General features: G+C 35.1%; 4 protein-coding genes across 6 annotated transcripts; 2 read left to right on the top strand and 2 right to left on the bottom strand.

Moving 5' to 3' along the window:
- The first annotated feature begins 6,956 nt into the window (after nucleotides 1–6,956).
- On the top strand, nucleotides 6,957–24,520 carry LOC136803665 (phospholipase A-2-activating protein-like). The gene is made up of 28 exons (XM_067060387.1): nucleotides 6,957–7,232; nucleotides 7,541–7,600; nucleotides 7,778–7,868; nucleotides 8,372–8,478; nucleotides 8,628–8,757; nucleotides 9,177–9,248; nucleotides 9,923–9,993; nucleotides 10,173–10,263; nucleotides 10,571–10,634; nucleotides 10,849–10,895; nucleotides 11,051–11,112; nucleotides 11,368–11,426; nucleotides 11,631–11,735; nucleotides 12,048–12,120; nucleotides 12,620–12,766; nucleotides 14,430–14,498; nucleotides 14,720–14,752; nucleotides 14,941–14,996; nucleotides 15,518–15,598; nucleotides 16,310–16,346; nucleotides 18,709–18,822; nucleotides 19,052–19,157; nucleotides 21,316–21,418; nucleotides 21,814–21,890; nucleotides 22,259–22,331; nucleotides 22,540–22,605; nucleotides 23,549–23,641; nucleotides 24,226–24,520. The coding sequence occupies exons 1-28, from the start codon at nucleotides 7,007–7,009 to the stop codon at nucleotides 24,262–24,264; spliced, it is 2,352 nt and encodes a 783-aa protein (XP_066916488.1). The 5' UTR covers nucleotides 6,957–7,006; the 3' UTR covers nucleotides 24,265–24,520.
- Nucleotides 24,521–27,424: 2,904 nt separating this feature from the next.
- On the bottom strand, nucleotides 27,425–44,287 carry LOC136803664 (deoxynucleoside triphosphate triphosphohydrolase SAMHD1-like). Of its 3 annotated transcripts, none has more exons than XM_067060384.1 (3): nucleotides 43,753–44,287; nucleotides 29,395–29,673; nucleotides 27,425–29,056 (listed from the first exon to the last, which is right to left on the bottom strand). In XM_067060384.1, the coding sequence occupies exons 1-3, from the start codon at nucleotides 43,841–43,843 to the stop codon at nucleotides 27,753–27,755; spliced, it is 1,674 nt and encodes a 557-aa protein (XP_066916485.1). In that variant the 5' UTR covers nucleotides 43,844–44,287; the 3' UTR covers nucleotides 27,425–27,752. The 3 variants fall into 3 exon arrangements, with proteins under 3 accessions (XP_066916485.1, XP_066916487.1, XP_066916486.1); XM_067060386.1 differs by lacking the exon at nucleotides 43,753–44,287 and adding an exon at nucleotides 40,629–40,669; XM_067060385.1 differs by lacking the exon at nucleotides 43,753–44,287 and adding an exon at nucleotides 36,803–37,011.
- Nucleotides 44,288–44,596: 309 nt separating this feature from the next.
- LOC136803658 (uncharacterized) lies at nucleotides 44,597–53,926 on the top strand. Its single transcript, XM_067060380.1, has 5 exons — nucleotides 44,597–44,792; nucleotides 45,789–45,967; nucleotides 46,861–48,119; nucleotides 51,609–51,750; nucleotides 52,632–53,926. The coding sequence occupies exons 1-5, from the start codon at nucleotides 44,680–44,682 to the stop codon at nucleotides 53,876–53,878; spliced, it is 2,940 nt and encodes a 979-aa protein (XP_066916481.1). The 5' UTR covers nucleotides 44,597–44,679; the 3' UTR covers nucleotides 53,879–53,926.
- Nucleotides 53,927–58,436: 4,510 nt separating this feature from the next.
- On the bottom strand, nucleotides 58,437–59,735 carry LOC136803673 (bombesin receptor subtype-3-like). The gene has a single exon (XM_067060394.1). It carries the CDS (start codon nucleotides 59,706–59,708, stop codon nucleotides 58,692–58,694), a length of 1,017 nt encoding a protein of 338 aa, XP_066916495.1. The 5' UTR covers nucleotides 59,709–59,735; the 3' UTR covers nucleotides 58,437–58,691.
- Nucleotides 59,736–61,933: the final 2,198 nt, after the last annotated feature.

Genomic DNA, 61,933 nt, shown 5'->3' with positions numbered 1-61,933 from the left:
TTATAAAAATAATTGTAAAATTAGTTATCAAAAAACACTACCGTGAGTGGTCCTAAATCCGACAGCCCTGCCTAAATCCGATGGGGTCTTTCAAAGATACAAACTAAAATAAAAACAAGCCTTTCACTGTGACGCAACGAAGATACCAAAGTGTCAACTAAACTGAGAGATTTGATACATTGAACCAATTGAACCAAATAGAAATAACAATAATTGCTTCTTATACAAAACATAATTTTTTATTGCAATATGTACAACAGCAGTAACAGCATCATAAAAAGTAATTACTTTTTTATAATAATTCACACTTTTTAAATAAATACATTAATTGGCATCTTGACATTATAGCCATCTTGTTAGATGTTTTGTTTCGAGAGCTCTTGCAATAGTTTATCGTTCAACTTGGAGAGGGAATGTTTGTAAACATAGAATTTTTTTCATAACAGTTATTTGGAGGGTCGGAATTAGGCAGGGCTGTCGGATTTAGGACCACTCACGGTAGTAGCTTCTAATCAACTAATGTTTAGTGACATTATGATTAGGTTGATTTTTGTCATCTCTCCAATTTCAAAGATTTTCTACCACAAAAGATTTACTACAGTACACCAAAACTGCCAAAGGCATCTTTTTGTGGGTGGAATTTTTGCTCTTTTTTTGTTATGTTTTAACTTCAGACAGAAAGACAATTTAAATAAAAATGTTTGATCATCTAGCATTCGATTTTATAAAGGCACCATTTACATTAGAGCCAGTTAGAGCAACTAGAAGGAAAGAAAAAGAGCATACATGCAATCACAGGGCGGCTATGTTGCCGCCTATGACCCTGTGTCTCTTTAGAGATTTTTCACTGTGTCTATATTATTGCGAAGCGAATTTATGAGCGAAGCAGTTTTGCTATATTGTGCACGTACCTTTAAACTTCTATCCCAAGCGAAAATTTGCATTAAAATTTGCTATATAAATCACATCTTCAAACCGATGATTTTATCAAAATGACCTTGAATGGTTTGGCTTGAAGCCACGAAAACTTTCTCGGTTTGGTAGCTAGGACTGCGAAAAATGCCGTTTTAAAATGGTGTACCCTAACAGTGAACGGCAACAAAATTACCGGAAGCCGTAACACGGACTTAAAATCTAAAGTTGATCAAATTGCCACGCGGGCGGCATGCATCTAAGCAATTTAAGCAGTGGTTCTTCGGTTTTAAATGTTTATTTTACTGTTAAATGGAAAAAAATTAGTTTGAACGTTGACAGAAAGGATCCTCATCATCCCTTGACTTTTTTAACAGCAAGTATCAAGTATCAAATAAGGTCAATTAATGAGAGGTTTTTGCAAGTCGCGCGGGCGGGCGGGAGGAGTGCTCTTTTAGTGAACGAAACTTACCTTGCAAAACCAAGTGGATATATTCTATAATAAAGAAGTACGGAGATAATCAAATTTGTCAAATTTTTTGTCAAGAAATAAATCAAAACTGCCCAAGAACCAACAAGCCATCTTTGTACATTTTTGTTTTTGTTTTATTTTTATGTTTTGATGATTTCGACAGACGATTCGTAATTCGAATAAAAATGTTCGATCGTTCAACGAATATCGTTCGATTTTATTAAGGCACCATTTACAACTAGAATAACTAGAAGAAAAAAAAGGAGCAATGCACGGCGGCGGGTGTTATGCCGCCGTGGATTATGTGGTGTGTTTGAGGCATCAAGGCTCTTACGACCCTGTCTCTATAGCGGCTTTATTAATTAGAGGGATTTTTAGAGTGTCTCTTGCTAGCAACTTGCGAATTGAGGTGGAGTCTGGATCGCTTCGCAACCCTTATACAAAACGGCTAGTTTCGCTAGCAACTTATGAATTGAGATCGCTTCGAAACCCTTATACAATATGGCTAGTTATTCAATCAAAAGTCGAAAAGATGATAAAACTAAAATTTTAAAATTTCATCACAAACACCCAAAAGCAAAACAACAAAAAACTCATCAACAGAAGTGGACATTCAGACCAGACATCTACAGCTTTGTGATGGGATAGTAGAAAATAAAGATTGTCGGATAATCAGATAGAAATAATGAAATAATCCTGACAAGTTTATTCAAATAAAACCTTGAATTGCTTGCTGACTTTTGATCATAATCTTTTACCAACTGCACTACTTCGTCTACCATTTTGTTTAGTTGTTTACATTTTTTGATTATTTACGTCAGGTTTCCATGGAAATTTCTTTTTTGGAAAAATATCTGCCTTGCTTTTGAGGCGGCTTTTTGTTTTCAAAATGGAAGCCAAGTAGTGTAAATCAAAATGGCGGTAAGTTTTCAGGTCAGCACTTCACAAAATTTCTGCTTTTGTTTTTATTTTAAGTATTATATTTTTGAACTATTATTCCCTTACACTTTTTCTACTCAGTTCAATGATTTCTGAGTTTAAGGGGAGGATGATGAAGCAGTTTTTGCCTGCGGCACACAGTAAAAAAAAAAACAAGATTTAATTTAATGTTTTGATCGCAGTGTAGAGTCTTCTTTTTCTTGGTTTTGATTTTGTCGGTCGCAGACTGGACGTCTGAAAAAAATTTAAACTTAGAGTCCCCTGCGCCTGCCCAGTTGGCGACCGGTCTAGTTGGCGACCGAACGTCTTTGAACCCAGAAAATTTATACAAAAACAAACCTCTGGAGAATTTCTTTTGGTAGTTCCAGAAAAGAACAAGACAAGTAGAATCCGAAAGATCCAACTTTGCACGGAAGCACACGAAAAAACTGGACTTTTCGAAAAAAATAAAAAATGGCTACCTGTGGACAAAAAAGCTTCGTAAGAAAAAACGCTTCAACTGCCACTCCAAAAAATACTTGTCCAAAACGACGATGAGTATGTTAGAAAGCATTTCTATAAAAATCAGCTCAATACAGTTTCCTTCGTCTGAAATATTGATAAAAAAGTTGATGCAATCAGTTTCGAAATTAGACGTCCAGTCTGCGACCGACAAAATCAAAACCAAGATAGAAAAAGAAGACTCTACATTGCGATCAAAACATTCCAGACGCAGAGAGAAAAAAGAAGACTTTACATTGCAATCAAAACATTCAAGGGGCATGCCCGCGGTCTTGAACTTGACAGCTCCAATACGAAGTTTCTAGCTCCGGATTGAAATAACAAAGGAAACCGGTATATTGAATCTCCGGGTAGACATAGAAAATTCCCGCGTTTTTATATCAAATGAAGACTCTCCATAGACCGCCACTTTCAAAACAAAACAAAAACAAACTTTAGAAAAAAATGGCGACTTGAAGAAAAATTCTGAAAAACATGCCGAAGGGAAATGTAAGTGAGCTATTTTAAAACAAAAGAACGAGTGCAAGTAAATTTAATACGCTAAATAAAGCTTATGAGTTTTTTTATCACCCTGATCAATATCTACATATCTCCAGGAAGGAAATATCCTATAGCATTAAGTGTTTTTTTTAACTCCAAAGGAATTCATTTAGCTTTCTTTTCCAAAAAAATTATGAAGATATGTCTTTGCGTTCATTCAAAATTTGAAAATGATATGAGTGTAGCTACTTTGTACTTGCGTGCGAGAGCGTTTTTTTCAAACTTTTCTATATTGTTCACAGCATGTGATTTTTTTTTACCCGCGAAAATAGGACCCCCACTTTTTTTCACCTTAACATTTTTTGCTCAAATTTTATGAGGCAGCTCCACGTGACATATACTTTGGAGCAGAGGATCAATCTTTCTTTTTATCATGTATTTTACACTGTAAAATTTACAGACTGACCCAAAAATACACCTTTCTTGTAATTCGAAAACAGATGATTGCGCATTACTGTGTTGCTCTCTACCGTTTGGTCTCTGGAGGTGAACAAACCCATTTTTGCCTGCGTTTCCTTAGGGAAAGTTGGTTTTTTGAGCTTTTCTTAACCCTATTCAACCTAAGGCTTTTAGGGGCAGTTCAGAACAAGGGGGGGCTGATCCTGTACCACCCTTTAACTTTTGATCTAGTGGGTCTTTTTGGATGAAATTTGGCGCACAAGATCCTTGTCACATAAGGTAACTTTTGACGAAATTTTTTTTTGATTACGTCACTCATCATCATGCCCAAAGTGAGCAAAAACTGAAAATTTCCTTTGATTTATCTTACTATACTAATTGAGTTTATGAAATTTTTTTGTAACACTAGCCCAGCATTAAGAGACATCTCCGTCTATCACGGGCTTTGCATAACCGTAAGAGTATACGGATATAGGTAATCTATTAGCGTTTTGGGGGAGAAGTCGTTGCAGTGTAAATCTTTCGCAAATTTAAAAACCCACTTTCCCGTGGAAATAATTTACGTTTTTTTTTTTGGATCCTTGGGGCACAAGGTACCCGTTGACCGCAAAAATTCCAAAATTTGTGAATTGACCGTTGATAACATTAGGGGTAAACGGGACCTAAAGGCCGAATAGGGTTAAGTTCTGAATAATTTGAATTTTAAGCCAGTTTAGTCACACTAGCGTCCCGCCAAAATACATATCAAAGATTAATGCTGCGAAAACGCTATATCGTTTACCTGACTCTCAAGCAAAAAAATGCGCCGCAAAACTTCTGAAGGGATTCATGAAAAAATAACCCGGCACTTTCTAATGAAATTAACATCCTCAAAAACTATGAGAAATTGCCTAAAATTTGAGTCATAGATGAAAAAATTTGAGCCAAGTCAACCTTGAGAATTAATTTGAAGATCAACTTCCCAAGAAAAAGATCTAAGGGGGAGACGGAACCCACCTAGATCCGCGCACAAATTTTGGTTGGTTTATTTAGTTTAGTTTAGTTGACTTAGTGTCGAATACCTTGGGCTGCTGCAGGTTTTATTTTGTTTCAAACTTTTCAAAAGTTTTATATAGTTGTCTTGTGAACTTGATTCAGGTAACTCTCATCCTTGTTGTTGCAAATACATCCTGTAGATGACTGATGTTGTTTTTTCTGAAAGCTTGAGTTCCTAGTGTGACTAACTGTTACGGGAAAGGTGTATTGCCCTTTTTTGCCTAAACAGCCATATGATGCTGTATCTAGTGATTTGAAAATGCTATTGACTTGAAATTGCTATTGGCTTGAAATTTTAGCAAGTGTTACGTATTGGTGATACATAGCTGGCAACTTTGCTTCATAAAAATACAGTCGGAAAAATTTTCCCTGTTAATCCAATTTTTCCAAGTCGGGAAATTGGGGGAATTCTCCTACAGAATCCGATTTTATTGGAACTTTTTTTCTGGAAATTGGGAAATTTTTTGCACCAATTTTCCAAAATCAGGAAATTTTGCCATTCTGGTTTTTTTTAATCTGAATTTTTTTCAGGAAATTGAAAATTTTTTGGAAATGCGGGAGATGCGGGAGAAAATCCTGAAAATGCGGGAGATTTGGCTGATTTTTTTTCCCGCAGGAAGAAAAGTTGGCATGCGGGAGTCTCCCGCCCAGTGTGAGAGAGTTGACAGCTGCTATGGTGATACAAGCTTGCCGCCAAAATTTCATAAAAAACACTCGCTTATTCTGAAAGTGAGCATTTTAGGTAAAAAGACAGAACTGTCTGTAAAATACCAACCGCTTATGGACCAAATTAAAATTTTGCACGCTGTTGTAGTTGAAAGCTCCATTAGTTCCTGAGTTCCCGCAGGTATGTGGTTAATGTGTATTTTACAGACCGGTCTGCAAAGTACCAAATTCTCAGGGGAACAAGTTTGTTTGTTACTAGTCCCTTTTTTGACAAATCAGCCTTCAGGAACATTCAGTCAAATCGAACTAGTTTAAATCAGTCAATGCATGATTTTGGTCAAGTTTACATTCTGCTCTGGGCTGTAAAATACAAACCAGACAGGTAGCCAAACCAAAATTATCCATATCTACCACTAGTCAAAATTTCAAGGTCATGGCACTTGTCAATCTTGAGAATTTAAGGGGGGGGGGGTCTCTAGTAAAAAAATAGAAAGATGCTTGAAGGGGTAACCCTTTTCTTTAAAAATATCAAATTCAGTGAATTGCGAAATTTGATACACATGAAAAATTTCAGAAAGTGGCAATAACCAAATTTAGTACTTGCAAAACACAATTCTCAGAAAAAAATTTGTAATTCACGAAAATTTAATATCCACAAAAATATATACACTTATCAGGTAGCTATTTGATAAACATGCCATTCTTAAAGCAATCAATCAATCAAAAATCTTACGTGTAAATTCGGACCCAGACATCGGATCAACAAATCGCAAATTGAACAAAAGACAGCAATGAAAACACGTTTTTCAAAAATATTTGTCAATCAAAAGACAAGTAAAACAAAAAATAGAAAACTGAAAACGAAACTAGGACCGTGCAGTCAATAAAACACCTCACATATGAAAAGATTCCTTTTTTCACTTCAAACATGGCTTCAAACTGCAACTACAAAGACACCTGCTACTTCACAGATAATAAGATCACCTATCTTCAAAACACTATAGTCTCACTAAAATCTTGTCTTCTGCAAATGTATGAGTTATGCACCAATAGAGTAAGACTGCAGTTGATAATATAACTCTAAGTGCATGGTTCTCCAGGACTCATTTCCATGTATGAAAATTAGATTTATTAAGTTTGCTAAACTTAAAACTTCTTACCAAACGAGTATCACTACTAGACCTGTCTTCGTCATATAACCTAAAATAACATAGACAGATTATATAAGTTCTAAAAAAATGAGCACAAAAATGAGGGGTTACTTACCTTTAAGTGTTTTGGCTCTTGAGATATATCAATTTAACTTTTTGATTTTAAGCCTCTTTGGTAACAATAGTTTTGCCTGCCTTAGCTTCCTTGCAGACAGCTTCCTTGCTTCCAGACGTGCCAATTTGAACAAAACTTATTTATAGGTAATATCAAATTTCCTGCTGTGATTTACTTGCATCCACTGAAGTATGTATAGTTTTATCATTTATGAACTGAATTGTATGAATGTTGGTTGCTTCTTCTGTTTTAGAAATTTTATCAAGATAAGTTATCATGGCATATAAGCTTAGAACAACATTAGTTGGACACGAGGCTGATGTCAGAGGTGTAACAGCTTCTGCATATCCAATAGACGGGATTATCAGTGTTTCTCGTGATCAAAGTTGTAGAATTTGGGCGCCTTCTGGCAAAGATTTTATACAAGAGTTGATCTTGTATGGGCATTCAAGATATGTGTCATCTGTTTGTATCATGCAGCCATCAGAAAAACACCCACACGGTAATGGATGCCCTTAAGAATTAAATTAAAAACAACTGAAGCATTTATCATATATTTATTTCCAAATAAAGAGACATCACATCAATAAACATATATCATGTACTATATGCCTACTTAGCGCTGTACACAGTATTTTTAAACAATAAAGAACAACTTTACACACTACACTAGCACAAATTTTGATGGATTATTTATTTAATTCTGCTTTTTTAGCGTAACAAGCATGTCTCCTTTTTATATCATAAAAAGAATACTTTCAAAGAAAAAAGAATCTTCAGGATAGTATTGATTTTCATGTATATTTTTAGGGTTGGTAATAACTGGTGGTCATGATAACCTCATTCTTGTTTATGATTTTGAATCGGCGGGTAAGTCTTTTAATTTGAGTTTTCTTGTAAAGCCAGGACAAGATCTATAGCTTCCAACATCTATAGCTGGTTGTACTAAATTGGATTTTTGATTATTAAGATAAAATGTTTTTCTACTGGTAAAGCCTTTTTTCTTAAAAGTTTTACCATATCATATTTTGTTTCCCTTCACTTCAGAACCAATATTTACTTTGACGGGTCATGGTGCAACCGTTTGCTCACTTGATGCTGGCAATTATGGAACTATTTTGTCTGGATCTTGGGATAAGTATGATGATATCTTCTCTTTGGGTTTGATCTAATAATAGAAAGATGAGAATCACTTATTTATGTGTGAGCTTGTGAGGAATTTTCAAAAGATTTTGTAGGAGATGTACTACCAAGACAAGCTGAGACAAGCTCTCTTAAAAATTTCAAGATTTTAGGCATGGTCATTTTCAAAATTTGAAATATTTATTTTCAAGGTATAAGTCAATAATATTTTGTTACCATAATTTTGTTGATGCAGGTTTTTACCTTGTGAAATGATCTAAGATCGACTCTGATAGCTTTAATTTTCTTAATTAGAATCTTATTATTATCATTAATAAGAGTTGCCCTTTTGGTTGCAACACAAAAAATGGTTTTTCAGGGTGTTTATCATTGGAGGCTGGCGCTCATAAGAGGATATTATTCTTTTGAGAGAGGCATTCAATTGAGGCTGGCAGTAATATGCAGTATTATTATCATGGTATTATTGCTTCCTTCCCAACTCACTTCTTCTATTTTTAGAACAGCCAAGGTTTGGATCAATGGCAAAGAAGTGATGAATTTGAAAGGTCATGATGCTGCTGTTTGGACTGTTAAGATGCTCCCCGATAAAGGATTAATGTTAAGTGGTAAGAATAGAATAAGAGATGTTAGCATATTACTTTCTCTACCAAAATGTAATTGCCTTCATTTACAAATAGTCCTGGGTGTTTTTATATTCCTCTTAGTCGGAGAAAGCATTTTTTTTTGGTGTTACTATTTTTAATTTCCTCCTCAGGTTCAGCTGACAAGATGATCAAACTATGGAAAGCTGGCAAGTGTGAGAAAACATTCATTGGACATACAGATTGTGTACGTTGTTTGGCCATACTAAACCCAAACGAATTCCTTTCAGCTGCTAATGACTGGTGAGTTATGATATAGAAGGATAATATCAGGATGCACAAGGAAAATGTGTTTACACTTTGAACTGAATTTTGTCAAGATCTATCCAGAATTTTGTAAAGATTTTAAATTTAAATTTCCATTTGTCATCTGATTTTGTTTATTTTTTCAAAAGTTTCAAGGGAAAAGCTTTTATGTCTTTTAGAGAAAAATCATTAAAACGGTTAAAAAACAATGCGTTGTAGTTTTTCTTGCAAAGATTTTCAAGAATTCAAACAGAATATGATGAATGTATTCTTCAAAGTTAGGTCAGGACCGGCAGAACAACCGTAAAAGTGGGGAGGCTGAAGTCTCCCCAGTCTCCTCGCTTTCGCCGGGCCTGTAGGTTTTTGAAACAATTATTTAATTTGTTAATTTTGACTTTGTTATTTTTCAATTTTAGTACAATTCGAAAGTGGAACATAAATGGAGATTGCACTTTTATTTATGAAGGACATTCCAACTATGTCTACAGGTTTCGCTCTTTCTTTTATTTGACTTTTAAGATGGTCAATAAAAAACAAAAACCTTCATCCCCTTAACAAATTGATCTATTCTCGTGATTGGATGATGATGCAACCTCAGTACTCGTAGTGGAGGGTGCTAATAGTTCCTCCTAGTTTGCTTCACTAATCCCTGATCCAACTATTTGATTGTCCAGCATTAAGCAGAGAGGCATCGAGTTGTATCATTTTAAGTCTTTTGTGTGACTTGACTTTATCCAGGGATTGAACCCACAACTTTCCACAATGGTGAAATGTTCTGACTAAAGCGTATGAACACCCCTGTGTCACAGACCCGGTGGACCCCCCGCCCCACTGGAAAAATTGGCCAAAAAATCGTCCGCGGTGGAAAAAGATCCCTAAAATTCCATCCCCACTGGGAAATCGATCTATGATTTTGTCCCCATTGGAAGTTGAATGAAAAAAATTGCACTTCAAAACCATCCCCACTGGAATTTTTTAGCTGGAAACAATAGATTTTCTATCCCCATTGGAATTTTGATAGAAATTTTCATCCCCACTGAGGGAAAAAGTTCCACCGAGGGACTGAGACAGGGGTGTGTATGATAAATTTGAGAGACATAGAGCCCCCTCTTTCAATCATATCTACCCTTTATCTTTATATTTTATTTCTATCCATTTATAGCATCGCGCTTATTCCTGGAACTGACAGGTTTATATCATCTGGTGAAGACAGGTGCGTCAAAGTATGGAAAGGTAAATAGTACACACAATAAATGCATAAATCTCCTTAGTATTATGATTTCTCCAGGTCAGAAATTTATCATAGTCGAAAATAAGACTCTGACAAAATATTCATTCAATTTTATCCTCAGTCTCGTAAAAAAGGGGAGGAAATGTTCCTCATATTTGACTGATTTAAATTTCATTTTTAGATGAGAATTGTGAACAGACAATAGCAATGCCCAGTCAATCAGTTTGGTGTGTCGGTGCTCTGGCCAATGGCGATATTATAGCTGGCAGCAGGTCTGGCAGTACAGTCGTTTTCTTTTGGACTAGAAAATGGCTTTGTTGATTCCCTAGATTCTATAGATCCTATAGATTTAAACTTTCGAAAAAAATAAATGTGATTATGTGCTAGAAAAGTTATCACAAATCCTAAGTTTGACTCCTCACTCCTAATACAACTAATGATAATAAAATGCAGTTTCATACAGTCTTTAAAAAAGGTTGATAAGACTATAATCGATCTTTGGTTACGGGGATTGAAAGCTAAAAAAAATTATACCTTAATTGAAATAATAATATCCTTAAAAATTATTTTCTTTTTCAGTGATGGATTTTGTCGCGTCTTTACTGAGAGTGAAGAAAGGGTGGCAGATAGCGATGTTTTGAAGGTATGTTTTGATTACTGCAACAATTTTAAAATGTTTGAAAGAAATATACCGATTTACAGGTGCAAGTAATGTAGAAGTCAAAGAGTTTCGTCATATTTTTAGAATTCAAACGCTAAAGCTTTTATTTCTCATTTCATGAAATTTTATTCTCTTGTATGGAATTTTTTAACTTTATTTCTCATTGATTGATATTGTAAAAATGAATTCTTTGTAGGATTTTGAAAACAGTGTGGCTAATCAAGCAATACCGGCAGCTGCGAAGTAAGTAAAATTCAAATAATGTCAGATTGGATCTGTATTGGTTTTGACCATGTTAGACCACTATAGATCTTTGATTTTCTTACTTTTCCTTGTGAACTCAAGATTTTGCTGGGTTTACAATGCTAAATTATAATGGAGAGATTATTCCCTTTTAGTTTGGATCTTGGTGAAATCAAAACAGACAAACTTCCAGGGCCAGAAGCGTTGCTGCAGCCAGGTTATTCTTCTATCTTGAACCAAAATGTAGAGTTTAAACTTAAATGCTTCTGGTGCAAATCTTTTTCAAAAAAGGTTTTTAGATATAAAATGTCTATCACTATTGTATCAGTTTTTATTAAAAGATTACAAATAAAACCTTCCGAAAATAGTAACGAGATTGGAGTTTGCTTAGAATTGCCGAAAGCTTTGAATAAGCTTTGGCGTGTATGAGAATTTGAAATTTACAATTCTGAGACTGTATTTTGTATTGTAGGTGTCAAGCAAGATCAAACAAAGTTGGTTAAAAACAATGGCGTGGTGGAGGCGCATCAGGTATTACTTTCTTTCATAAGGACTAATTGTATACTACATCAATATCATGGTGAATTCTGGCAATATATTGTAAAGTGGTTAAAATGTACTAAAAAGGTAATGAGAATTAACCAAAAAGCTTTGGACTAAAACTCCAAAAAATTTCAAAGAACACTGAGATAAATTATTTTAAGATCTAATCGTTCGTTCTATCTATCTTTTTAGTGGGACGCACGAAGCGGTGAATGGAAGAAAGTCGGAGAAGTGACAGGTGCAGCAGGGAAAGAAGGCGCACAACGTTCCACTGGCAAACAAGTCTACGAAGGGAAGGTAAATGGATGAGATATAATAATATTGTAAGACTATTGTAGTGCTATTCCATCTACTAGCTTGACAAAAGGTTTTGGTGATATTAGCAAGTTGTTGTATCGGAGGATATCGAGGAGGACGGTAAGTAAAGTCGACGCAAAACAAAGTCGATAATTGTCGTCGAGCAAAGAAGACGGCGATTTTGGAGACATGTCAACTTTGCTTTATACCGTCGCCTGATTCATCTCAAATACATAAACTCGCTATTATTACTATTATAAGGTAGGTCCATAAAGAAAGGTATCAATTGTTCTCTTTTCTTTCTTCGACCAGGAATATGATTATGTGTTCGATGTTGACATTCAAGATGGCGTACCACCTTTAAAGTTACCTTTCAACATCACTGGTAAGACCAACCAAATTTTCAAAAGAGTGTTATTTATTTATAGTGCTCGATGAAGTGGAGTTGGCTTTCGATTATGTGATTCCTGGATATAACACTTTCTGCTGTAAAAAGTCTGATTCCAAAAGAAAAATAAAACAGCCGTAATGACGGCTGCAAACTCTGGTAACTGTCATGGGTCAACCTTTCTTAATATATCTAACATAAAATTTAAAAGAGTATATCCTAGTAAGTGCGAGCGCAAACGCAAACCAAATCGGGAAATCAAACCGGAAAGATCGGGAAATCGAACCCGACTATCGCGATTGATCGGATATACGCACGATTACAAATAATGAAGAACACTGATCTTAAGAAACTCCTTAACCGGAGTTTAATTATGGGAGTGTTTTAAATTCCGGAAAGATATTTTTCCCGAATAGAATTGAATGACAAGATAGACATTGTTGGAAACAAAAGTAGGTATAAACGTGTTGATGATTAATTTTTCTTTCTTATTTAGATGATCCTTATTTCGCGGCGCAAAAATTCTTAGAGAAGAATGAGATTAGTCAAGGTTACCTGGACGAGGTAGCGCATTTCATCATCAAAAATACGGAAGGTGTCACTCTCGGACAGTCCAATACTCAATACGTCGACCCTTTCACAGGTAAGATCGACCTCTTACTGTGATAGAGTTCACTAATCACACTCGGTGTGTGCGGTTTTGTGTTGTGCCTTTTTTGTAGGGTTTCCTAAGCATTAGTTATAAAGTTGTTTTCTAAGTTTAGTGAAGTTTAAAGAGTGTTTTCCATCTCAAAACCACGATTACGTACTAATGTGCGATTTAAAATTCATTTTCACTTTGCTTTGAACACAGGAAAAAGTCATTAGTTCCCACGGGTGGGAAAGTCAAATTAAAAGGGTGGGAAAGTACATGTTTCCCACGCGTGGGACCCTGCAATGTTTTACTCTGTGGGAAGTGCCAAATCCCACGTTGAAAAAAACAAATTCCAGCGGTTTAAAACTAAATTAACATGCAAGAGGTGGTTGCTCTCGACATTGTGCTGAGAATAGTGAAAATGAAAATCACACGCCTGAATTTTAACTTCACACCCAGCTTATCAAAAGGTCAAATCGAAAATCACACGCCGAAATTTCAATTCCCCACCTAATTATTACCAATTATTTGATAAATTGTTAAATGTATTCGATCATTCGTGAGCATTGGCTCGATAGCTCCCATTCGTTCTGTCATGTACTTGCGCTACTTTGGGAATCCCGGCACTTTGTCACAACAGCGGAACAACGACGTGATACCGATTGAACGGCAGCACGGCGACTGACGATTCCACTGAGCCCTTGCGACGCAAGTCCATTGCGAACGAACGAGGCCGCCCTTGCGGGACGCCTCACCTTTAGCGTTGTGTTACACACTGATCGAATACACCCTTATAAAGTTAATGATTTGCATACAATCTGAACAGTTTTGACCCAATTTTCACTTGTGGTTTTTTTTTACGCATGCGTAGTACAAGTACTTTCCCACCCTATATATTGTACTTTCCCACCCTATATATTGTACTCTCCCACCCTATTAATTGTACTTTCCCACCCTATTAATTGTACTTTCCCACCCTATTAATTTGACTTTCCCACCCTATTAATTTGACTTTCACACCCTATTAATTCGACTTTCCCACCCGTTGGAACTAATGATTTTTTCCTTTGTCTGTCTTGACCTTCTGCGTTTTAGAGTTTTGTAGCGTAAGTTTTCGTCGACTATAGTTGCTAAGTGTTTATTTGAAATTCACATCTAAGATTATGTATCAAATATACTTTTAAGGGAATTCCGCAGTGTGATATTAGTAATACCGATGTATCGATGTATCAAAATATTTCAGATAAAGTCCAGGGTGTGAAATCAGAAATCCTAAAGATTTAAATTTATGTACCCGTAATTTTATTGCGGGAAAATTCCAATGGAGGAAATTACGTTTCACACTCGCGTGATGTACTTTTTGTAGTTAGAAGTCTTTATTTCCATATTACACGTCTAAACTTCATAGACTATGATATCTTTTGGAAAAAGTCCGCATTGTGATTTTGCGAATCCTAGGGCTTAAAAAATTCCACTTCACAGCTTGAGAAAATTTACCCGGAACAAATAATTTTACAATTTTCCAGCGCTGGAAATGGGGTTTTCCCACCTGTGGGATCTGATGACTTTTTTCCTGTGGAACACTGAATTTCTTACTTTGATATAAATTTTACATGGCGCTTGATTTACAGGAAAGTGAAAAAGATAATCGAAATTTCTTTTGTTATTTTAGGTGGTGGACGTTATGTAGCTGGTTCAAGTGGCAATCAATCTAACGGACAAAGCGGAGACCCTTTCACAGGTAAAACTAGTGTAATAAAGATTTCCTTTCCTAAAAAAGGAACATTCCATAATGAAAGCAATTGATCCAAACCACAGGATGTAGATCAAGTTCACCTCACTAATGAGCTTGTCACTCCTCGATTTTAACCTAAACATACGATATTATTTCCCCATAAAAATCAGTTTTTTAAACACGTTCGCGAAACAGACCCTAAAACGTAAAATATTACTTTTTTTAAGGTCAAGGACGATATGTTCCCAACGGCTCGCAAGGTAATCAATTTCGAAAACATTGATTGTTTGCTTTATTGTTTTATTTATAGTTATTTTCTTTTCACATTTTTGTCATCATACGATTTCACTATTTTCTGACCGACCAAGTTGTAAGCTGCAAGCGATAATAGAAGAGTTTCTTTTAATTATGTGACTTGTAATGTATTATCGTCTTTATCGATTTTTAGGCCCGACATCAAACCAGGGTGCACAAAATAACAAAGGACGTTCTTATTTCCCAGAGGTATATTCTCTATAGCATTGTTCGGTATAAAATTTGTAATAACCAAATACCTCAGAAAAGCCATTACAACCAAGTTTTCACCAGTATCAGAGCCAGAGTGACATCGATTAAAGCGCCTCTATGGATGTCATCAAATGATGCATGGGTCGTTGCTTTAAGATACCCGAATGGAGGTCTCTCAAAAAAAAAGGTGAAACGTAGCTGTAGCTCTGGAATGGTTAGAAAATTAAAAGATTGGAAACTTGTATTGCAAGGTACTGTTTCTCAGTCAATAGCGAGTTTACGTATTTGCTCTTTTGTGGACGGCGGACTCCCCGTTTGGAATAACCTGCAGTGTTTTGACCCACTAAAATCGAGGACGGTAAAAGTGCTGATTTACCGTCGCCTTCAGCTGGTCAGGACCTAGACAAATTAGAACCTTACTGTCTCCGTCGCAGAAAAATACACATACAAAACTCGGTAATTACAGATAAAAAAATAAACCTGCTTAAAATTACATAATAAATCCTTTCATTCTTTAGACGAATTGTTTGAAATTCACTACCGGGAAACACGAGCAAATCATCGGGAAACTTCGCGAGTTCAACTCTCAAATACAAGAGGTTAGTTTTATTACTATACACTTATCCGAAGTCTATTTTAACGGTCGCCTGAACAAAAATCTGAATTTTGGATTCATTTTATCTATTCTCAGCTTCATTTAAGCTAGAGTCTGTGCTTTCAATATATTGCCAGGTTATAGCTTTGCAATATTCCAACAATATTGGGGGTGATTCTGATTGTTTACGGGAAGAAATTTCTTATATGATAGACCTGTTGTTTTCATGCATTGTCCGCAAACCATATTGTCAAATATTGCTCTTCAATTCATTGTGTAGTAACCCGGGACATTTTCTTACCAAAACGAGGCTGAGATTTTGAGGTAGCCTGAAAATAATCGAAAGATTAACAGAATTTATCAGTTTTGGCTGAAATATTCTATACTTATGGTTCGAGTAAATATTTAAGAAGGTTTTTTCATTCTTAAAGAATACTATTACTTTAATTGGGCACTAATGTCATTCGCATTCATTAGAAATAAATATTTTTTTTAAACTGAAATTTTAAAAATCAGATTACTCGAAGTATGATGTTCCTCTATAGTCTTCTCCCTCCAAATCGAACCTATATTCTTCGAATATTTCTGAAATTTGAATTTAAATACCTCAACCTCCTTCTGGAAAATCTTCATAAAACATTATCTTTACTTCTCATTTACACTACTTTACTTCTATGGCAACATTCTTATTTTTTTAACTTTTTTGTTTGTCTAGAACCAACTAAGTGACGAACAGCTGCAAGTTTTATCGGGTAATTAACTTTCATATGTTGTGTCCATCCCAAAATTCAATCACAAAGTCCAAAAACTTTTTTTGCCACAATACTTTTGTTGTTTATGAAATTTCTATGATTACTTTTCAGTTCTAAAAATGTACAATATTTACATAAATATATACAATAAAACTGTTTTCCGTTGCAGTCCTGATAAAATATAAAAACCTAAATCAAAAAATATAATTAATAAATTATCTGAAATATTGAAAAAATCTAAAAGGCTAAAGGCACTGGAGAAAAAAGGAAAGAGAAAATTAAACGTAGGGCTAAATGCATAGATCAGAAAAATCAAATAGTAATATTAAACTTCGAAGACTACGGGAAAGTAGTAATGGAGTTAGAAAAAAAAAAAAAAAATTGATCAGACTACACAGTGCCAGGGTAAAATAATTAATCTGAACCTAAAAATTCTCTGTTTGATATACCTAAACTATTAGTACGGGAGCCAAATCCTATATCTCCTTAAATAAGCACTTTTGCTTAACCCAAGATTCTACAGGATAAACTATACATTTTTGGAATCCTCAACTATCCTAGTTTTGGAAATGGTCGGTCCCCAAAGCTAACTCCTGGTCAATTTTTCATACTGGGCCCGAGTTTAGGGGGTACTTTTTACCCTTTGTAAGGATTTGTTAAGGAAAATGCCATTCCAGGGATGATATAATTTGCTGTATCTAGTCAATCAGTTGACCAATTGCTTTGAAACTTTGCAAAAAATTTCAAGGTAGGCTGATGATTATTTTCGGCAAAAAAATTTTGTGAAAAATTATTTTTATAGGTTTGCCTGGGGAAAAAAAGGGAAAATTTGGGTATTTTAACTAAATTTTGACCCTTTTTAAGTCTGGGACCTACCCAAACAACTTTTAATGAGACACAAACTAGGTGTTATGATAGACTTTGATGCAATACATCAGAAAAATTTCAAACAGACAGTATTTAGTATTATTTCAGGGCTGCAGGGGGTAAAATTGACCATTTTTATGGGTTTTTACCTTTTTACAATTTTCGAACACCAAATAACAAACGTAATCGACCTGAGGCAGTTTTGTAGGATTTGTCAAAATTAGTGGAAAGGTTGAGGTGGTGATCGATGACATTTCCATTCAAGGTATTTTGATAATGAGCCGACTTTGCTCGACGAATAAGATTGATGCAGCGATTCTTTTGACGTTTGTATTCTGCCCAGTGAGCGTTTGATTTAGAGCCTCTTGCTTTACGCTCGAGTTTGTCGCGAATGTTCATCTCTGATTTTATATTATCGTTTAACCATTCACATGGTTTTCCTTTGATACGTTTTTCGACGAGAGGTGCATGTCGGTCGAAAGTACATTTCAATTCCGATGATAAATATTCAGCAGCTTTGTTCGAATCAGAGACGTTACTGTAGATTGGCAACCAGTTGATTGATTGAACGTCATTGCGTAGATTAACTGGATTATATGCTCTGTAGTCTCTGCATTTGATAGTGCGGTAACTGTATTTAAAAGAATTGATCTTACGACAACAATAAACGAAATCATGATCACTGAGAGATGTAGCAACAACACATGAAGTTGTGAATGACGATGGTTTTGTAACAAAAATATGATCGATTAAAGTTGCTGTGTCTTTTGTGATACGGGTTGGTGTTGAGATAATTTGTTTGAAACCATGCAAAGACATAATGTTTTTAAAATCGAAGTGTGAACGAGAGTCATTATCATTATCATAATTGACATTGAAATCGCCCATCAAAATAATTTCTTTGTTCCCTTTTGAAACGAGTTCGATGTTTTCATTTAAACGGTCATTAAAGTCATTACAGAGATATTTTGAATCATCAGGCGGTCGATAGAAAAAACCAACAATAAAGGATTTTGATTTTTTGACAAAAATTTCGATGTACAGGGTGTCCCTAATTAAAATATCGAGTCGAAACACAACTACGAGTAGAAAGTTTTATGTGCGTGTTCACAAAATTGTATTTTAAGCTCTCCCTCTTTTTTCTTTGTCATTACGATTAATTTATACGTTGTAACTGTACCTTTTGTAATAAGCCTGTGTGATGGAGAACGTTCTTATATTTTAGCGATAACACACACACAAACTTTTCTACTCAATCGCATGTTCAAACTCGATACTTTAATTAGGGACACCCTGTAGATATTTTCTATAGAAGCACTGTGTAAGTCTTTGCGTTCTTTATAGATGATGCCGTTTTTTATGTAAATTGCGACACCCCCTCCTTTATTTTTCCGATTTCGAGGAAAAATGTGTAGCCTTGAGATGAAAAAGAGAAATTAACTACTACGTTTGGACATGTTTTTTAAATGATGTTTGATTTTTTTTTTTGCTTTAGATTCATTGAACAACTTACTGAAAGGAGCAACCAAATTACGCGATGAAGTTTACGGAACACTTTCAGATGTTGTCAAAAGTTTTTCACAATGGCCACGTGATAAAATCGTACCCGGTATAATTTTCTATCAACTTTTCCGTGACTTTATTTATTATACAACGGATTTGGTTAAGTTATGTGAAAAGAAGAAGGAGCTCCTGATTTGATAAGAGAAAATTTTCCAAATCATACTCAGAAATAATTGCCTGGAGAGGAGGTTGAGCATTTTAACTGTCCTTACAAAATTCTCGATAATACCAGTCATGTTTATCGTTTTAATGGATTGTTCTGTTTTATTTTTCAGTGCTTGACAGTCTCAGGATATTAATGTTGAACGACGTTTTTGGAAAGAAGATTTTATCGGAAAACCATGCAGATACTTTTATAAATAACCTCCTCACTATAGCAGGGTATGTGAATCATGTTCAGTAGTGTAGTCAGGGGCGCAAAATTCGTGTAGGAGAGCAGATTTTCATGACACTTTAATTATCTATTCAATATAAAAAGGTGATTACTGTATCATAAAAATCTGCTCTCCTGCACAAAATTTGCGCCCCCTTGTCTACGCCACTGATGTTAATGTTATAATGCTTTTTGATTACTCACTGAACTATAAACTCGTTGATGAACAAAACATATTGTAGTCTCTGTCTTTTCCGAAAAGCTAAATCCCTTCCCTGCATTTTTCATCAATTTAAGTTTGGGATACACGGATACACGTTTTTTTTATCTTGTCAAAGTAAAACCAATTTTCTCCGTCTATACGAGAGTGTATACAATATAGCGTAGTCAAGAAAAACACATCATCTTTCTATGAATATTTCGGCCAACTGGCCTTTTTCAACAACGTTTTATTTATAGAGAACAAACTAAAAATATTAAGAACAAGTTAAGAACATTTTAAGGCTTTGTGGACTCTATAATGGCCAATTTCTTAGGAAAATGGAAAAAAATACTCGTAAAATGGTGAAAAAAAGAAGATATTAAGAACATTTTTGGACCTACTCTCGGGTGCCTAATAAACGTACAGACCAAAATAAACGTACAGGGGAGAGAATAAAATTGGAATTAATAAACGTACAGGCTGAAATAAACGTACAGGCGAGAAATCAGAGCTAAAATAAATAAATGTACAGGCTAAAATAAGCGTACAGGGAAAAATCTACTATTTTTCAAAAGTAGAACATCCAGGTCGAAACGACTGACTTAAGTATAGGTATATCTCTTGTTATAGATCAATGACAAGTACTAAATAAGCAAAACGTTCGAATTTACTCGTGTAACACTCGAAATTTCCCACAGTACGTTCGAATGTAATTAACGGCCTTTCTACATATCTTACTTGAACAAAAAATAACAAGTTTTTGCGGTATGAATTGGACGATATTGGGTGAAAATAAATAAACGTACAGGAGGGAATAAACGTACAGGCGGAAAAATTCTTCAGAATAAATAAACGTACAGTTCCTAATAAGGTGCGTACAGGCGCGAAATTTGACACGAAAAAAATAAACGTACATGTACGTTTATTAGGCACCCGAGAGTACCTCCGGGTACCCCGGTGGAGGTCCTTTAAATCAACCCATGTCCGTCCGTCCGTTCGTTCGTTCGTCCGTCTGTTACCAGCTTTTCTCAGGATTGGCTCATTAGTTTTTTCTGATTTTTGGCACAATGATGCAAAATGGCAATGCCCAAAATGTGACGGTGCCCGATTAAAAAAAATATATATTTGCCGGAAAAACTGTTTTTTTGGCATTTTCTCGAGATTTTATCATTAGTTTTTTCTGATTTTTTGCTCAAAGAAGCGTATTAACAATGCTCAAAACATGGCCGAGTCCGATTTTTGAGAAACATTTTTTTCCGGCCGGAAAATGCCGGAAATCGCCGTTTTTCTGGATTTTCATTGGACTTTTTCCTTATAATTGTTTTTTTTTTCATTCAAAAACATTATTAATAGCAATGCCCACCATCAAGCATGTTTCAATTTTCAATAGAATTGATTTTTGAAGCCGGAACTATTTAAAGATCGCCGGATTGAATTATTCGAGCTGTACTTTATATTTCTTTATGAAATTTTGCACACTGATGCAAAATGACAATACCTAAAATGTGAGGGAGCCCAATTTTCAAAAAACATTTTTTTCCGGCCGAAAATGCCGGAAATCGCCGTTTTTGCACATTTTCATTGGATTTTTTCCTTATATTTCTATGTTTTTCACACAAAAACATTATTGATAACAATGCTCACCATCAAGCATGATTCAATTGTCAATAAAACTGATTTTTGCGACCAGAACTTTCTATTTATTTTTTCCCTACAACCCTTCCCTCTCCCCCCATCAACAATCAATGATGAATTTATTGCGTTATGCATTTTCGCTAAACGCTATATTTGTTGACTGATTTTTTTCATTTTTCTCCTCGCATTGCTATCTAACTTTCATCATCAGGTAGGTCCATTCAGCATCTAGCTTGTTAGGCTTAAAACTCAAAAAGTTAAAAACATCATAAGGCTTCAAAAAGTTTGGATGTTTTTATAAAAAAACGTGTATCCTTTTTATTTTTAAGAGGGTCTGGTTCAGCTTCACATGGGATGTTGGTTTATCGTATCTTAGTGAATGCGTTCACGGATCGATATTGCGGAATGGTTGTCTACGGTAAACGAGAACAGGTTCGTTTTTAATTTTTGATACAGCTCAAAATCATCCAGACAGCTTTTAGCAATTTGTTTCCCTTCTATGTCTCAAAAGAAACACATCAACAACACATTTTTAGGACTGCTACAAGCTTAAAATAAAACGCTTTCTCATTAACCTTCAATTTGAGGGATACTGATAGCAGCAAATGGATCTTTAGACAGGATCTCGGTCTGGCCTTTTCTGTTATATTGATGTCGAGAGGTTACACCTAAACTCCCATATTTGAGTAATCTGGAAAATTGCCTTTTTGATATTCTAAACCAATGAAAATAGCACAGGAATCCATACGAGGTCTATCACTTGGTTCGCGAACCATTTACTGAAGCCATCGTCAGATGTCAGATTTGTTTACAATCTTTCATTTCAGATATTAGAGTGCAGTTCAAAATTATACGATCAACCACATAAAAACTTGAGGATAGCAATCACTAGTTTCATTGTAAAGTAAGTGCCTCTTCCTTCTTAAAAAAAAAAAAAAAAAACTTTCTAGGCAAAATAACTTTCTGGTGTAAATTGGTATTAGGGCACAGATTTTACATTATGCTCCGCAGTATCCGCCGGATATTAGATTCTATTCACATGAATTTTATATTTTTCTTGCACTAAAAATAACGCCTGCGGAATCGCGGAACTCCGGCGTACTGTATATTCTTGAACTTTAAGACAAGATCTTTCAACCGCCGCCTGCGGAATCGCGGATTTTCTTTGCCTAAAATTGGTGGAAACATTGAGTTTGATCGGAAATGACAGCTCTATACTGGCTGAACGAATATCCATCTTAAAACTTCTCCATTCTGTTTTTATATTTATAGTACGTGTATATACTGTAGAAAAAGTACATCATCTTTTGAAGATAGCATACAAATTTGCACCCTCATACAACGAGTAAGTTAACCCTTTAACCGAATTTTAATAATTCTTCCTCAGTATTGATATGGTCTTTTCAAATGATGTTTTGAACTATTTCAACAACTTCAAGAACAACTACCTATTCTGGAGCTTTTGATACAGTTCGAATACCAGGGGTTGTCTATATGAATGTCGTTTGTATATAATGAACTAATTTCCTTTTTCTCCTTTTTTTTCATTTCAGTTTCTCAGCATGGAGAATAACGAAACGGAGTCCATATTCCGTTTGCTTGTTGCATTAGGAACATTAGTAAGAAATTCTTATTGGATTCAGAAGATAGTAGAATTAGCTTAGCTTAGCCCTAACCTTTAAATAAATCATATGTCTGAAATTTGACCTAAGGTCTAAGAACAGCCAAAAAACCTGCAGTCGATTCGTAAAGTTTTGGACCCTTTTTGGAGCATTTTGTGATGACGTGACCCATATACTATTTTTTTCAAGGTAAAAACCTAATTTTACTGGACTATTCATTATCTGCACCATTACAATGTCTTCCACGAACCCAACAGCTATAATTTATTGGTTGAAAGTGATGTATTGATTTTACGTCACTTGCTACCAATCAGCTTTTGGATCCCATGATGTAATGTCAGAAGACATTGCAATGGTGCATATCATGGGTATCATGAAGAAGTTTTGCTTCCTTGAAATTAACTAGTGTATACTTTAATGGGATAAACTTTCGCGGGGATTAAATTAAGCCCCATCGGAAATTTGGAAGGGCCTCATCCGCGAAATATTTCTAAACAAAACTCAAATATGTCAAATAAATACTATTTGAATGGTCACTTGCATCAAAGAAGCGCAAATAATGTGTATTTCAACAACCAACATGCATGATTAGAAAGTAGAAGTCACAAAATCGTGAAAATATTGCCACATAATAGTGCCACACGCGAAATTAAGTCCCCGTGAAATTTTCAAATTTCGCGGATCGGCTCAACCGCGAAATTTAATCCCCGCGAAAGTTTATCCCATTAAATCATACTGCTTAAGATATCGACTCGGTCAGATGTGACCTGCTGAGATTCTACCCTGTTGGGAAATGAGTTTGGAATCAAATCATAATAGACCTACTACTATTGCTATTCACCAGAAAAGTCTTGTGAGCAGTAATGTGGGGTGCTTAATATTTTTAACTTTCGATTTACAGGGTATCTCAATTAAAAATCAATCTTTTTCTCTTTAAAAGATCAGTGGTAAAGAAGACTTGGTGGCGTTTACAACTTCTTTGGATATTCATGTTCTGGTCAAGAAAATACACGAACAAGCCACTGAGGAAAAGGTAAAGACACAACATAGTTTTTCCTATGGAATACGTATACGTAATAAGTATTTACTGGACCCTTTTGATAGTTGCATTTTTCTGAGATGCTCCTTTTTCTGACTCACTTGCTCGTAACCTTACCTGTCTCACCACATTTTTATTTCACAATACCTTGATCTACGCTACAGTGCGTCCATTAAAAAAGAACTTTAGAAGAATCCTAATGAATTATATTATCCTACTACGAACTGAATTTCACAAGGGTCTCTACTCTTAGGTTCCAAATAAACGCCCCCCCCCCCGCTTGTTAATTTTTCGAAAATTTTCCAACCCCCCGTTTATTAATTCTTATGAATATTTTCACCTGTCAAAGAGAAGCAGAGAGAAGGCCCCTTATTTTGCTCTAAATAGCCTGATTTTAGCCTATATTTACCTTATTTTTGGGTCTCAGAAGTACAATTTCTAACCCCACCGGCAATTAGGTCCCCCCGTTTATTATTATGATGAACCTAAGAGTACATTTCTCGATTTCCGTTTCAAATTCATCTTTTTATTTGTATTTTTCATAGTACATAAACCTGTTTTCCTATTCTTCCCTATAGGTCAAAGGTTGTGCTGCTCAACTGCTTCAACTTTTCTAGTAGTATTTATGATAATAATTTATTTTTAAGTTTAGTTAGGATTGAATATCTAGCCAGACTCCATTAAGCAGAGCATTCGGTTAAAGACAACAACTATCTCTTAAACTCTCTTAAACTCATATTCAAGAAAAGAATCTCGAAGTATAGATTGGTCTTTGCAGTTATTTTTATAGGTATTTAGAATTTGTTATTTCTTTGTAATTACATTTTAATGTCTTTAAATTTTCAAAATTAAAGAATTTTCTTCAGTCTAAAATGTAACGAATATTTTTATTGTCCCACCTCATCGCTAAAGCTTTCTGGTCTGTAAATTTGTTTTACCCGATCCAACACGCTTTTGCATGGAAATTTCTACTGTGACTTTAAGCTCATTTCACAGAGAAACTTGTCCCCAGTCTCAAATATAAGAATGTTTGATCCAAATTAAAAAATAAAGACATACATGTACCATATTTTGAACAAACTGGAGAATACCTTAAAGGAATAATTTTCACTTTTTTCATGGTTTTTCGGCAAACCTTGCGAAAATTAGAACCCGTGAATTACAAATTTTACCATTTCTCATCAAAAAAATTAAAAATCTCCAGGAAAATGAAAGAATTGTGTCCAAAATAGGGTAAAAACCAGGAAATGTGATTTTTCGAAAGCGAAAATTATGTTAGGCAGCTAACCGAAGAATAATTTTATTTTTTTAATAAAATATTACTTTGTAGAAAGTTTCAGATATTCATGGAAAGAAGAAGTGTACCACAAACTTCATTCAAATCTGACATTTCTCATGGTCTCCAGGGAAATGTCACAACCTTCAGTTTAAAGCCCCATTCCTGAATGATATTTAGGAATTTAGTTTCAAGCCCGGGGGTACTAGGACACTTTGAGAGACTATTTTTCTAATTTTGTTCATTTTTTAACGTTTTTGCCACTCTTAAAGAGACTATTTCTCAAACATTTCAGCAAGAATTCCGAATTTCAAGAATTTATGACGGGGTTGATTTTTTATTTTCGCAGCTCATTATTTTTTAATGGTTTTTTGTAACCCTTTGAGGGACTTTTGAGAGTGTGAAAATGGGACCCTTATGGCTCGCACATACCCGGCACCAATTTTGCCTAAGTACCCATCAGGCTTTCAATAAAGGTTGGCCGCTTTATTTGGGACATACCGTATACAGCACTCTTACTTGTGATATGATTATGGTTTCCTTTGAGATAGAATATGGTAAGCCTTCTCAGGCAAGTTAAGGCCTGTGCAAAAAAATCGATAAATCGTGACGGCCGTGACGGCCAGTTGTTCCACCCCTTTTTATGGGAAAATTTTTCTTTATTTTCACTCTTCATATTAATACCTTTCGAAAAAGTCCTGGGCCATAAATTCTGTTTCAGCCATTTTGGGAAATTTAAGGCAAAACACTTTTTGCTGACGTCAGCAAAAATTTGAAATACTAATATCTCCTGGAATATTTATTGAAATGAGCTCAAATTTTGTACGAAGGTAGGGTGTATAAATATCTTTAATTTCCAAAAAAAAGTTTTTCAAAAAGTCAGCAAAAATCAGCAATTTTCGTTTCTCCTAAAAAAATGCTGATGTCATCAATTTTTTGGAAAATTTTTTTTTGCAAATAAAAGATATTTATAAACCTTCGTACCAAATTTCAGTTCATTTGGATAAATATTCCAGGAGTTATTAGCAATTTAAATTTTTGCTGACGTCAGCAAAAAGTGTTTTTCCTTAATTTTCCCAAAATGGCTGAAACAGAATTTTTGGCCCAGGACTTTTTGGAAAGGTATTAATATGAGGAACATAACTCAGTAAAAATTTCTTCCAGAAAAGGGGTGGGACAATTGGCCGTCACGAGTTTTATGATTTGTTGGATTTTTGTGTTAGTTGCCATGAAAATGACGGATATTTTTGACATCAAAACTTAAAATGCCAATAATTCCTGGAATTTTTTATCGAAATGAGCTCAAATTTTGTACATAGGTAGGGTTCATGAATATCTTTCATTTTCGAAAAAAAAACTTCCTAAAAATTGATGACGTCAGCATTTTTTGAGGAAAAAAGAAAATTGCTTATTTTTGCTGACGTCATCAATTCTTTGAAAAATTTTTTTTTGGAAACGAGAGATATTTATAAACCCTACCTTCGTACCAAATTTGAGCTCATTTGAATAAATATTCCAGGAGTTATTAGCAGTTTAAAGTTTTGCTGACGTCAGCAAAAAGTGTTTTTCCTTAATTTTACCAAAATGGCTGAAACACAATTTTTGGCCCAGGACTTTTTGAAAAGGCATTAATAGAACGAGTGAGAAAAACCAAAAATTTTTCCCGAAAAGGGGATGGAACAACTGGCCGTCACGCATTATTTGATTCCTTACTTTTTTGCACAGGCCTTAACTTGCTCGAGTTAAAAAATCCGGCTCATAGTGATATCTGAAAAATTTCCACCTATTTTCGACAACTTTAAAGCCTCTCATAATGTAAAGATACACAAAGTAGATCGAATTCAAGTTCTTTCATATGTTAGTGTTCTTTAAAAATCGGACCCTTACAATACAGGCCTTAAGCAGTGAGAAGGTACCCTTACAGTGCATTTTACCGAACGTACTTTCTGAACCTAACAAGTTTGTTTACATATCTTATTTTGCTGAAGCCACCTGAAAATGAGCCTGAGATGTCGACACAATGTGCAAAATAAATCAAAATGGGTGCGGGTCAAAACCATAAAAATACATCATTTTCATTTTTTTTTTGTCAGACTTGCAATTCAGCAGTCCCACATCACACATCCTTATAGTTTAACAACACATTCTTTATTTATGCATCTTTTTTAACAATAACATTAATAACAAAAAGTAAACGCTTATATTAGCATATTTTAACCCTACAATTACAATTTACAAAAATATGTGTGAAAATTCTTATAATTTCCTACACTACAAAAAAATATTAAAAACCTTTTATATATATTCCTTTCATTTACAAGGGACCTCTTCAAATACTAAATTCAATTGACTGAATTTTAAAGGGTGAAATAAAAAAACGCCTTAGTCACACCCCTTTCTCATAGACTCACTCGAATAATTAGCCAAATTAAAAATTATCTTCGAATTTTTGTCCCACTGAAAATAATCAATTAAATCAATCCTTGCTGCAAAATTATATGCTATTTTTTCCCTCCCCCACTGATTTTTCTGACTTGAAAAAAAAAATCCCCAGCCATAAAAAATGTTGGAATATCAATCCCCATCGAGTTTCAGCCCGTTATTTTTATCCCCAGTGGCTGATGGATGGGTCTGTGAGAAGGGGGGTGCTTAGTCTGAACTGACTATAAAACCTCAGTAGCCAGGTATGTAAGGCAAAAGCTAGCAAAGGAGAATCAACTTTTGTTTAGTAACCAATGTTTTTCGTTTACAGTAAAGTATTAGAAAAATAAATTTATATCAATTTTCAACACCAAATATTAAAATAATTCATTAAATAGAAAGCACAGTTTATTCAGAATCCGACGAAGTGACATAGCCATTGTTTTTACACCAACGATAAAACGCTTTCCTGATCTTGACAATTTTCTCTGGCGCTTTACAAAAAACACGAATGTAACTTTCCTCGAAATTCCTCGGTAACGAACTACTCAACTCTGTGAGCTGACGTTTCTTCAATTTTCCATTTTTACCAAAATAATTCATTTCAATCAACGGGTTTTTATCTTTCTTACCGAAATTGAAGACACTTTGAGAAACGAAGATTTCATCTTCGCTGACGTCATCATCAAAAGCGGCGATCTCATTGGCTACTTCCTCTTCAGAGAGAATTTTTTGGCTTGATGAAAATTCATTTTCTTCGTTTTCCACTATCTTCGGGTTGATTTCTCCACAAAAACGATACAAATCTCGCTTCTGAATTCGACGTAAAAACTCTTGCGCTTTCTTTATGTCGTCATCTTCATCATTCAAGCACAGTATTCGATAAAATATAGAATCGGTCATCAACGTGTATTCTTCCATATTTTTAACGGAGGTCGATATTCCGAATTTTTCATCAGAAAGAAGCATTGCTTGAACAAGGAATTCCTCTACAATTTGAGTTGTTTTATGTTGATAGACTTGTCGGTGCAACGTCCAACGAATATGAAAAAGCTCGTATAAGTTCGATTCCTCTTTGTCTCGGGCACAAATTCGAAGCTCCTCTTTTCCTTCGTCATTTTTGACCGGTAGAATTCGGACGTTTTTGAAATATCGATTGAAATCGAAAGAGTTTCGAATGCCAGCGTGATGCGTATCTCGAGCAAAATAATCGAATTTATCACAATCGATTCCAGTCGCTTTGTTCGAGACAATCTCAAAAAGAAATTGCTTTTGCAGGGATTGGTCGCGGTAGTTGGTTTTGATTTCTTTGTTTTCTCCACGAATCATTGCTTTAATGAGATCTGTCTCAAATTCACCGATGCCATTTTCTTGTAAAACCTTTCGAACTCGCTGGTTCTTTTCAATCATATAATCAAACAAGTCACATGACCCTTGCTCATGTGTCCACTTGTTCTCTTGGTCAAAATTTTTACATCGTTTAAAAAACGGACCATCGAAGAGATGAGAGAAGGGACCATGACCGAGATCGTGACAAAGCCCAGCAATTTTTACGCACAAAATATCTTTGTCAGTAATGTCGATTGGGTCTTTGTAGACATCTTGATGGAGATGTCTCAATGTTGTTAACATTTCGCCACAAAGATATGATGTGCCAATGCAGTGCTCAAAACGATTGTGACAAGCACCGGGAAACACCCAATATCCAACACCTAAATAAGAATAGGAAGCAATTCAATGTTTTCTTTTATCACAGGAAATGCATGATGCTACTGCTTATTCTCCTCCCTTGCCCAAAAACTATCCTGTTTAACAAAAGAAACATCCAGAAATTATTTGGAAATAACCTAGTGTGTTCCATCCGTCCTGAGCCTTCCATTCACAGCCAATAGAACTTTGAACGGACCATTCAAACAAGTGCGCAATTTAATTGATGAGGGTGTCTCTAGTAAATAAATACCACCACTTATTTTGGCTATATAAGAAAAGATATTCCTTTTAAACATTTTGAATCTTGCAAAAACCATAAAATAAATCTAAGAAGCCTTACCTAGTTGCTTGATGTCTCTCAATCTTTGAAACTGAGGCGTATCAATAATGGCTACTAGGACTGGATCAAGACTAATTGGCCCGTGTACCGAGTCTTGGAAAATCTTCGGAAAAGAAAATAATTGTCGGCCTTCTGACGGGCTATTTTGTCGTGATTTCTTAGGTGTCGATTCGTCGAAAAAGCCGTCATCTTTACTCTCGTCATGTAACAAGGGACTCAATCTTCGTTTTGTCGGTAACATTTTTCTCGTACTCGAAGCCATATTTAGATTTTCATCATCTGAAATTTGAAAATGAGAAATCTAAATTGCTTCAATTTTATAACGTGATGGATGGTGATAAATATCAAAGCACATACATGCACCTACTAACGAAAAACAACTGACTATTTATTTGCTTCCTAGCCTTTGCAAACGTATCTATGTGAAACGTTCCTTATACGGTTACAAGAATCATTCAACAATAAATGCAAGGCTGACAATTTTCACAGAAATCCACTTTAAATTTCTAGACTTTCAGGAAATTCAAGTGATCCTTTCTACTTAATCAACAGAATTCCATCGATTAGTCATCATTCGTTAATATTTTTTATCAGACAAGTGTTATTGGCATATACCCAAAAAATGAATACTTCAAGACATATAAGAAAGGCTGATACCAGATTATCCCCTAATACAGGTATATCAATAACCGATTATTTATTTAGTTTAATAATAAAACACAGTCAATACATTAATCCATTTTTGAAGTCTAAATGAATATTCACTGGAAGGAGGTCTCTTAACATTTTATAGCATTCCATAACCTACCTAACAAAATCCATCCCACACAAGAAATCGTTAGCCAACTTAAACAAAAGCATGCATTCAAATACCCGACAAATTAAACTATGCAAGAGAACGAAGTCAGAAGCATTTATAGTCTAGACGGACATTCAAACAGATAAGTAGTTTCATAAGACTTAACTGAATGGCTGCAATGTCGATCCTGGTAAACTTAAATTAAGTACCCTTTCCTACACGCATGTGTCACAGATCCGCTGGAACCCCAGCCTCACTGGAAAATTTGGCCAAAATTTCGTCCCCATTGAAAAAAGACCCTACAATTTCAGCCCCACTGGGAGATTGACTTGATTTCATCCCCATCCGAAATTAAAAGTAAAAAATTACACTCCAAAACCATCCCATCCCCACTGGATTTTTCGAATTAGGAACAATTCCCATTGGGATTTCGATAAAAATTGTTATCCCCGTTGTGGGAAAAACTTGCAAAGTTTCACCGAGGCTGTGATACAGGGGTGTTTCCCTGATGCGTTTTCATTCAAGAGTTTATAGGTTTAGACTGATCTATTTCCTTTCGCTAAGCAACACCACGATATCCATTTGTCTACCCCTTTTTTTGGTCAGCCTAAGCTGAGCATTCAAATAGGTAAAATTTTCTTCCACAAGACGGCAAAAAAAAAAATCCGATTTCCCGATCTCACTTTGATTTATAAACTTTCTTCCGATCGGGTCAACTTTTTGGGTACTTTTAGCGTGTGTTGTTTTTACAGATCATAATGTGGTGTTTCAAGATGGCGGCTCAAGCGATAAGTCGATAAAGTGTTGTTCCAAAGTTTTTCCAGTGTGAATCTGTTGCAAGCTTCAATTTCTGTCATTTATTTTTTTAACTCGGCAAATCAAACACATGATTTTCATCAAGGGGATTCTTTTTCTACATCTTTTGAAGGTTTAAAGCCGTTTGCTCAAGTTTTTGTTTATGTTGAATTTTCTGATACTTTTTATTGTTGCTTTTTATTTACAGTAGTTTTTGCAATAAAAACATATTTTTCTTGTTTGCCTCTAGAGGGGGATTGATGGTGTTATAATGTTATTGGAATTTGATAAAGTATACAAAAGTACAGCTACTGTCTAAACTTGATAAAGACTGGATGCAATCGTGTTTTTTTGGACGTTTCGCTTCAGACGACCCTGCCGCGGATACACCGGACATACCAGCGTTATTTTTTGTCTGGTGTTTTCTTCATTAAATTTTCAAAAGTGCACACTGGACTGCATGTCTGGTACATTTTTCTCTCGGAAACAAAGTACACCAGACACTACACCGGACTTTTTTCCAGTGCAGTGATTTATCCATATATTTGCGCACCTGACAAACTGCACCGGAATGTCCTGTGTATCGGCAAGGTTGTGGCTTCAGTCATATTATATAAGGTGGATCGCAAAAAATTGTTTGGTTCCCGTCATTTCTACTTTAAAAAGTGAGTCGTTCGGTCGGTCGGTCGAAAATATTTTTCTGTTAAAGAAGCAGCTACATCTTGTTAAAGGGAATCCGCGTGGACTGGTCCGAATTAAGAAATTGAGAAACCGTCAACCGTGGATAAACTGGTTTTCGGTTTACTCTCCATTAGCACGAGGCTCGCTACTTCGATTTGAAAACTTGTAAACACAGAGCCGGCAGAAGTTGACAGTGGGAATCCAGCAAAGCAGCCGGAAAAGCTTTCAGACTTACAGACTATACCTGCTGACCGTAAATCAGGGTCAGTCAGATGACGGGAACCAAATGATGACGATCACATCTCCTATTATTGGACTTGCAAAATTATGACAAATGGTCAATGATCAATTACTAGTATATTAATATATATATATATACAGTTTTTGTTGAAATTGATCAAATTATTTTTCACGCAGTTCCGAACAGCAGATTTTTCTGATCTTTGCGCACGTTTTTGGCTTTAACTAAATGGTTGATATGGAATGAATGGCGATTTTAAAATATTAATCATTAAAAATAAAAAAAACGCTGTCAGTGCTTGGCACGGAGGAGAAGACTTCCAAATGAAATTTATCGCTGCTCGGCTGCCCTGTTGAGTTTGTTTATTATGGTCATGTTGTTATTCCGCCCAGGCAGAAAATCAGCCGCCCAAATTCATAGACCAATCAAAAGAGAGCTTAAAGCGAAACACGGGAAAAATGAGCTCCCCGCAAAGTTATGAATTTTAAGTTTCGCTTTCGATTATCATTTGCGACCAGCAAAGTCTTCAAGATGGTTGTGTACATGTTATGAAGAGAGTGTGCATGTTGTGTAACTTGATGGTACTAAAATAAGTTATATACTGTGTAAATTTACTGTCTGGATGCAAATTGTGTTTTTCTATAGATTTTGATTTTGTTTCAAGTGAAAAGTGGGACAGTGATCAGTCACATTTCCTTTAATGGAATTGCAGAAAATTATGGCAAATAGCTTTTGGAATTTGACCAATTATACTAAAAAACAGTTCCTGTGTTGAATTTTTAAAAAGACTGAACAATTTATCACGCAGTTCTGGATCAGTCACATTTCCTTTAATGGAATTGCAGAAAATTATGACAAATGGCTTTTGGAATTTGATCAATTATACTAAAAAACAGTTTCTGTGTTGAATTTTTATAAAGACTAAACAATTTATCACGCAGTTCTGGACGCAAATTATTTTTACGTATCTCATTGGACTTAAAAGTATACAAAGACCCCAAGTATACAAAAACACAGTTCCTGTTGAAATTTTATAAATATCGGACTACTGCAAAGTTTTTGATGCAAATTCTGGCAAATTGTGTTTTTCTAGAATGTGCGGTTAGTGACTAGCTTAAAATTGTTAATGGCGACCAGTTACAATTTCTGGTAGGAGCTGCAGAGAATTGTGACAAGGTGTTATATATTGGAATTTGGTAAAGTATACAGACTAAAATTGTTCCTGCTTTAGAAATTTATGAAGGATAAAAATATTTTTCACAAAGTTATATATATACTGAAGATATGTAATATCAGTCATTTTAAGGAAAGGAAAAGATTTGATATATAAGCAACTTAAAAAGATCTAGATTAAAAAAAAAAGAATGTTTTTGTATTTTTGAAGATTATACATTTTTTTATTTATTATTTTTTTGAAATCATTCCAATATCGAAACAAAAGAGAGATGGTAAAATTTAAAAGAATGAGAAACACAAAACCACCAATTAACAACTCTCAACACACATATATAAATAGAAAACAAAAACTATGCCTGAAGTCCCGGACTTGTGACCGGTTTAAAGCGACTTTACACGTGTTACGGGTACCCATAACACTCAGTCTCCCTCAGGCAATATCTAAAACCGACCCGCAGTTCCAAACACATAAACAAACTAAATAATAAAATAAAATTAAGAAGGGAAACAAGCTAAAAGATATTTATAACTGATCCATTTCTATATAGGCAAAAACTATGTTTTTCAGGAGTTTGCGGTTTTCTTAAAGTTTGTAGCTTAATGGCAGTCAGTTACAATTTTTAGAAGAAGCTGCAGAGAGTTACGACAAAGTGCTATTGGAGTTTTATCAAGTAAACAAAAAAAGTATAGTTTCTATGTAATCATGAACATATAAACGGCTGGACGTCTATCTTTTATTGTCTATTTGAAGCGAGCTTCGTTGCCGCCTGTATTTCAAAATTGGTATGAAAAATCCGACAATATTCTGTCATAATTTTATTTCTTTGAATTATTTAGGTAAAAGGATTGATAGAGCTTGAACATTACTCCTAATGCACAAAAAAATTATTCTCAAATTTTTTCACAAGTTTGCAATATATTCTATCGACATTTTCAACTCTAAAATGCAGAATTTCAACTGCGTGTATACTTTTGAATCACTTTTGTCACTCCAATAATTTTTTTTATGACTTAAAAAAAATAGCTTGCCAAAGTTGAGAGCCTGTTTCATAAGAATATCGAAATTAGAATGTGACACTCTCTAAAATTATTAGACACTTTTAAGTCAAAATTTAGAAATATTAGTCGGAGTTTTGACAAGCTGACGATGATTTTGCCTCTGTTATCTTTGTTATGATATAGATAAACGACTTGAGAAGAGTAGAACAACAGAGACTTTTGTCGAAGTTTTGACGTTGTTAGCAAGGTATTCCCAAGTGGTATATCATCAAAACCTATTGTTTCATTTTATGCTTTTAACGAGACGGCAACGAAGCTAGCAGCCTTTTCTACAAAAAGACAAAGGAGATGGATGTCCAGTCGTTTATATGTTCATGATGTAATGAAAACTATAATTGGTTCTGCACTAAAATTATGGCATGTATCTTTATTTTGGGTTTGACTTTTTGGCAATTTTCTTATTTATTTGTAGTATAACACTTTGGTCAGATATGGATATTGTCTACACCCAACAGCAGTGGCAGGGGGTGCAGGGTGTGCAGTGCACCAACCAGATCTGAGAGGGGCGCCAAAAGAGCTTTTTAAGGGGGGCGCCAAAATTTTGTTGATGTTTAATTGGGCAATTTGGCGCCCTTTGGCACGTTTATAGCGCCTTCTATAAGTACAATGTTAATTTGTTTCGCCTGCGGCGCTTTATTTTACCTTCTTGCATCCTTTCTCTTGAATTTTTTTAAAACTTCTATCAATATAGACGATGTTATCGTCCGTTACAGTGATAGTAAAGGCGGGAAAATGGCGGTATGGCGTTATGGCGGTATACGGAAAAAAATCGGCGGGAGAGTTTCGAAGAAAGACTGGCAACTCTACCGACTGTAAACTCTTTTCGGCAAAAAAAACCGTTTGCGAATTTTTTTATTCGGCTTTGGGCTTTTTTCTTAGATAGTGATTCGTCTTAGACTATAGCATAGTCTACTATGAAGTGTTGTGTATCCACCAGGAGTTAAAGAGAATGCTCACCCCAAAAATGAGAGATTGCCAAAATGGTCAAAACTTGTTGATTCTCGCTGTGGTTTTTTTGGTCTTATACTGACTTACTTTCTCCGTTTTAGAAGATCTTTTAAGCTGTTTGACCTTTCTTACACCAAAATTTTTTGCCTGCGGCGCCAAAATTACAAGCAACCCTTCCTCCCAACTTCTGAATTTTTGACCTCTTTCAGCCATTGATCTTTAACAGAGAGTACAGTAAGACCAGCGGCTCAACAGTTTAAAGATTATCAGGTAATTTTTCTGATAAGAGTTTTAGAAAGCAAAAATATAGACTAAATCGACTTATCAGGTATAAAATTTCTATTTCAATGATTAGGGGCTTTACTTTTAACCAGTCACTGCTCTTACAGTTTAGTATTTTCACTTAATGATGGAAGGCGCAAATAAGGACAGAAATACTACTCAGGCAAATTAAGGCCTGTCCAGATTTTTCAAACTTACCTCAATTTTTTATCACCGTTTCCACTTGTCAGAGCATATCACTTCATACAGCGTATTGGAGTGTAGATCACTGGAATTGCTGTTCCATAATTAATTTTTCCACCCAAAAAAAGATATTAGGCAAAAACCAAAAAATGCTGACGTCAGCAAAACTTGTTTTTTGAATAACTCCAGTTTGGCTTATGGTATAAATATTAAATTTGGACCAAAGTTGCACATCATTAAAATGATCATTTTGAAAAAAAGAATTTTTGAAATTTTGCTGACGTCAGCACTTTATTGCAAAATTTCGTATTTTGCTGATTTCTGCTGACGTCAGCAAAATTTGCAAAAAAAAAATATGCAAAAATGTTCCTATTATTGATATGCAACCTTTGTCCAAATTTCATGTTTATACCATAAGCCAAACTGGAGTTATTCAAAAAACGAGTTTTGCTGACGTCAGCATTTTTTGGTTTTTGTCTAATATCTTTTTTTGGGTGAAAAAATTAATTATGGCACAGCTATTCTACACTCCAATAGGCTTCTTTCGATGTATGAAGTGATATGCTATGACAAGTGGAAACGGTGATAAAAAAATAAGGTAAATTTGGACGTGCCTTAATTTGCCTGAGTAGGGGCGCCAATTTCATAGTTTGCACCACCAAGAAAATTAAGCCAGGCCGCTACTGCCCAACAGAAAAAATGTGTTATAACTGACTAAAATGAACAAAAAGTTTAATTACACTAGACTAACTAACATCCCAAACGAGCGAGGTTCCTAGCCTTTTCAACCGGCAGCTAATTGCCATTGTATCGAACGCTGATCTAACATTTGCTCGCATCTCGTCAAAATTATCCATTTCACCCCTTTGACCTTCTAACCCCTTTGACCCTCTAACCCTTAACCCTCTTAGCTCTTTTGGCTGACCTTCCAGCCTCGGCTGGTTTATTCTAAACTGTATTAAGCAGGAGGTTTTTAATCTGAGGGAAAATCCATAAAATCCATTAATTAAAAATTAGGGTACTCTCCCAAAAAACTTTTCAAAGGGAAGGTTTAAGCACTTTCAGGAAAAGTCATAAAATGGTGGGAGGAAGGGGGCTAATCATATGCCATTAAGGCGATTCGAAAAATTGCCAAAATCATCTCTTTACAATTAGGCTGTGGCAGTAAAAGGGTGAATGAAAGAATGATTATGACGATTCGAACCTAAAATAGCCTCCAAAAAGAATATAACGTTTTGACTTACAGATAAAATATTCAGCTTCTTGGCCAGAGGGTATGGATTGAAAACTTTCCATTTTCAGTAATACGACGAAAATACTCACAAACTGTCTCGAAAGCAAACGTTACGCGAAAAAAGCGTTGTCAAGATGCAAAGATTTTGATTCCTCTCACAAGCAAAAAAAGAGAAATCACTTTAAATTACAATCGTATTGCTCATTAAATTATTGCAAAAGATATACAGAAAGAAATGATATAATTGTATCAAATATAGAAAATAGACTGATTATCAGCTGATATCGCCACTCTAAATTTTCCTTGTCATTAAAGATCGATAATTATTAGAATGTTTTTTGTAAGCATCACTATCAGAAAAAACCATTCAATAAACAATTCTACAACAGAACTCAGAACTTAAGACATCTTTTTTATAAGAAGAATACGATACGGTGAGGCTTATAAACACCACAAAAAATTAGCCTGGATGTTTAATGTTAAGAACAAGATTATGGTATAAAATTTTAACATTATAGTCCAAAAAGTACCTCAAATTTAACTTACTTTAAAAACAAGAACAGGATAAGAACAATTTGAAGATCAGCAAGGTGCCAAAAATAAGAACAGCTCCAGCTGCCCCTCTTTAAAAACTTCATTGTGGCCTTCAAAAAATAGTATAGTTACAATTTTACGTCAGCTTATTTATGTTAACAGTTATGCAAACATGAGCTCAAAAGAGGGGACACTATCAGTTCAGAAATTCCACAGGAATTTAAAATGTTTGTTACGTCAAGCAAGCAAATAAGGAAAGCGTATTTCTCTACTATTAACCATACGTCTTTTATATAAGAGCAAATTAAATAAGAACTTAAGGCTTTGATGGCCCAAATAGTGAGAACAATTTTTTGAGGCTTCGCGGTCTCCAAAACATCCAATTTCTTAGGAAATCACACAAAGATACTCATTAAAAGGTGAAAATAAGAATATTTTAACAAAACCCTTAAGCTTAAAACTTAAATTAAAAACACCCGAAGGCTTCAAAAATTTTCAATGTTCTTATAAAACAAGTGTATGAACAGACACATCGACGATTTTAGAATGGCGTCTTTTGAAGTTAGCAGGAAAATCATATGGAGGAAAATGAAGAAGAATTTACACAAAAAAGTGTTAAAACGAAGAGTGGAGTGATTTGTGTCGGGCATCTAGGCTTTTATTACAATTTCTTCCCTCAAAACAAAACAAAATTCCTATAAAAGTTTTCCGACCCTTAGAAAGACTTATTTTCGCAATTTTTTTTGAGGTGAAAAGCGACCCTTAAGGCATGAACCTATCCAGCAACCATTCTTGTCTAAGTACCCCCCAGGTTCATTATACGTCACTGCAACTAGTCAATACATTTCTCTAAGCTAATCAAAAACTATTCAGCAAACACACAATCAACGGTACATTTCAACTTTTTCATCATAGCAAAAAAAAATCGTCACCGTATCAAAAACAGAGATCAAATTTTCAACTGCTTTTTTTACTAATTCGTCCTTGTCATAACATCATGAACATTTTTAACATTTTAAATCTCTAAGAATAACCAGCCCCCTACTTTCCAAAGTTTTGAGAGAAAACTCACAAGGTTAATCTGTAGAACCAAATGAAGTACAAACACTCGCTAAGCTCGACTCAAATCAACTCAAAATTTGGAAAGCAAGATTAGCATTATTCCTGATTTTTGTAGCGACGTATTTTGACTTGTGAAAAATCAAAATGGCCAATATTAATATTTTGCCTGAGAAAAAGAACAAAAGTTTTTCTGTTTATTGAGAAAGAGCCCTGCTTCACTATACGAAAAGAGGTTGAAGATCATATTCCCTGACTTGAGGTTGTCTTTTGACGTCCCTGGCTTAACATGAATGAATGAAGCAATACAGGATGAAGAAAGATTATGATTTTGTGACTGACTTGCCAAGAAATTTCCCTCAGTAGGCAATACCTTTTCGACCGTAGTCGCGCGGGCATTTTTTGTCCGCTTTATCCCACTAAAATCGCCCCAGTCCTTTTTTGACGCATTTTTCTATCGTCTATAGGTGCAAAAAAAGGACTGGGGCGGTTTTAGTGAGATAAAAAGCGGACAAAACATACCCGCGCGACTACGGTCGAAAAGGTGTATAAGATGAGATGTCATCTTCATTTAAAACTACAGTTCAAAGTTTTACTTTCATCCCGATTGGCAGGTGGTGTCTATCCCTCATAAAACATGCTCACCTCCTAGTCACTGACATTGGTGAATTTATCAAAGTAAAAAGGTCAGTTTTATGACCAAGATTACCAATACCTTGCATCAATTCTATTTCGGCTTTGAGATTAATAAGAAAGACTTTTCTAAGAAAAACAGTGTACAAAATCGCACTTAGGTGATACTCGTAGAAAGCTAAAAAGTCTCGACACTTTGCTAACAAATTTGTTTTCCAATAAGCATAAAACATGAGGCTTGGGGACACGAAAAGTTTATTTGCGTTTGTGCAGGTTGGCAGACGATATCATCCACCAGGATGCAAGTGAAATTTTTCAATCTGCGGACCTAGACGGGGGTTCGTTATTATCAGTTAGGGTTAGGGTTGGAGCTCGAGAGTCACAATAAAGGCCTTCTTAGGGGCATTCGTACCCTAAGACTTAACTTAGGATCCCGTAGGGATCCTTGTAGGGGCACCGGTACGGTTGGGAGCTTTCTTAATTAAGGACTGTAAATTACACGCTGTAAGTATTTGTGAATGACGGCTTTCTCTCCTGTCTCGTCGGCACAAGCGGTTAGGCACTGGGTTTGTAAACCAAGGTTGCTTGCATTTGATGGTTCGAGCCGGGGTCGGAGACCTATTTCACCGGTACAGGCAAATTTCAGAAAAATACCTTAGAAAACAGTTAGAAACACTTGAGAAAGTCAGAAAATCAGGATAGAAGATAGGAAAGTAGAAATTAAGGGGGAATAAGAGAGGATGCATCCTGTTGGAGTTTGTGCAATGCAACATGCTCCATCCCACCAACACAAGAAAAAAAGTGCGTGTCCCATGGGGGTTCCATGGTTTCTTTTTTTGTTTCATGGGAGAAAAAGTGAGGGAAATACCCAAAAGACAAGCAGATTTTGTCCCAGGGACAAAAGTGAGATTTGACTTTAATTGGTAGAAAGAAGAATGGGGTGGAGACACGAGAAAGCGTTTCAGGTTGGTGGGATGGAGCATTTTGCATTGCACCAACGCGACAAAAACTTTTCGTGTCCCCAAGCCTTAATTCTATTTTGGCTTTGAGATTAATAAGAAAGGCTTTTCTAAGAAAAAAAGAGTACAAAATCGCACTTACAATCATGGTTGAAATATATTGAGAATTCCTCTTATTTTAACGTTTTTCAAGATTTAAAGTTCGATGGTCAATTTTGGGCTATCTCTTTAATTTAATCGAATACTTCAATTTGGGAGGGGTTGGCAGACTTACAGGCTATATTCTGAGCCTTATTGGACTATTTTTGAGCCTCGAAATCCTCTGCCGTTAAAACTCAGAGTTAAAACTCTACCCTTCGAACCTACTTTAGAGCACTTACAAATCGATTGTGGTTTCAAAACTTCCCGGTGAATTTCCCTTTTTCTCAGATATTATGACCTTGATTGTAGGTGATACTGTAGAAAGCTAAAAAAGTCTCGACACTTCAGGTTTGGGGACACGAGAAGTTTGTTTCATTAATTCTATTTCGGCTTTGAGTTTAATAAGAAAGACTTTTCTAAGAAAAACAGAGTACAAAATCGCACTAAGCTTACAAGTCTCGACACTTTGCTAACAAATTTGTTTTCCAATAAGCATAAAAACAAACTTACTAAGAAAATCATCATCAGAAAAAAACCAATACCAACACAAACCTAAACGAAAAACATGAATATATCCACGACCGTGAGATATGTGATATATATGTGAGAAGTTTTTCCCTGTAGCATTAAGGTTTAAGTTATGAATAATACACATCATAAAAAAGGAATATTCCCAACCCGATTGAACCCATTGAAGGATAATAAAAAGGCGATACAATTGAAGATGGTGAATAATTAAAAAAAAAGCTGATGAGGAGAATAGGGGGATCTGCGTGAGGATTTTTTTATTTCTCTGATAATGTTTTTCGTGAAAGCAACCCTTTCCAGCCATTGAGTTTCAAGCCCGAAGGGCTAGAGGCGAGACTCCTGGATGGGAAATGAAACCACCTATTTCCCATCCAGAACGCCCGCGCGTAGTTTTTACTCAAAACCCGGATTGAAACTAAAATCAATCGCTAGATTTCAAAAAATGTATTCCTCCAAAACAAAGGAACCGCTAAATACAATCCGTCGTCATGATTACGGCGCGTTCTATGCACGTTTTGGATGGGAAATAGGTGGCTGCAATTTCTCTTGCCTGAAAAGACCTAAAGTTTCGCCTCTAGCCCTTCGGGCTTGAAACTCAATGTTTCCAGCGTTCATAGCCCGGGGTCCACTTAAAGCTTTTTTATAGACTGGATGGCGCGATTAAGTGGCCTGGTAGTATATGTCAACTCCAAGTAGTTTTTTTTTATAACTCGGATTTTTTAACATTCTTTTTCAAAATGGCGACCTCGTCAAATGCTCCTAGTCTACTTCACTGGACTCATAAAAAATTAACAGAAAGCAAAGTTCAGCCAAAAGTAGACTCTAGTCTACAGCGTACACAAATAAATGCGAGGAATGAGTCATTTTTCTCAGATGAAATATTTTTAATTATTTTGGTCGATACCCGAAAACACTGAAAAAGATGTGATTTTCATATCTTATACTGTACCTTCCTTCCTCGGCGATGAAATACGTTTCAAAATAAAATACCGGAGAAAACAAAACAAAAAATTGATTTGACGTCAAAATGCCGATAAGGTACGTCAACCATAAAGTTTACTTTCAAATTTTCAAGTTGGGAAAGCCATCTCTAATTCTTTTTCATTAGAATGCTTATACAATATATTTGGACCAAGTGACATACATTAAAATAAGGCTCGAGAACTGTTAGAAAACTGAACGTTGATATGAATGAGATTGAAATTCATGAAACAACTGCTGGAGAAATCTTTAGTCAATTTTTTTTTTTAGATTCGTAGCTTTTGAAATTCTTCCACACTTTTGCATTCTTATCGTTCGCCCTTTAGTGCACCCGGCGTGACCACAAGGTTATGTCACCATCCTTTCGATGTGGATTTGTGATACTTTTCAGATTTGTTTGCCTCTTATTATTCGTTTTTAACTAATTTAGTCTAGTGATTTTTATATTTACCGTGTCAAATGTATATTTGTGAACATTAAAAACACAGTTCTGTGTATGCGACGTTCCGACGGTTGTCTTTACCAATATATATATAGTGAAGATATGTAATATCTGTCATTTTAGAAAAAGAAAAGTATTGATATATAAATAACTCAAACTGATAAAAACGAAAAAAGTTAAGAATATTTTTGTTAATTGTGTGTATTTACGATTTTCATTCCGAAACAGAGGGTAATTTAGCAAAAAGTTAAAGGGAATTTAAATAGTGGTATGTGAAAGAAAAACCTAATCCAAATGAAGATAGAAGAAAAGTAATAGTGGAGAAACAATGCATTGCAAAAAACTTTTTTGATGAACACACTTCCGTACAATCATTTACACGAGTTCATCATAATACATACAAAATGGGGACAAATACAAAAGCAAACACATCAAATAAATTAAAAAAAAAAAAAAAGGTACATACACAAAACAAAACCCGAAGTCCCAGACTTGTGACTGGCATAGTGACTTTCCACGTGTTTAAGGGCCCACACTCAGTCGCCTTCGGAAAACATAGTAAAAAGGAACTGACCAGCAGCTTCCAAATAAATAACAGACAACAAACAGACACTACAACAAAATACAGTACAAAAGGGCAGAAAGACACACTGTACCAACTATCCCACGTACACTACAGGTGAAACAAACATTTGTAACAAACACAATCTTACATAAAAATAGAAAAAATCACACAAAAACTGAAAAGAATAGAATCGCAAGTTGGCCGAGAACCCGGTTCGGCGTGCCGCGACGGGAGGACTGCACAGGGCAAAGAAAAGTAGGAAATGAATACCTCCGATGCTAATGCTAATTCTTTAGACAGAAAAAAAAAAAAAAAAAAAAAAAAAAAAAAACAAGAAAAACCAAACAAACAAACACACATACAATACACAAGAAACAATTTCAATTTCACAATTTGAAAATATGTAAAAATTCTTCGACGGTTTTCCCATACTTCATAAAACAGTCAGGAAACCTGGAAAAACATTTGACAACTTGCTTCTTCAAGAAAGCGTTTGAAGCACCCTGGTTTCGCATTCGAATGAAAAGCTCAGTGACTCTAGGAGTCAGATCTTCAAACATGAGTGTGCTACGTGCTATCCGTAAAATTTCTGAAAAGACGGATCCATAAAAAATGCACGATGGGATGTTACTGTCGGCATGTGGCATCCTTACAATGAAGAAGGGAAAGGCATCTCTCTTATCAAAAAGTTTATATCTAAAAATATTGTTTTCAACGGTGATATCTAAATCTAAAAACGATGCATGGTTTCCATGGTGCTCAACTTTGAGATCTAATTCTTTAGGGTAAATCTGTTTGTAGCAATTATGAAACTCATCTCTGTCATATATATATATATCTCAAATTGCTACAACGTGTATGCGCAAATCAGTTTATTCCAACTTAGCTTTTTCCATAACTCTAAAGTCGGGGATTTTCCACCGCGATATCCTTTTTATTAGGCTGATTCCGATGTAGGGGCTACTATGTAATATATGTATTGTAATATGGTCCATTGATAATGGTTTCAGACGATTACAGGCGGCGGCAGTCGAGTCAATAAGAAATTAAGTCATGAATATCAACAAAATAAGTTTTATCAAAATGAAAAAAAACATAAATCTTGAAGACGTCCTTACCCAATGGCTCAGCAAAACATGTGTTTAAAAGTCTCATCGTTGTGGCACCATTTGGAGGTATGGACTCAATGGATGATGCAAGAATCTTCATTTGTTACCAGTCAATCGCTTGGTTGACACGGATGATCTCCAAAAACGTAAAAGTGCGGTATAATGAGAACCATATATGAGTCTGTTTTCAAACAGTAATAGTTTCGAATGATCCATCCTTTGGATTTATGCACTTTTTGATGGGGGAAGAAGATAAGTAGAAACCACAGATTCTGACTTTGCGGTTTTAATGTGCATAATTTGCTGTTGTTTGAGTTTAAATATCCTTTTTAGCGTGATTGTCCACATAGATTTCAATGACGTTTGATACCGCAAACTGTATTAGTGCGGTGACATGAAATCTGGGTGAACAGGATTTTGCTCTTGTTTTTCAGGTTGAGGTTTGGCCAAATAAATACTTTGTCAGGCATGCCTATAATTCATCCACAGTAGCTCCTCCTATCGATATGTGTAGAAACCCACCAATTAAAACATCATGGCCAGGCGATCTGAAATAAGATAAAATGATCATGATGAAAATAAGATGAAAACGGAATGCCTTCCATATACAATCCGAGGGCGTAGTTGTTTGATTCTATCACCAACCCAGATCTAGGTTTTAAACGATTTCCCAGTATTGGATTGGCTTCCTATTAAGCTTCTGATGAATTGTGTAACGAAAAGTTTCTTACAGGAAGTATCTTTAGAGGTCTGTGGACTAGCTTCATCTTTGTCCCAATTCGTAGATCAAGATTAATCAAATTAGAAACCAATGCAATGCTGAATTCGCCTCACTTTTAATTTCTAAAAGTAACTAGCAACAATTTTCCAAGCGTAAAACCAAACATTTGCGCGGCCGCGCGGCACAGAGACAAAAAATTGACGTCAAGAAGAGAGATGAAGTCCCTCCAATGTCAAGTCAGCTCAAATTCAAATCGTTCAAATTCAACCTCAACGAAAGAAACAAAGATCCATCTGTATATTGTAAAGCCGATTTTTAAACAGAAAAGGTAATTTTAAATTCCAGGGGTTGTTCATTTGTTAAAGGGATAATCAGATGGTTGTCTGTACACAAACCCGATATCTACGGCTAATTTCAAAATTCATTGCCGTAGAGGAGAACTACACTACGATAATCGTGAGATACACTCTGGTACAGAGTAATCAGATGGTTGGCAAGATTGAGATATTTCACTACTGAACCTACAGGGAAAAACAGACTGTATTTTTCCTTACCCAAAACTTTAATAGTGTTTTTTAAATTCTTGGTTTTTAAAAGATCTCAAAAAGCAGTCGCCATGTTTTTTTATGGATCTCGCATCACGCTTTCCAGTTTGTTATTGTAAACCGAGTTGGCTTACAAACTCACAAAATCCCGAGAGACATTTGCTTTCACTTTTGTTTATTTGTTTATGCGGACCGTTGAGGAGCAAATTTTTAGTATTATCGCCGTTTAAACGGTTCCGAAGAAAACCTTTCTGTCAGGGGGTTTAGAGTGTAAAGTCCTGCAAAGCATTTGTAAATTATTTCTTTTATTGGGTATAGCACTTTTGTACTTTAGTTTACTTGCCTTTTATCATGTGAACATAAAACCATGAAGATTCCTATTTTGAGTTAAGAATGTCCAATATACATTGTCGATTATCTTTGAGGAAATTCTACAAGACCCCCTGAAATATATCTCACCTTCGACAAGTCAGTCATAATTGAACGTCTCTACGCATTTTTGAATAACGGAATGATTGTCAAGGAAACCATAAGGAAATACAAGGCTCATCTCCTCCATTGCTTGTTAATTAACGTTAGAGTTCTACACTCCATTACTTCCTACTTCTGCTAGACATAATTGACAGAAACAACTTTATATATCTTTATATAATAGTATAGAGTATCGTTGTAAAACAGCTCTTAAAAATAGTCAGCGTTAATACTCATTTTTTTCCTTAAAACAGCTTCACTATAGCTTTCTAAGTGTATCTTATATATACACATTTTTCTTTGGATAGATCACGTGACGAGGGGGCTATGAAACCAAAGTTAAATGAGCAACTGCTACAAGAACATTCAACCATGACTTGGAAATCATTTCATGATTCTGTACACGGAACCATAATGCTGCACCCAGTCCTGGTAGCCATTATTGATACGCCTCAATTTCAAAGGTTGAGAGACATCAAGCAACTAGGTAATTCAGAATTTTTAAATAGTCGCAATAATTTGGAATAAAAACTTTGTACATAGGTCCAGGGCATATTCAGCGACATAACCATGATAATTTAGTAACGTTTTAGGGTTGTTAAATTTGTCTAACGAATAGTAGAGGGCATTTTGTAAAATCGCTTGACTGTTTTGTTAGAAGCACTTGTTATACATTTTTGGAAAGCTAAGGGGTAGGGGAGTCGAAATTACTATGTTTCCAATTTTTTTTCGGACACTTTGGTGTGATTTTCGGACAAATATGACGGTCTCAGGCAAAAATCATAGGGTTAAAAATTAATGAAAATTTTAGCTCGAGAAAACGGAGACCTGTTGTATATTTTTGGAAAGCTCTCAAAATATTAGGATTAGAGATATATTGCAAGTATAGGTGATTTCAGTACCTAACTCGAGATATTGAGCTTCAAAAAGCGCAAAAACTGGACAAAATAGCTGTTTCTGGCTGAAAAACACGGTTTTCTAGGGTTAATATCTCGAGGTAGGTACAGAAATCACCTATACTTGCAATATATCTCTAATCTTAATTTTTTGAGAGCTTTCCAAAAATATACAACAGGTCTCCGTTTTCTCGAGTTTAAATTTTCATTAATTTTTAACCCTATGATTTTTGCCTGAGACCGTCATATTTGTCCGAAAATCACACCAAAGTGTCCGAAAAAAAAATTGGAAGCATAGGAATTTCGATTCCCCTACCCCTTAGCTTTCCAAAAATGTATAACAAGTGCTTCTAACAGAACAGTCGAGCGATTCCAAAAAATCGAACAAAATTCCCCCTACTAGAACAAGCACATAATCTAGGGGTTGAATAATTGAACATATCTTGAAAAGATTTTTCTATATTTGTTCTTCTCGTTTGTACAGGAGGAGCATATTGGGTGTTTCCCGGCGTTTGTCACAATCGTTTTGAGCATTGTATTGGCACATCTTATCTTTGTGGAGAAATGTTAACAACATTGAGATATCTCCATGAAGATGTCTACAAAGACCCAATCGACATTACTGACAAAGACATTTTGTGCGTCAAAATTGCTGGACTTTGTCATGATCTCGGCCATGGTCCCTTCTCTCATCTCTTTGATGGTCCGTTTTTTAAACGATGTAAAAATGCTGACGCAGCGAATTGGACACACGAACAAGGGTCATGTGATTTGTTTGATTACATGATTACAAACAATCAACATGTGAAAGAACTTTTGGAAAAATACAATATTCGAAAATTTGAACAAGATCTCATCAAAGCAATGATTCGTGGAGAAAGCAAAGTTTACATTACAACAAACCATAGCTCATCCTATCAAAAGCGATTTCTTTTTGAGATTGTCTCGAACAAAGAGACCGGGATCGATTGTGATAAATTCGATTATTTTGCTCGAGATACGCATCACGCTGGAATTCGAAACTCCTTTGATTTCAATCGATATTTCAAAAACGTTCGAATTTTACCGGTCAAAAATGCCGCAGGAAAAGAGGAGCTTCGAATTTGTGCTCGAGACAAAGAGGAATCAAATTTGTACGAACTTTTCCATATTCGTTGGACGTTGCACCGACAAGTCTATCAACATAAAACAACTCAAATTGTAGAGGAATTCCTTGTTCAAGCACTGCGTCTTGCTGATGACAAATTCGGAATATCGTCCTCAGTTAAAAATATGGAAAAATACACGTTGATGACCGATTCGATTTTTTATCGAATACTGTGCTCAGATGATAAAGATGAAAAGATACTGGAAGCGCAAGAGCTGTTACGTCGAATTCAGAGCCGAGATTTATACCGTTATTGTGGAGAAATCAATTCAAAGAAGGTCGAGGATGATGGTTGTAAACTGTCGGATGAGAAAATCGCTGAAAACATGGGAGTTAGTTTAGATGAGATTTTCCTTGGAAGAAGCAATTTCAGTTTCGGTAAAAAAGGTAAAAACCCATTAGAAGAGATGATTTTTATCGGTAAAGATGGCATTCCAAAAAGGCGTCGACTGACAGAGTTGAGCAGTTCGTTACCAAGAAGTTTCCAGGAAAGTTACATTCGTGTTTATTGTAAGGAGTCAAGCAAATTCAAAAGTGTCAATGAAGCATTTCAAAAGTGGAGAAAAAGAATTACGAATGAAGATGAAGAAGATAGAAAATGAAAATATTAGCTACAGTGAATAGTGAACAATAGCTAAAGTGGTCAAAGTCATTAGAATAGGATTTTAAATTATAATTTCATGATCCGATAATTGGGCTACAGTATTCTAGAAAAAATCTTCCCCCTCAATTTTGAGTAGGGTAACTTTTTGAGGGTCAATTCCTTGGATTTTTGGCAACTTTCGAGATTTTTGTTCAAAATTTCAAAAAAAACCTGGATTTTCTACAAAATTTCATTGACCCCTTGGATTTTCCAGCTTTTCTTAAACTATCTCTCTGTCGTAAATAGAATGAGCTCCTGGGGGTTGAGTATACTGTTTTTGGAATACGCCTGTTCGGGTTTTTATGCATATTTTTTTCAATTTACACTATTGTATTTTTTTCTAATTATTTTTTATAACACATAAGGCAGTATTTTTATTTTATACTATCGCTAAAATTATATTTCTGAGAGTATTAACTATATAATTGATTTTCATTCTTGAATTTTATAATCATAACGTATATCATCTTAAATTAATATATTCCAATTAATTGATCCAAATTTTGTCGGTTGGACCAAAACAGATCAATATTCGGTAAAATATGTTGCTCATCCATAGGTGTAGCGAGATACCCTGCAAAATTAATGAATGAGAGCGGTGTTTTTCGACACTGTGATTATTATCTTTGTTTTATCAAATGATAATGAATATGTCATAAACGTCAGCACTCCCTCATAAATTTTGCAGGGTATCTCACTTCGCCTATGCTCATCGGCCACCAAGGTCCTCCGGTTAAATACATTATCCCAAATTAATAACCTTCAACTTGACAGGTTCGTCTTTTGTCAGTTTTTAATAATTTTTATCGATTAATTGAACTGTTCCATTTGATTTCCATACAGGAAGGTTTAGACGAACTTTTTCAAGCAGAAAAAAATTCTTGAAAATGTGGGGTTATCCCCTGGAACATTGTAAAATTTTCAAAAAAACCCTTAGAAAAATTCTTCTTCATATCTCAAAGTGAGGGTGGACGAACTAAAATGAGTTTTTTATTAGCTGGAAGTTTTAGAATAACTCTTAGCTCCCTGGAAAAATGAAAATACTTTCCTCAGACTTACTTTAAAATGTAATAGCCCATTATTCCATTGACTATATAGATCCGTTGTATTCTTGATTTTCTACGACAGGAAAATCTCTCTCTTCCATCCTCACCCTCTCGTTTGGCTGAATCACTGTCAAATTGATCCAAAGTAACTAATTCACTATTGGCAGGGAACTGTTCCGCACTAAAGTGGGGACTCTTTTTAGCATCAGCGACTTGCAGGTTTACTTAATTTACGTTATTTACTAAACTTTTTTAAACAGGTTTTTGTAGAAAGCACAGAATTCATGCAAAGCAGTGCAGTTATAGAACGGTCTTTAATATGGGGCCCTTTAATAAACGGTCGTACCTAATTATTTCTACGACCATAACATGTTGACAACGTCAATCTGCTACTGCGGGAGGTAAGAAGAGTTAGTCATAGTGTATTGGCACAATCAGCAATCCTTCTGATAAGCTTTTTACAGCCTGAAAACAAGCAGTATTTAAAAGGGCATTAAATATTCCCGGCATGATATTTTTGCTCTAAAATACTTAACAAACAATAAGCGTCTGGGTTTAAACCAATCTATCTATCTATCTATCTATCTATATATTTCATACTAAAAGGTCCTAGGACCCATTATCCGTACATTTGTTTGTTTTAAAAAATGAAAAATGAATAAATAAATAAATGAAATGTTAAGAGCAATAAAATATTTTAATATTTTAATTAATGCTTGATAGCGAGAAAAGAATGAATTTTCTGTTCATTTGAATTTTAGAATTTCATGAATCAGGAGCTGTTTATAAATAATTGGTTTGTGACAATAATTATCACAAGTTTTGGAAACAAAGATCAAAGGGTAAAGTTACTGAAAAATCCTTGCTATCACTGTTACATTTGACATCATTATAATGGCAACATCTGATCCGAATCAGTCACCAGCAGCTGTCAATCAAGGTACGTTTAAATAAATACCACATTTAATTACATTACATTGGTCTTTCATCTAGAGCTAACTCTCGAGCAGAACTTTTATATTGTCTTTTTATCGTAAGTGTAGACGCTCTTCCCCGGGGAAGATTGACCTTGAAGGCGGACGGGGACGTGCCGCTGGGGTTTGAAAAGTGGACCCTGTCAGATATGAATGTTTGGTAAATTTGGGACCCTGTCGGTAAGAAAATCGAAAATAATTTCCCATTTTCACACTGAAAAGTGGCAAAAATGTCGAAATGTAGACAAAAGAATAAAAAAATTTCTAATTTCCACCCTGAAAATTGTCCAAAATAACCAAAAGACGACCCTGTCAGGTACAAATGTTGAAATTAATAAATTCGGGACCATGTCAGATATCTTCAGAGCCTAAAAAAGGGACCCTGACCAGCGGCACGTCCCCGTTCCCAATTTTGCATGAGTGCCTCCCCCGGGCGCTCTTCATCGTAAACGAAGTTTAATCTTTAACAGTTCGACTGTTATCCATATACCTTATCGACCCTTTTTACGACGGCATTTTGTAAAAATGGCTACTTATGCTTCAAATTAGTAAATAATGACTAAAATTCACATTAAAATGTAATTTTTCAGTAGTAAACTGTTGAAAATTCCATCGAAAATCACTGATGTTTTAATATATTTTAAATATTTCACTGAAGTTTTAAATATGGAGTAAAACAATGGATAATTTTAGTCTTCCAATCATACCTAAAATCCTTTAAATTGAGAAATAATTTACGCCGGCTCTTTTAACGTCGGCCCTTATTACTCACAAGCCCAAAAATAACGCCAATAAGGTCCGGTGCGTAAAAAGGGCCGAAAAGGTAAGCAATGTGAATGATCCAGTGGGGGTTGATTCTGAGCTAGTAAGACTTCAATATCTACAGCATCGACACTCCTTTATGCCTCCTTGCTTCTACAAAACCCCTGTTCAATACGAATGAATAAAGTCCATATGTCACTTAAAACAATAACGCTCGCACGTGTTGACCTTGGTTGTCGTAAACCCGTTCTCTAAGTCTACCTAACGCGTGATCAATTCAGCTTTCTAGTAGACAATATAGCGATAGACTTGAAGCGATCGGGGAAGCGATCGATAAAGAAGTCACATTCAGAACTTCAGTTTCTGTCTTTTTAGCGTTTGTCTCCTAAAGACCTAATCTTATGGCAGTAAGATTAAAGCTTTAAATTACAGGTGTTCGGACTATCAATGTCATCAGCGTATTGAGTTTTTCGAATATACACGTAGAAATTTTTGTTATCGCGTTTACTTGTTTAGCTCAAAGAGCTTGTTCTTCGGTCTGATGACAAAGATGACAATGATCAAAGCAATGTATCAAGAAATTTTATGTTGATTTTAATAAATAATGAGGAGGACTAATAACAAGGTAGTTTTAAACGGAATAACTTTATTTCTCAACAGATGATCAGTCACAAAATCAAAGCAAGATGGTCTGGAAATCATTTCCATGATTCGGTACACGGAACCATAATGCTGCACCCAGTCCTGGTAGCCATTATTGATACGCCTCAGTTTCAAAGATTGAGAGACATCAAGCAGCTAGGTAAGCTAAACTACATTACGCTGTTTTCTGCTTTTTTTTGGGGTCAATCACTTATTAACTTCGTATCATAACTTTATATTGAATAAATATCTTAGTGAAATTTCTTCACAGTGATAACCTCCTAAGATCAAAGAATCTCTCCAGTGAAAATGAAAGTTATAGCACTTTTCTACAAGATCTTCATTTTTTTCTTCTTCATTTTCATCTTCGTTTTTAGAACTTTTTTGAAAGCTTTTTTATTTCGAATTGTTCCACTCACAAATATCTCTCCAACGATACCAAATTTATAAAGATTGAAGAATTCCTTCAAAAGTTATAGGTAAAAGAAAAAAGAGTGCATACTTATCGTGAACAGACTTTAGGTATCAATAAAAAATTTTAAAAAAATTTTAAAAATGTTCAAAAGCTGATGACGTCATCAAAAACGACGTCATTGTTTTTTGAAAAAATTTACTCATCTTCTGCATGGATTTTAAACGTAAATTTTAATAGTGTGTTAAAAACCGGCAAAAAGGTCAAAGATATTCTTTTTTTCTTTTAAAAAATCAAAACAGAATCGAAAAATCTCAATTCGTTCAACTTTCATTGCTATTTTATTGAAAAGTACTTTTTCATTGGTCAGCGATAATTGTGAAACTTTGTGATGACGTCATCACATCTATGATAACGTCATCAACTCAATTTTTTTCTATGAGCTCCTTTTATAGTAGAGGTTTCTGCCAAGTTTCAAGTCCATCACCTTTCTAGATCAAAAGTTATGCAAGGCTGGAGGTAAACACCCCCCTTGAGAATACAAAACTCAAAAAAGCCTGATAATAATGAGGTTAAAGTACGAGCCTTTGTTTTTTTTATTCTGATATTACATTATACTTATATTCAAGGTGTTGGATATTGGGTGTTTCCCGGTGCTTGCCACAATCGTTTTGAGCATAGCATTGGCACATCTTATCTTTGTGGAGAAATGTTAACAACATTGAAATATCTCCATCAACATGTCTACAAAGACCCAATCGACATTACTGACAAAGATATCTTGTGCGTCAAAATTGCTGGGCTTTGTCACGATCTCGGTCATGGTCCCTTCTCTCATCTCTTTGATGGTCCGTTTTTTAAACGTTGCAAAAATTTTGACAAAGAGGAAAAGTGGACGCATGAGCAAGGGTCATGTGAGCTGTTTGATTATATGATTAAACAGAACGAGGGCGTTCGAGAGAATTTGCTAGAAAATGGCATCGGCGAACATGAGAAAAAGCTCATCAAAGCTATGATTCTCGGAGAAAACAAAGAAATCAAAACCAACTACCGCGGCCAATCCCTGCAAAAGCAATTTCTTTTTGAGATTGTCTCGAACAAAGCGACTGGGATCGATTGTGATAAATTTGATTATTTTGCTCGAGATACGCATCACGCTGGCATTCGAAATTCCTTCGATTTCAATCGATATTTCAAAAACGTCCGAATTCTACCAGTCAAAAATGACGAAGAAAAAATGGAGCTTCGAATTTGTGCCCGAGACAAAGAGGAATCGAACTTATACGAGCTTTTCCATATTCGCTGGACGTTGCACCGACAAGTCTATCAACATAAAACAGTTCAAAATGTAGAGGAATTACTTGTCCGAGCAATGCTTCTTGCTGATGAAAAATTCGGAATATCGTCCTCAGTTAAAGATATGGAAAAATGCACGTTGATGACCGATTCGATTTTTTATCGAATACTGTGCTTGAATACAGATGATAAAGATGACATACAGAAAGCACAAGAGCTGTTACGCCGAATTCAGAAGCGAGACCTGTATGATTTTTGTGGGGAAATCAACCAGAATATTGTGAATGACAACCTAGGTGAAGATGTGCTGTCAAAGACAGCTGAAAAGCTCGGAGTCGATAAGAAGGATATTTTCGTTAGAAAAAGCACCTTCAATTTTGGTAAAGGGATTGAAAACCCATTAAAAGAAATGAAATTTTGCGATAAGTATGGGGCAGAAACAAAACCACAAGTCTCCAATTTGAGTAGTTTGTTGCCGAGATCATTCGAAGAAAGTCGTATTCGCATTTATTGTAAAACAAAGGGGCAGGAGAAGAAGATAAATGAAGCTGTTAAAAATCTTCCAATGGACCAAACTTAATTGCAGGTCCTATGACAAACTTTACAGTGATTTTCAGCTACTTATTATATTACTCATAAAAAATAACATTGTTTTACAGAAATACTATTGTTTTAAGACGTACAGAATTTCGTACGGAATAGCGGGGAATTCGCCAGAATTTTTGACGGATTTGCAGAATTTAGGTCCACTGTTGTTGACGGTAAATTTATGGCTGATTTTGACCGGGAAAACAGAATTCAACAAAAATTCCATTCAATTTTTCAGAGTCTTTTCAGTTTCTTGTCGTTCTGCTCTTTTCAGGTTTTCTTTCTTGTGTGGCCCACTTTTCGGGTTTTTTTTCCTGAGCTGGCCAGTGTCTCTTCAGTGCAAATTTGGGGTTACATTTTCATTTTTGATATAGTGCAGTATGTAACAAGTATAAATAGAAAAAACAGTACGGGTAACGACCCAGGAAATTTTGATTGTAATATAACTTCTTTTGTGTTTTGTTAATAATTAAAAATGATTCAAACTGGTGACAAAATAAAATTTAATAAAAAATCGTTCGGAATTTCGAAATTGGCACAAAAAAAGTCAAAATTCGAGAATTTTTAAAAAAAATATTCAAATATTTCAATAGTCCACCATTTTGTGCATTTTGTCAAATTTCGGAATATCATTTATGAACTTTAATATTATTTGTCTATTTTATTTAACTATCACACTCGTCGTCGACTTGTTTATTTATTAATAAGTGTTTATTAAACTTATTTATCCATCTTCCTATCATACGTACATAACTACCTTATCGGCCCTTTTACGCCGGCCCCTTTTACGCCGACCCTTATTACGCCACAGCCTGATTTTGGGCTTACGCCAATTAGGGCCGTAAATAACGTCAAAATTTGTTAGAATTTATGATTCAATTTACATTAAAATATGTAAACTGTTGAAAATTCCATTGAAAATCCCTGATTTTTGCGAAGTTCTAGATACTAAACAATGGATAATTTTTTATCTTCGAATCATATACCTAAAATCCTTTAAAAAGAGAAAAATGGTCAAAAATTAACGCCAATTTTAAGTAAAATTTGCAAATTTTGGCCCTTTTTACACCGGCATTTTTAACACCGGTCCTTTATACGCCAAGAGCCTAAAAATAACGCCAATAAGGGCCGGCGTAAAAAGGGCCGATAAGGTATCGCATTGTGAAAATTTTAAAATTTGTTGATGTAATATAAATTTTGTAGCACTTTTATTTTGTTGTAATCTTAATAAACAAGAAAAAACTTTGACTAGATTTGTCTGTCAAAATTGTAGCAAAACTGTGGTTTATCAATGGGTTCACTTTTACAATAAATATAAATGAACCTCAAGATGTTTTATTCCTGTTCCTGAAAACTACAACTACTGTTGCTTCTACAACTACAACCTACCTAGTTCAGTTTTCAAAGAACACACATTTAGACCAGACCATAATTCTAAAAGCTTCAAAAGGATCTTAAGCCTAAAGCAAAACGTTAAGGTTAATCAGAGTGAAATCAGAAAACCACACAACTCTCAAAATTCCATTCCATCACCTATAGAGATGCAATAAACAGAAGAGCTTTATTGTCCTTTGAAAGAGAACTTGCAATTTGTCAAGGGTACTCGGGGCGACCCCGACCGGACAGGGTTTTTCCACTTCAGCTGTCCAGTGGCAATTTTTTTCATTCGCTTAACAAATTTCATTTGAATCTTTGAAGACCCAAAACTACCTGAAAAGTCAGTCGTTTGGTGTTTTACTTCAAAGAAAATGTTGAATTGCGTAATCTTTTCCTGCGCCAAGTGTGCACAAGTTTGAAAAAGTTCTTTATTTTGTTAATACCGTTTTGTGCCCTCCCCCCCCTTTAGCCAGCATAAACTTTGCGAAATACTTATTTCATTTACTCTTTGTCTTATGGAAGCCCAAATGCACAAAAATGTCGCAAACCTAGGTTTGCACTTCGTAAAACTAGGTTTACGCCTCATGCTTTTAAAAACCTAGGTTTACGCTTCGTAAACTGATAAATGAGATAAATTTTGGAATCTGGGAATCATAAAGAGGTACTGTCAATGTGCTGGTAATGTCATTGAATAGAGCTGCCAACACGCTGTTAGGTCTACAATCTTTATTGATTATACTTTTTAAATATTCCTGTTGATGCTTTGTATTCTTTAAGCTATATTGATGTGAATTTCTGCTTAACTTTTCCAGGAAATAGGGCGACTTTGTAAGTATTTTCGAGGATAGTTTTCAGCTCAGTATACATAAAAGGTTTTGATCTTTTGATTTTCATCAGAATTTCATTTGATTGTTGATGTGTTTGTCTTTGAATTCTTTATTGATAGGTTGGTAAGTGTCCCTTATTGACGTTGATAGATCGATGAAGCGTACGGGTTTTGACGTGTCTGTAATGGAATTTCTCATATCGGGTGTGAGAATCGGTATAGAGAATTGGTCAGTATTTTTATTAATTTCTTTTAAAGTTTTTATGATGTAGGCTTGTCTATCAAATAGTATAATAGCAGGTTTAGTGTGACAGTCTAACCATGATGCGTTGAAATGGTTGTTGCTGATTTCTGTTGGAAAGATTTTAAAGAGTTTAAAGCATTTTTGCTGCTGAATGAATTCCAAAGTACTGTGTTCGTAATATTCGTGGTAGGGGGGCGTATCATCATCTGTTGGTATGGAAACTAGAAACAGATCTTGCCAATCGAATTTATTAACGATTTTTCATAGATCTCCAACGTAATAATCAAGTTGTGAAGAGTACAGTACTCCATTTTGATTGACGGAGACGTCGAAGTAATGAACGCTAGTATTGATGAAAGAAAAGACACTGGTGACCAAAAGAAGCATACCTGGCGTTACTCTGTGCCAGAGTGTAGATACTGGGTTTGTGTACAGACAAGTCTGGCGTAAGATGAGTGCATACAATAAATACTATCGATTCGATTCTCGTAGTATCGGATTCATCGACCCTTATACAGAGAGGGAAAATTGACGTTTTTGGGACCCTTAGAGAGACTTTTCTCAAAATGTTTGTCAATTTTCACTCGGTTTTTGTCCAAATTTTGGAAAATCACGACCCTTTGAGAAAGGAATTTCGATTTTCGTGAATTTTGGACAATTACAGAGGGGCACTAATCAATTTACTTTTTAATGGTTTTTATACCCCTTTCGAGGGTGTGAAAAAGGGACCCTTATGGCTCGCACATACACGAAGATAGCTTATAATGATCATTGCATACTTCAAAGGTTGTAAAGGTCAAATCGACAGACCTATAAGTTGGCAATAGATCTTTACGGTGAAAATCTTTGAGAATGTCTCTGTCTCGTTCGGTTTGCGTGCTTGGAGGATTTTCAGGACATATTGAAAAAATACCGATGTTGTGGAATTCTGTTATGGAAGCCAATGCGAAACCCATCAATATAAAAGGTACAAGTATGAGAGCTTGTGAATTCCAAATAATCACTCATAATGAATCAAAAACTATCCTCGTTCATGTATCTACTAACTTTAACCTCATACTTTTTTGAGGCTCCCAAGCGGTTTTCGTGATGGCGTGATAGGGACTTTTTTCTAGTGTGATTACGCTATTTGTAGGCCTGATTGGTGTAATTATCATGCAAATTTGGAACAAAGCACCAAATTTTCACCAAACATGCCTAATACCCTATGGATTGATATTAGAAGGGCTGCCCAGAAAAATTTTAAGGGTAGCCCTTATTTTTGGACCCATTTATTGAAAAACTAGGCTAAAGCCCAAAGGCACAATTTTTCTGGAAATTTCAAACTCGTTTTAGGCCAAAACCAATTATAGAATCTGAAAGATCTTGAAAAACTATATAGAAGACTTTTAAGCAAGTATGGTCGATTTCTGTACTGAACGGGAGTTATTTGATGAAGAAGTGGTGGTTTCCCCTCATTTTGGTCATAAATCGCTTATAAAATGACACTTCAATATCAAATAACTCTTGAAAGAGAGACTAATTGTAGACTATCCTACATAGCCTACATAGGAGAGTGAAACTAACAGCACCCCATTTTGATTCTAAAACCGTCTTGGGTTGGAAGTTATCAAAAATGTTGTGCTTTAAGGTTCAGCAAAGATGACCTTTGACCAAAATCTAGACCATATTTTGAAACATATTTGGACAAAGTAGAGTCAAAAAGCCAATTTTGGATATGTTTTCGTCTTTTAGCGAACGAAGTCTTCCAACAAGCACCCTTTCCATCAATCAAGTCAGGTCTTCGTAGTGGACCAGTCAAAAGAAACATGCCCAAATGTGCCCAACAACACACCATTTGTCATTACCATTTCCTAGTCATTTATTACCAAGGGGCACCTATTGGGCTATAATCCTATTGAAGAGGTCATTTTTCAAATGGTTATAAATTATAGACTATAGATACCATTTAGGATGAAGGGATGGCCGGGGACACCCCTTTTTCACGTGCTTCTTACACTTTCTGAAAAGTGAAATTTGACTCTAAAAGCTCTTAACTATACATAGAACTAGTGGGTTAAATTTAGAAAGCAATTACCAAATTTTAAGTTAGGGTATCTCTTTTCTAAATATAAAAACTCTAAAGAATTAAGGACGTTTGTTTGGCCTCAAGACGTCACAAACTTCAAAAGTTTTCTTGGGTTGCCCGGTATGTATGTATAATATCATATGGAGAAATTATGAAATTAATGTTAACAGTTTTCAAGGTTTTTAATTGATTCGGAAACATCCGTGAATATTTCCATTGACATTTTCATCACAAAATTGTTGGTTAACTGTTGATAATTTTAGATACCGTTGTGGACTTCTTAATCTATCTTAAAATCCTGCTTCACTTTCAGACTCCAGGGTGTGAGTTCTCCGTTTCGGTGAAGTTTGTTTTTTACACGAGCTACTCAGCCCTCCTAATACCGAGTTAGACTGAGTTGAATTCCAACCACATTCGGTTACACAACAAAAAAGGTGTTTCACTAAGAACCGTTTGAAATCTGGGAACCGACCGGCATAAATGAATACATTGATTGCACTGTTAGTGTAACAAAGCAGATAAATCCATTTGACCAGATCCTCGTTGAAATCGAATCTGGGATGTCCCAAAAGACTGTTAATGTCAAATTTCAATAACATTATGAATGTAGGTAAAACACAGATTAGGTATAAAATCATTGAGTATAATATAACTTTTTCGCAAGATCTGTTTTCACTGGTTGACGTTGTGTTAACTGAAACGTGATTAGATCTGAATCTACGGCGTTCTTTTAATATCGTTTGTAAGCGAATGTAGAGAATCAGGAGAATGACGGTTGGAACAATAATCTGTAAAGAGATTTTTGTGATGCTGATGTAAGCAAATGTTTTGTTATCAGCATGGTAACAAACACCATCTTGGAATCGCATGTTGTAATAATAGATAATCGTGAAAAGGACGCTCAATAGCCACGCACATGCGCAGAACAAATGTACTCTTATTTTCGGTGAATCGCGGAAGAGCTTAGAAGCAGCTTGATAACGTTCGAAAGTCAATCCACATAAAATCCATGCGGAAATAAGTCCTGATATTTTACCGAACGGCATCAAGTACAAACAAGTGCCACGCCCTAGAACCCATTCTCCATGGTTAACAAGACTACTAATGTTGAAAATCGGTAGCAACAAACAACATAAGAAATCGGCGAACGATAAATGCGCAATGTAGTATGGGTAAACAGATTTGAATCGTTTGCCATGGAAACCAAAGTAAACAAAGGATACCAAGTTCATGGATGCACCAATGAAAAGGATGAAAATATATCCAATGATCATTACGATTTCATGCCACTCAAGCCTCATTTTCATGCAATTTGTTACTTTAATATTTCTCTCTGAAACATGTATTGTGAAAATATAAAAGGCGAAAAATATCAGGGACGATTTTTGGAGATAAACCATCCCATGGTGAATGACATTCTAATTTGAGTTAAAGGTAAATTCTCCAAAGTATGTCATGTTACATACTGTTGGAAATCTTTTTTCATACCCGTTCAGAAAAACATTACAACCTATATCTGAAAATGTAGCCAATTGTTTGAAAAATGACGTAATTGCTGACGTCAGCAAAAATTCAAGGACCACCCAGAAAAGTTTATATCTATCAAATTAAATAGAGGACCTTTCAATGTCTAAATGGATAGCTTTGTTTGAGAGTAGGACTTACTTGACAGAAAGAAAAAAAGCCTTAGCCTTAACCCTGAATGGGTTCATCGAGCATGCCCATGATAAGCATTTCTAAGGTAGAATTTCCCACCCTAACCATACTCAAAAGCTTTTGTAAAATAGGTTAAAAAAATAAGTTTGCATCTGATCTAGCTAATAGTTTCTAGTATCTGAGAGGTCCATCATTGAATTTCACAAAATGGGTGGTCCGCCTGAAATATAAGAATTAAAATAAATAAAAAAATAAATATATTTTTGGACCAATTCTTTACTCTTTTCCAAACATGTTTTTCCTGTCAATTATGGAAGTTCAATTATTTCGATTTTCGCGATGAAATCTTCCCTTTCGCTTATTTAAGTTTAAAAAAAACAAAATATTTTTCCAGAAACTCAAATTACTCTACTCAAATTAATCAATCAAACATATCTACCCCTCTATCCCTTTCTGCTTGTAATTACATTTTATTTACATTTTTCATCGATAGAAACCAATTTATTAGAACATAGAGAGAACATTAGAGGGGAATTTGAAACTTCTCTGAAAAGCGAGAAAATACTAGTTTTGGGTCGCTGCCACGTACGAAGTCAAGCTTTTTATTAAGAATTCTTACAATTAGAGAAGTCTAAAACTTGCTTGTTAGAAACCTTTCAAAATGTGACTCAAGCTGTTCCACGGAAAAAAACAGAAATTTATCCTGCTGGCATTAAAACACAGAAAAATTTTATCTAAAGACAAAACAAGCTGGATGCTGATTGGACCTACCTGATGATGAAAGCTACAGAGAATTAAGGAGAAAAATAAAAAAAATCAGTCTGAAAATATATGCGTTAGTGAAAATGCATAACGAATTAAATTTCTTTAAAAGTTGGGCTCTAATCGGCTCTAATACATTTAAGATATTGCCTTTTGCATCAGTGTGCAAAATTTCACGAACAAAAAATTAACTAAAACTCGAGAGAGATTCAAGAAAAACCGTTTTCCGGTAAAAAACCGCTGTTCAGGTGATTTTTAGAAAATTACGGGTGCAAAAATCAATTAATGCTTAAATAAAAAATCCAATGAAAATCTGCAAAAACGGCGATTTCCAATATATTTCCGGTATTTTCGGCCGGAAAAAAAATTACTCAATGGTCGGAATCGGCAATGTTTTGGGCAGTACTATAATACGCATCTTTGTGCAAAAAAATCAGAAAAAACTAATGATGAAATCTCGAGAAGATGCCAAAAAAACGATTTTTCTTACATATTTCCGGCATTTTCGGCTCCGTCACGTTTTGGGCATTGCCATATACAGTATGTGGCCCCCAAAACGTCGATCGAATTTGAAATTTCTCCCAAATCTAGAGGAAAAGAGGTTTTACAAAAATTTTTGCTGCATGAAAAACTTTAACATCTCTACTTTATTTCCTGGAAGTTCTTTTCCCAAATTTTCAATTTCAACCATATATTTTTCAATCGCTTAAAGATAGGTAGCTTTTTTCTAATGGCCCCCAAAACGGAGGTTTGCAATTTTAGCGATTTCTCAAGATATCTTTAAGATATGAATACAAAATTTTGACCATAGTTTGGAAATGCGATTTGGAGGGTTTTGGGCATAAATTTGTTTAATAAAATTTTTTCAGTATACCCCTGGTTGTCAAAACGGAGGTTTGGGGCCCCCAAAACGTAGGTGTAGTTAAAATCAAATTATTAAGCCCAGTGGTAATATGGGGAAAACTATGAACATATTTGTGTTTTCCCTTAAATTTACGACCTGATGGATGTAAAATTTATGATTCATATCAAATATTTCAAGATTTTCGATATTGCAAAGTCCAAACTGAAAATTTAGAAATTTTCAAAATGACAATTTTGATTTAACAACGTC

This window comes from Clytia hemisphaerica, unplaced genomic scaffold, assembly GCF_902728285.1.
Source record: "Clytia hemisphaerica strain Z4C2 unplaced genomic scaffold, Clytia hemisphaerica genome assembly, whole genome shotgun sequence".
NCBI lineage: Eukaryota > Metazoa > Cnidaria > Hydrozoa > Leptothecata > Clytiidae > Clytia > Clytia hemisphaerica.
This window is presented reverse-complemented; position numbering and strand designations above follow the sequence as displayed.

Excerpts from the sequence above, each read along its gene's own strand:
- LOC136803665 (XM_067060387.1), top strand. The coding sequence starts at position 7,007 with ATGGCATATAAGCTTAGAACAACATTAGTTGGACACGAGGCTGATGTC. Across the intron at positions 9,994-10,172 it reads GTGCGTCAAAGTATGGAAAG|ATGAGAATTGTGAACAGACA; the intron begins GTAAATAGTACA and ends TTTCATTTTTAG. Across the intron at positions 10,264-10,570 it reads GATATTATAGCTGGCAGCAG|TGATGGATTTTGTCGCGTCT; the intron begins GTCTGGCAGTAC and ends TTTCTTTTTCAG.
- LOC136803664 (XM_067060384.1), bottom strand. The coding sequence starts at position 43,843 with ATGAAGATTCTTGCATCATCCATTGAGTCCATACCTCCAAATGGTGCC. Across the intron at positions 29,674-43,752 it reads ATGTTTTGCTGAGCCATTGG|ATGATGAAAATCTAAATATG; the intron begins GTAAGGACGTCT and ends TTCAAATTTCAG. Across the intron at positions 29,057-29,394 it reads GAGAGACATCAAGCAACTAG|GTGTTGGATATTGGGTGTTT; the intron begins GTAAGGCTTCTT and ends ATTCTTATTTAG.
- LOC136803658 (XM_067060380.1), top strand. The coding sequence starts at position 44,680 with ATGAAGTCCCTCCAATGTCAAGTCAGCTCAAATTCAAATCGTTCAAAT. Across the intron at positions 48,120-51,608 it reads ATGAAGATGAAGAAGATAGA|ATGATCAGTCACAAAATCAA; the intron begins AAATGAAAATAT and ends ATTTCTCAACAG. Across the intron at positions 51,751-52,631 it reads GAGAGACATCAAGCAGCTAG|GTGTTGGATATTGGGTGTTT; the intron begins GTAAGCTAAACT and ends CTTATATTCAAG.
- LOC136803673 (XM_067060394.1), bottom strand. The coding sequence starts at position 59,708 with ATGAAAATGAGGCTTGAGTGGCATGAAATCGTAATGATCATTGGATAT.